Genomic DNA, 72,089 nt, shown 5'->3' with positions numbered 1-72,089 from the left:
GGTAGCGATATGGTTGTCAATTTAGTATAATCACGTAAATTAAAATCCTTTTCTCTTAGAGAAAGTGTCAGAGAAGAGCTCAATAAATAATGCTCAATATACCATGATTACGTTGCTACACTTCTGATCCACGTGTTTTTCTAACTATCCAGCTTCTAATGAATGTATAATATTTAGAGTTTTATTATAAATTAATAATTATTTTTTTATAATAAAAATGTGTCCGAATAAAAATGAGGTAGCGATATTGTTGTCAGTTTAGTATAATCACGCAAATTAAAATCATTTTCTCTCAGGGAAAGTATCAGAGAAAAGCTCAATATACAAAACCATGATTAAGTTACTACACTTCTGATCAGCGTGTTTTTTCTAAATATCCAGCTTCTAATGAATGTATAATATTTAGAGTTTTATTATAAATTAATAATTATTTTTTTATAATAAAAATGTGTCCGAATAAAAATGAGGTAGCGATATTGTTGTCAGTTTAGTATAATCACGCAAATTAAAATCATTTTCTCTCAGGGAAAGTATCAGAGAAAAGCTCAATATACAAAACCATGATTAAGTTACTACACTTCTGATCAGCGTGTTTTTTCTAAATATCCAGCTTCTAATGAATGTATAATATTTAGAGTTTTATTATAAATTAATAATTATTTTTTTATAATAAAAATGTGTCCGAATAAAAATGAGGTAGCGATATTGTTGCCAGTTTAGTATAATCTCGCAAATTAAAATCATTTTCTCTCAGGGAAAGTATCAGAGAAAAGCTCAATATACAAAACCATGATTAAGTTACTACACTTCTGATCAACGTGTTTTTTCTAACTATCCAGCTTCTAATGAATGTATAATATTTAGAGTTTTATTATAAATTTATAATAATTTTTAATAAGAATTTCAGATAAAAAACGAGGTAGAAATACTTTTGTCAATCATATAAATTAAAATAATTTTCTCCTCACAAAAGTGACAGAAGAGAGGTTATTAAAAATGTTTGCTATACACAAAATACGAATTTAAAAAAATGATTAAATTACTACATTTTTGATTCTCATATATCTTTCTAATTATTAAGTGACTCATTAAGGAATAATATTGAGATTTTAAGTAAAGATTAATAAATATTTTTTAGTAAAGAAATAAGGTAGAAATTAGTTTTGTCAATTTAATGTTATGTAAACTGAAATCAATTTCTCTTTGAGAAAGTGTCAGAAAAGAGTTTATTAGTCATTGGGTGTTATGCAGAAACACGATTAAGTTAGTTTACATTTAATCCACATATTTCTTTCTTTCTTTCTAATTATTGAGCTTTTCTTGAATGTATAATATTCAGAGTTTTATGAGGAAAAAAAAGACAATATATATATTTTTAGAAAGAAAAAAGAGGTAGAAAAAGTTCTGTCAATTCAAGGTTATGAAAACTAAAATCAATTTATCTCTAATAAGTGTCAAAAAAGAGTTCGTTAGAAAATGGTTGGTACACAAAAAACACGATTAAGTTATTACACTTTTGATTGTCATATTTCTTTCTATTAATTCAGTTTCTTTTGAACGTATAATATTGAGAATTTTATTAAAAAATTAATAACTATTTTTAAAAAGAAAGGTGAGGTGGCAATTTTCTGTAAATTAAAATCAGATTCTCGCTAAGAAAATACCAGAAATATGCTCATAAGATCAAGATAAAAATGCGATATTGAATGAATTGATATGAATAAAATAATTGTATGAATATTGATGTGAATAAAATAAAAATAAATTCTCTTAATTTTAGATACAAGTATAGATATGTAGTGCTACTAGTAGCTGAACTGAATATTTATTACTGTTAAAAACATTACACAACTATTTTATTATTATAAATTAAATAAAGTTATATTTTACTATAACTCTGATAAAGTTATGTTTGACTATAATAAAGCTATGAATTAAATAAAGTTATATTAAAGTTATATTTGAGGTCAACAAAGGGCACCAAATATATGGTGGCTGACTTCTTTTAATAGCAAAATATCCGATGTGTAGGTATTATAGAGTATGAAAAATAATTAAATAAAACATTTTTAAGTAAAATATTTTTACAAATTCATAACGTTTTGTTGATAAGCACACTTTTTTATAGATCACTTATGTTTTCCAATACGTTCTGAAAAACATTAAGTGAGGTATCGTCAATTTTTTTTCCTTTGAAAACCGTGTTTCATTTTAAAAATTATAAAAATTTATGTTCTGAAAAACTTAATGCCAAAATTTATTTTAATTAACATTTAATTAAAATTATTTTCGATAGCCAGTACTGCCCGTCATTTTACTAGCATAAAAAATAAGATTCATACTTGATTATGCTTTTAAAAGTAATTCTTCTTTCTCCATGGTCAAAAATTAATTTTTTTATTTATTTATTTGATTATAGATTACAGCACAATCTATTTAAAATAAGCTATTAACGATACAGATTTTGTTCTGCATAGTTATTTTACTACATACTTATTAAATTAAGCCTAGTGTTTCATTAATGATATCTTGTCTTGCAATGTTGAGGTCGCAGACAAATTTGAATTTGTAAAGTTTCTATTCGAGATTGACTCAGCAAATTCTGCTACTCGAGATACGATGTTCAGATTTTCACAAAAAAAGTTCTTTAAACATGTATATGTTACATGTATCCTAAATAATTTTTTCCAATTAAAAAAAGAGTTATTACAAAGTCTCCATATAGTCACGAAAATAGTTATTCAAATACAATTTCTATTTCAGAACATCTAAAAGTCGCAACGGAAATAAACATTCTTAAATATGCAAGTGCATCCATTGTTGGAATATCTATGCTTTTCGCAACTTTCGTCAATTTTTTCTTTGCAAATTCCCAAATGAAAACGAAATGGAAACTTATTTATTTAATCCCTATTGGAAAAAAAAAAGATGTAATTTCACGCAAGATGAATCTTAATCTACACCAGAACATAGTTTCTTCTTAAGCAATCCGAGACTGATGAAAGTCGTGGGCAGAGAAACACTAACACTATGTCGAAGAAACAGATATTGGTCTTACAGATTTCGAATTTTTTGCATCAAACCATACATTCCCTTAAACCCTCACAATGGAACTTCCACCCCCTTCTTCCATTCGGGAATAATCCTCAGTGCCAATAGCGCGCTGGCATCTAGATTGAGAACTCCTCATAGACAGGTAGGACACTTTTTTGTTCTTTGGAACATTTTTTCTGACTTCTTTTTTGTTCTTTTTCTTGGTGTTCACCCTCGGAGAACAGAGTCTCCCTATCGTCTCATGGGAGTAACCACCGAATGAAGCATCAAGGCTCTCCAACAAAGTTCTCGAATGTTAGGTACTTCTTCAGAATGGCGGGAAAAAGAATGGTAGAAAATGGTTGACGACAAAAGAAGCAGTAATGCTCTCTACTTTACGTTCTTTTTTATTCGAATTTTTTTTTTCTTTGGAAAGAAGAACTTCAACGCTTGCTACCACAGCTCTTTCTCCTGTAGGTGGCAACTCGTAGAAGGGGAAATGAAGACATTTTGTTTTTTTCTCTTTTTTATTTTCTTTCCTTCCTCTTTGGTGGTTTTCTGCACAAAAGAAAACAAAGGTCATGGAGTTGAGGAAAAAAAAAGATACAAGATTAAGCAGAAATTTTCGAAAAATCGAGGGTATTCTCTGACTTGAAGATTACCTTTAAGAGACCCCCGCTTTCTCACTTTGTTTCATCAGTGTTATAATAAAAGGCGGTACTAAATATTGGAGGTACTAAACATGAAATTATTCGAAAGAAAAAGATTCTTTCTGTACTAATTTTTTTTCTGAATATTGTGACACGAGGTAAAAGGTTCCACAAATTGGATGAGAAAATGGGTGATTTTTTAGGTACTCGTTGAATTATTTTATAGTTTAATTATATTTTTTTATTATATTTGATATTGTCTAGACAAGAAAAAACACGCAGTTTATAAATTTTGCAACTAAAAGAAAGCCGTTAGTACAAATAAATGATTTTTTCTAAACTGTAATTTAAAAAACAAGTCAGATTTTTTACTCAATGATGTAACTTTTTTAAGTACACAACTGTTTAAATATTTCTTGAATACAAATATATATGAATATTTCTTAATTGCATTAGTAATTTAAACCACTATTTTCAGAGGATTTTTAAAATATAGTTTATTCTGTAAAAAACTAAACCTTTATCAATTCCAGCTTCTGAAATAAAATGATGCAAATATGGGTAGTTTACATCCCAAAGCTTAAAAGAAGTCACTTTGTGAAATATAGTTTTTAAGACAGCAGTAGAAAATATCCCCTTCCCCGAGAGAAAGTTAAAATCAGGAAATTTCGCATTCTTTAAACATCGGAATACAAATTTAAATTTTTAAACCGCTCCTGCTGCTAGTAATTGAATTGAGCATTTATCATTATTAAAAACACGATACAACTAGTATTTTACTATGAATTAAATAAAGTTATTGTGTTTGACTGTTGGATACCTGCAAATAATGGTAGACGGAAAAAAAGGTACGGAAAAAAAGGTCCCGGTAAAAAAGGTCCCTGCAAAAAAAGGTACGGAAAAAAGGGTCCCTGGAAAAAAAGGTCCCGGAAAAAAAAGGCCCCGGTAAAAAAGGTACCTCCATAGGGAAAATCTGTAGGGATATTTCCCCTCTCGCTTTCTGGGCAGCATGAATGCTTCTCGCTGTTTCAATGAATATTCTTCTTATCTGTAATAATTCAGATTAGATCATTGAGGTAAGGAGAAGGGTAAGGGACTTATGGGCTGGTTGTATTATGCTTTTTTTTTAAAATTTCATTTATTTATTCTTCTTTGATTATTTTTTAAAGCGGGAAGATACTATCTAAATTTTTCAATAATGTTTTACTTTTTTTCTGTAATTTTTTTAAGTGAAAAATGTGTTATTTTCTCTTTTAAATTATATTTTGTGAAGAAGTTGCTAATGTGAGGCTTAAAGTAGCTAATCGGGGAAGTTGGGAGGATTTATGTGTTGGATGTTTATTGACTTTGAAAACTCGCGACACACGGGGGAAAAAAACATGCACGGAACAGCAAAAAGCGCTTCAATCTAATCTTCTCATTTCAAATATTTTCCCCTACAGAATTTTCCCTACACAGGTACCTTTTTTACCGGGACCTTTTTTTCCGGGGACCTTTTTTTCCGTACCTTTTTTTCCGGGACCTTTTTTTCCGTACCTTTTTTTCCGGGACCTTTTTTTCCAGGTACCTTTTTCTCCGGGGACCTTTTTTTTTCGTACCTTTTTTTCCGGGACCTTTTTTTCCAGGTACCTTTTCCTCCGGGACCTATTTTTCCGTACCTTTTTTTCCGATACCCTTTTTTCCTAGAATCGCAAATAATATCATCATAGATAAATCGTGGCATTTGTCGATTCTAAATTCAATCAGTCTCATAGGTATCCAGCAAAATCTGATTTAAATCACATGGTTAGGCATAATCACTTCACTTCGTATGGAAATTCAAGTACCTAACAGATTGTTAATTATTTCGTTTTCAAAATTTGCACACTAAAAACCTAAAACCCAAGTCAGTGGCTGAACTAGATCAGTGTCTTGCAATCCTTCAATCAATTTCCGTTTGCACAATTCTTATTGGATGATTAGTATTCCTATCAGAATAGAAACGTATTTCTTCTTATTGCATCTGTAACTGACTAATCATTGACGTATTTTCAGTGGACAATTAAGTGAAGAGACGTCAAATTAGACATGTCAATTATTCTGGGCTGCAAATTCAACGCGTAACATTTACGATAAAAAGTGTGTAAGTACTAGTGCGTAAACATAAGTAGAAAAAAGCTTCCTTGTCAAGTTGTTAACTTTTATCTACATATGTAAAAAAAAAATTTAAAAATCATAACGGTATTTGTCAAACAGATTCTTCTGAAATTTAATTTCTATTACCTACCAATTCTACGCGTAACATTTACGATAAAAAGTGTGTAAGTACTAGTGCGTAAACATAAGTAGAAAAAAGCTTCCTTGTCAAGTTGTTAACTTTTATCTACATATGTAAAAAATAATTTAAAAAATCATAACGGTATTTGTCAAACAGATTCTTCTGAAATTTACTTTCTATTACCTACCAATTCTACGCGTAACATTTACGATAAAAAGTGTGTAAGTACTAGTGCGTAAACATAAGTAGAAAAAAGCTTCCTTGTCAAGTTGTTAACTTTTATCTACATATGTAAAAAAAAAATTTAAAAAATCATAACGGTATTTGTCAAACAGATTCTTCTGAAATTTAATTTCTATTACCTACCAATTCTACGCGTAACATTTACGATAAAAAGTGTGTAAGTACTAGTGCGTAAACATAAGTAGAAAAAAGCTTCCTTGTCAAGTTGTTAACTTTTATCTACATATGTAAAAAAAAATTTTAAAAATCATAACGGTATTTGTCAAACAGATCCTTCTGAAATTTAATTTCTATTACCTACCAATTCTAAATCACAAAATTTTCGGAAAAGTCAAAGTAGCTTCCTTGTCAAGTTGTTCACTTTTATCTGCATATTTGAAAAAAAAATTAATAAAATCATAAAGGTATTTGTCAAACAGATTCTTTTGAAATTTAATTTCTATTACCTACCAATTCTAAATCACAAAATTTTTGGAAAAGTCAAAGTAGCTTCCTTGTCAAGTTGTTAACTTTCATCTACATATTTAAAAAAAAAATTTAAAAAATCATAAAGGTATTTGTCAAACAGATTCTTTTGAAAATTAATCTCCGTTACCTACCAATTCTAAATCACAAAATTTTCGGAAAAGTCAAAGTAGCTTCCTTATCAAGTTGTTAACTTTTATCTACATATTTAAAAAAATAATTTTAAAAAAAATCATAAAGGTATTTGTCAAACAGATTCCATTGAAATTAAAATTCTATTACTTACCAATTCTAAATCACAAAATTTTCGGAAAAGTCAATCTTCAACAAACGGATCAAAAATGAGATAGGAACCAAATCTGTGTAAGGGAAGACTGAGTGTATTAAAACATAATATATGGAGGCCAGGGCAAATAAAGGAAGGTTTTTTATCCCTTCTTTGTTTTAGATTTGGATGGTTTTGCCAATCACTTATGTTTCGTTAAATTTAATACAAATACTAGATATTTTAAGTTGTAAATTAGACAAAAAAGTTGACTTTGTGTAAATTGTATTAAGGTATCTAGAGCAAGCAAATGATTTTGAACAAAATTTTCAAAATTCAATTTTTGAATTATTATAAATTTAGAATCTCTGAACTTTTAGCTTTCCAAAAATACTTTACTTTTGCTCGCCCTCTAATTATTTACAAATTTATTGCAGTTTTTGTGCAAGGTAAAAACGGTGGATAGAAGAGTGATTTTAGTCTTTAAATGCGTTTATCTCAACATCAGTTTTTTTCACATTTTACACCACCTTAAACACGATATCTCTTGTTGTTTTCAAAATAATTGTCTACAATTTTTCGCGAGTGTTTATGATTATAACACGCATGTTTTGAAATGCAGACTAAGAGAAAAACATAGAATTTCCTCTTTTATGCATGTTTTTTAGCAAAAACAAATACGGAAATTTTTCGCAAAATTGATTTTTTTTAATTCATTGATCCCTAATTTATTAGTATATGCACTTACTTTAACAATAGTTCAAAACATAGTTGATAGCCTTCTAAGTAAAATATAAAATTCCTGAAGGATTTTTTTTGTTTTGGGTGATAGAATTTTTTTACTGTGTTAGTGAATAGGCAAAAAAATGCCTTTTTTTTACCTAAAAATGGTCATTTAAAAAAAGAATTAATTAATAAGAATTTTTTGCTAGTTTTATAAGTTTTCACTCATAATAAAACATGGTAACTAGTTTTCTAAAATTTTATATTAATATTTTTGAAAAAAGTTGTCTGATACCTTAAAATAAAATCATAGTTTGAGTGAGCTATATTTGACATATTATTTTTATTTTGTAGGACTAGGACTTGTGTGAAGGACTAGGACAGAAAAGTGACCAACGAAAACTAATTTTGTAGAAGATCACGGTACACTTCAGAACTAACTTAAAAATTTCAAAACTATTACTATTATGTGACTCAGAACTTATTTCATATTCGTAACCTTAAAAAACTCTCAGATTTTTGTGGTGAATGAATTTTATGTTTGATATAACATAACATGATGAATGTGTTACTAAATTATTAATTGATGATAAATCAATATCATTCAGAAACGTTATTAGGAAATTAAATAATATCCAACAATAACTGTTGTAAACTTTGATTGAAACGACCGAAACCCGGGAGCAAAAGCAAAAAATGATAAACGAATTACATAATAATGACAGTCTTTTTTTTCTTCTAAGAAATATGACCTCCTTACCTAACCTAAGAAATATGACCTTCTTACCTAATCTAAGAAATATGACCATATACTTTTTCAAAGTAAAAATAAACAAATAAATAAACTTACTTAGAAACTTTATGTGAAAATAGTCGCAGCTGAAGACACAATTACCCTGAATAAGTAATAACTATAAATTCTTGACCAGAACTGACATTTGATGAAAATAGAGATGGTTTGTTTTTCCACTTACAGTCTGCGGGATTTAACCAAAATTGAAACAGACAGTGATTTTCCAACTTATGTAAAACGTGGATGTAATCAAATTTTGCTATGGTTTCTTACATTCAGTTGGGAAAAAATTTAAAACTTAAACTAAAGAGGCATTTTTCTAAAATGCCTCTGCACAGGCAATGCATTGTGTTTTTTAGATTTTCTTGCCAAGCAAAATACCTAATATTAACTAAATTATGAAGCGTTTGAAAACAAATTGAAAATATATTAGCTTGAAACGTTTCTAGCGGTTTTAAAACGAAATTAAACTGTACTTAGCTGAAATTATTCTATTTATATGAGTTTTTCCCTGGTTTTGGGTGGAAATTAAGATTTTCAAGATCATCTGTTAAACTTTGAGGACCACCTTTGGACTGAGTGTGTCTTGAATTTTCTTGCACTTCAATACTATCCGTCTATTAGCAAGTCTCGCCATCAGCTCACACGATTATATCAGGTTTCAAGTTTATTTGATAAATTTAGTCGAAACATAGCAATAATTAGTTATTTATGAAATCATTTAATGACTTATAGTTTTTCCATCTTATATTTAAGACAACATCTTAAAAATATATGCATTCATTCTTCGAATATTAAAGCAAATAAGCTATATTCATCTATATTTTCTTTTTAAAATAAATTTCTAAATTTGAAAACCAATAAAGAAATATAAGTTATAAATGTTTCAGTAAAATATAGTCTTTTTACTAAAAATATGTTCCTTTAAAAAAAATCTTTAAAAAGCTATTTTAAAAAAAAAAAAGAATGGCCATTTTTTTTAAAAAAGGCATTTAAAAAGCTCACACGATATCAGGTTTGCGCGTTTATTTGATAAATTTAGTCGAAACATAGCAATTAGTTATTTATGAAATCATTTAATGACTTATAGTTTTTCCATCTTATATTTAAGACAACATCTTAAAAATATATGCATTCATTCCTCGAATATTAAAGCAAATAAGCTATATTCATCTATATTTCCTTTTTAAAACAAATTTCTAAATTTGAAAACCAATAAAGAAATATAAGTTATAAATGTTTCAGTAAAATATAGTCTTTTTCACTAAAAATATGTTCCTTTAAAAAAATCTTTAAAAAGCTATTCAAAAAAAAAAAAAAGAATGGCCATTTTTTAAAAAAAATGCATTTAAAAAGTTATTTGAAATTTACGCGCCTTCGTTACATCATATATTCTTAACCAGCAAAGAAATAAGGGGTCGTATGTGCTTATCATAAGTCGATTTGTTTGTTATAAATGATTAAATATAAAACAAAATCCAATATTTAATATTTTATGAATCCAGTTGAAACATAGCAATAATCAACTATCAGTTTAATTCTAATAAATTCACCATCGAGTTATAATTGAATTATATGCATATTAAATTGCTACGTATGCTCTTTAAAACGTTATTTGCAAGTTGAGAAACAAATGAAAATTATTTCACCCAAAAATGTTTCACTTGTAAACGTTCCAGTATCAAAAGGCATGAACAATAAAGTGTTAGCTTAATTATATTAAATTTACTTTTCAGTTATATTAGTGTACAAGGTTTAATTAAATGCGAACTTAATTCGGACATTTATACTAATAATGGCATTAAGTTAATCAACTAAAGCTTATTCCATAATCAGGCTGTGACAAATGCAGAGCGACAATCACAAGTCTGAACTAACTCGTTGCTTTCCTTTCCATGTCGTAAAATATTAATTTTTCAAAATTGTTTTGCATTATGTATTTTGGTTTTTCATGAATTTTTCTCTTTATTTAACATAGATTTTACAAAGGGGATTTAATGTTAACTACCTATTTATTGATAACAGGACCTCAACCGTGAATTTTATTATAACTCGACCTTTTTCTTTCATAAAAGGAAATCTCATTCTATGACTAAATTAAATGATTACATAGGGGAGAGTGGGGTCAATTGTAACATTTTTTACTTAACTATTTTTAACAAACAAAAAATCCAATATGTTATTAGTATTAATTGACAGACGAGTAAAGTAGACTATCCTCTACTAGAAAAAAAAAACATTATTTTAAATGTTATTATATGAGTTATTAACAATTTTTGACAGTCGTGCACTTGCTACAATTGTTCCCACAATTGTAACAGTTCATAAATTCAACTAAAACATAGTTAATTATACATATTATCATAGTTGTGATATATTTTTTTATTGATTAAAATAGTAATGATATTTTAGGAGTCAAAATAATGATGAGCAGAGACCTAAAGGGTTAAACTTCAAGGGGTTAGAAATTTTAATTTATGATGTGAAAGGTGACAAATGAAATAATGCACATGCAACATAATATAAATGATATAGGAAACTATTGGTGGTTCTTAAAGAGTTAAGTAATGGTTTGTAAACATAAGATTATTTATTTTCAGCTGTTACAACAGTCCATTTACTTATTGTTACAATCGTCCCCAAGACACCATTTCAGCTTCATTTGTTAAAAACAATGCTAGTTAATTAGCAAAACTAATTTTTTTATTGAAATGTTAATTAAGATGTCCACTTGCATATTCGGTTAATAATTTTTATTTGTTTAAACAAAATTACTTTGTTACAATATAATATTCTAATACCAAAAAAAGTACTTACGTAGCGTGAAAATATATTTTGTGATGTAACTCTTTCAAAAGTACATAAAAATGGTTACCAGCAGGGGTGCACTTGTAGATTTATTAAATACACCTGGTGCTCCAACTAGGAACCAAATCTAGAACCCGACACTCGAAATTTTTGCTCTGCTACAATCGTACCCTGTTACAATTGACCCCACTCTCCCCTATTAAAAAATTAAAAATATATATTTCGCTGACCTTTTTTAGCTATTGCAAAAACATATTTAAAATTAAAATTGTCTCCTATCAATCTTTTTGCTCAATTTACAATTACAATGTACAATTACTTTTTCTTACAGAATAAGAAATCTAATATTATTTCCTAAATGAAATAATTACTTTCGAAAAAATAATATAAATTTGGTTTTACTGAAACTTTTTTTGTTAACATAAAACCATATTAAAAATAGAGATTTCTTCTATCACTATGTTTGCTCAATTAGTAATTACAGAGTACAATTATTTTTCTTACAGACTAAAAAAATATCATTTTATTTTGATTTTACAAAAAGACTTTTTCCTTTACACTATTTTCTTTCTTACTGATGCCCAATTACAACTATAGATCCAAATAAGCTTCTGAATATCATGAGTAATATTTTAATAGGTTGCTTAAGTCCTATGTGATGGTAAATAATGGCAAATTATTTCTGATCACAGGATTCAATGATATCAGTAAAAGTTGTAAAGTAAATATATATCTGTGCATACCTAAACATGGCTGAACATTGTTTCTAGGAAATAGTACAGAGTTTGAAAACTGTATTTTTTTTTAAAGACTACTTGAAATTAAATATGAGAAAAGTCAACTTTTATATCTGAACAACATCAATTTTATAGAGTGGAAAGAAAAAAGACGGATTAATTTGATAAATCTTGACCTAATTATATTAACATACTTTCGTTCAACATATCTTTTAATCAATATCTTATACATTATCTTATCATATCTTTGCTTGAATTTTTGAATTTTGGATTTTAATTTTAAAGATATGAGGCTAGTCACAATTTGAAAAATATGGTAATTAGAAGGGCACGTAAAATTTGGGTTATACTTATTTTTATTTTATGAGGTTTTTTTTTCCTATATTTTCTGTACTGTTCAAGCAAGTGAAAAAATTGCATCAATTTGTAAAACTAGGATATTCATTGTATTGTAACTAATTTATTCGGAGTGCTATAACTAATTTATGCACGTAAGAAATAGTAATTTTATTTTCATTTATTAATTATTATTATTATTTCATCTTAAGGAAATCAAAATTTTTTTAATTCTAAGGCCTGAAAAATTTTACATCATTATTTACAAAATAGTTTTAAATGACAAAATCCTAAGTTTGAGATTTGAAAATTTAAAACTACAACTTTTTTGGCTTATTGCGCAATAACTATTCAACCGATTTCATTACGAAGTTTTACATTTTTATTTTCGTAGTTCTCTTAAATGTAACTTTGTTTTCAACGCGATCGAGATTTTAATCATAATGTAGCTATATCAAAATTTATAATGTATTTTAATTATATCAATAATGACTTATATCAATATACACTCTATAACAAAAAAAATCGACGCACCAAGAAGGAGTGTTCCGATTAAAACGAAAATTGGTGGATAGGAAGACAATGTACAGAATAGTAAATGATTAAAATTTTAGAACAATTGCATAATTTATTGATGAGTTACAGTAACAAGTTCAATAAGGTGTTGATCCGCCTCTAGCCTGGATACAAGCTGCCACACGGCGTGGCATAGACTGATAAAGCTCCCGCATGGTCTCTTGCGGTATTTCCTGCCAAATTTGATCAATTGTCGAACGAGGTCATCAACATTCCGTGCCAGATGCCATCGCCTTCCCATCATATCCCAGACATGCTCGATGGGAGAGAGATCTGGTGATCTGGCAGGCCAAGGAAGAGTTTGACAAGCTTTCAGACAGTTCATAGCAATACGTGCCGTATGTGGTCTGGCATTGTCCTGCTGAAAAACCAGCCCAGGGTGCTGCAAAAGGAACGGTAGCAAAACAGGTCTTAAGATGTCGTCGACGTACCGCTGTGCAGTAAGTGTACCTCTAATGACGACCAAAGGGGTCCGGCTGTCAAAGGAAATGGCACCCCAGACAATAATGCCTTGTTGAGGGCCGGTGTGGCGTGCAATAGTGAAGGCAGGATCCCCCCTCTGCCCTGTGCGTCTCCAAACACGTCTTCAATGATTGTCAGGACACAGTTGGAAGCGGGATTCGTCGCTAAAGACTATACGTCCCCAGTCGGCATCATTCCAGCCTGATCGAGCCAAAACATTAATGCGTAAAAAATTTCAAAGCAATCGGATGATTGCTTCTTGGTGCGTCGATTTTTTTTTTTGTTATAGAGTGTATATCAATAATGAGTAATTATAATGTATTTCTTCTTTAAACAAAATTTCTGAGTCATCATAAAACTTGATCAACCGAATGAAAATTTAAATAAACTTCAAACTAAAAATTTAAGTGAACTTTACAATAATAAACAAAATCAAAAATGTAATCAAATGCATAATTATCTCAACTAAAATTGTTTACAAAGTTCCTAATACAACGGCCAACATTCCACATACGTGCAATATGAATAAAACCAACTTAGCATAGCAAAAGTATTAAATTTGTCTATTGTCAAAATTTATTACCCTAATAAAAGTCAATTTAACACGTGTTCTAGCCCTAACTGTATCATTTGCATCGTGAGATTTCCCCAAATTAAAACAGTTTTCTCAAAATTGAATTTGTTCCCTAGACATTTGCACCATTTGCATCTGTTCTGCATTTCTATTCAGACTTAAGTCGACATTCTAAATACCGTTTTCCCTTCCTTTCTCTTTTCTATCTTAGAAAGTTCGAGAAAGTGGATATAGAATAGATATGAAGTCGTGATACGCTCTGGTAGGTCTCAATTGGAGCATTGAGTCAGCGGCACGCTGTAACCGTTCGAAGATTTTTATTTATCTGTTATGGAAGTTATCGTTTGCAAAAAAAAATGTATTCTTATTGTTTCTTTTTTATAAAAAATAACATGAGTTAGTAATTATAGTATTTTGTCAAAAAAGATAAGTGATTTTAAATGTGCGGCATAATTCAACAGCAGTCAGGTATTAATTAAAATAGGTAAAAGAAAGTTTTTGTTTAATATAATTTAAGGAAAGAAAAATGTTAGAGCGTTAATTGTTTCGCTCATATTTCTTTTTTATTAGTCATGAGTTAGTTATTATAATACTACGTCAAGAAGATAATTTCTTTAAAAAATGTGGCTCAATGTAAAAGCAATGAATTAGTAATTAAAATAGCTAATGTGAGGTTGCCTTCTTGCAAACGATAATTTAAATATAATTTAAGTTACAGTTTGCAGAAAAATCGATGTTAGAATATTGATCATTTTACTCATTATTTCTCTTTTATTAAGCATAAAATGAGTTGGTAATTATATTGTTATGTCAAGAAGTGATAACAGTGTTTAAATATAGAGCTTAATGTAAGAGTAATCAATTAAAAACTGTGATTTCAAAAGCTTTTATTTAAGTATTATTTATCGTTTGAAAAAAAAAAGATTTTGAAATGTTAATTCTATTACTTAGTCTTTTCTTTTCATTAAATAACATAGGTAAGCAATTATAGCATTTTGACAAGAAGATAACTGCTTTAAAATGTGAGGCAAAATATATGAGTAATAGAGTTAGTTTATTCTTTCTGTTTATATTATGTAGGCCATCGTTAACAAACGCTTATTCTTTCTGTGTATATAATATAGGCTATCGTTTGCAAAGGTTTATTCTTTCTGGTTATTTAACCCCATGCATATTCCATGTGGAAATTCGAATCAGGTAATGAACTTACTTTATAAAACTTATTCACACATTAAACATCAAATAGCTTATGATTAATTTTTAATTTATTTTATGTTACGCTTACGATGAGTTTTGGTTTATCAAATGTCCGTGTTAATTCCGTGTTATTTTTGAAGTGGAAAGCTTTTTAAAACTTCCTCCTTAGTATCTTATCAAAAGTTGCACGTTTTGCCAAGAACATAAGCTTTCTATCATAAATCAAAGCTAAAATCTAGCCTTTACTCAAAATTTAATAAAAGTTTATCGTATCAGAAATGATTTATACTTGACTATTGTGTTTACTCAATTGGAGTATCTATATTCGTTTTGAAAATTAAAATTTATAATTTGAATCCTAATTAACATCAAAAAGAGCTCATGATTCATTAAGAATACCTCGAATAAGGAAATATAATAATAATATTCTCGATACGTTCTTTAAAGTATTGCTTGATTTTTTTTAATATTTCTTATTATTATCAACCTATTTATATATTGCATAGTATGTATTGTATTTTTTATAACTTGAATATCACAAAGTTTCTATCAGAAGTTTCTATCAAAGTTTCAGCCAAAGTTTTTTTGAAAAATTGCAAAGTTTCTATCTAGACTTTTCTGCATTCTTTGATAAACTTAATTTCTCATTCAGTTTTGGCCAAGTTGTACTTTAATACTTTTTACAAGCTACTGGCACTGTAAGAGATACTATTAGTATCTGTATGCATGATATTTAATTGAAAAGGAAATAATAATGAAAAATGAAGATGTAATATGACTTAAGCGATTTGTCAATGCTTCCTAAAATTAAAATAAGTGACAAACTTATTTATATTAAATAAATTCTCGCGAATTCTATTAAAAACTAATTAAACTTTTATGCATTCTCGTTTATAATAAATTATTTAAATATATACAAGATAAATATATATATATATGCATCCCAGATTAATCTTAGGGAATTGTGAGAATCTTAACTATAATGATACGGACGGATGTTGCTAATACCGATTTTTTTTAACTATTTAGATATGTTTCTTTTAAGGACATTCGGTACAATTAAAGTTTGGGATAATTGTATAAACAAATAATTATTTTTTGCTCTTCAATTATAAAAATAATATGTGCTCATTTAATAACTGATGTATCAGAGAGGAATTTATTAAGATACTACTGCATGGTACAGTACACAAAACAAAACTCTCACTTTTGACAATTCAGCAATCCTTGAGTTGTATTTTGTTAACTTGGAGAATAATTTTATCATTAAATCACGTGATTTGTGCCGAAACGTAAGCTCTCAAATATAAGATGAAAGTGTTTCCTCAACTCAAAACCACTCAGCGGTACATTGTGGGGGATTGTGAAATGGATGACGAAATTAAAATGAAGACTAGAAGATCAAAAATAAAGTGGTCAAGGAGTTGGCCACATACCAAAAAGATTACGGGTTCAAATCATGCTTCGATTATAGGAGTTATTTATCACTCTGATCTGTCTGTTGTTGTATTGTTGGGCAACATTGATTCACCTATAAGATGGATTGGACATTGGTGGACATTGATTCTCCTATAAGGTGGATCCTATAAGGTGGATTCTCCTATAAGGTGGATCAATGTTGCACATCAACACTAGATAATGTGATTATTAAAAATGCCAGATACATTAGGCACTACGATTTTTCTTATTTTTTTAGAAAAAAAATTAGAATAATGAAATACTTCTTCAATTTTGAGGAAATTTGTCTCCTTGGAGAAATGACGAGAATTATTTTGTAACTTTGACGAAAGTATTTGTTCGGAGCATGTACCCTAAAACTGTTTCGTCAAAAACGAAGAAAATGTTGTGATATTTGGGTATCCATTTTTTACAGAGTGTAGTATCTTAATAAAATAAAAATAATCCTTCTTAAATAATCCTACCTACTAGATTCAAGAATCAAGTTATTTTCTTTTACCGTAATAATTCAGCATGTCTACAGTAAATTCTAAAAAAAAATATTAAAAAAAAAAAACGCAAAATACAATACTTCTTGAATAAAATATGAGCTCAAAAGACTTTTAAAACTGTCCTCAATTTAAACGACTCTTTACTAAACTTAGTTGTCCATTACCTAATGGTGCATTTCTAAACTATTAGAAAAAAAGACAACGTACTATAAAAAAAATATATTGGATGTTAAAACAACTTCCATCAGAATTCGTTTAGTACTTTATATCGATTGCTTTTCGCTTTTTCTTCTCACGTTCATTTACTTTCTCTTCTAGAGGATCAACGCTATCAACTCTGTCAACTTTACTTAACCATCTCTTATCCAAGGTCAGCTGTTCTTAAGCCTTGTTTCTGCGAAGAACTCTCTTTGTTTGAAGACTTGTCTCCACAGTAACCGAGAAACAAAAGGGAAAGGAAATTGCCATTATGCGTCTGTTTGTGTCTGAGTTAGCTTGGACCCTGGTGAACAAAACGAGATGCGGCGACTTTATTATCCCGTGTTATTCATAAGACAGTTTTAGTACCACCCTTTCGTAAGAATATTACAGTCATTCATTTGGCTACAGACTATTCTTTCAGTCAATGCGCTTCCCTTAGACAATTCTTTTTGCATATGAGGCTTCTGTTATGAAAGCATTGACACCGAGCCAAAGAGGACGGTTAATTAAGTTCTCAGGAGGACGATTTTCAAAGCGGCATTTGCAATTAAGGCATTTAAATGCGGTTGCGTTTAGGGTACAAAAGATTCTTTTCGGAAGTTAAACAAATCAAATTTAATTAGTCAAAAACTAATAACGGGTTCTCTTTAGATTCTGACTAATTAGTTTTGTCTTTTCAGAAAAGGAATTTTTTATGCTTTTAAAAATACACGATTTAGATTTCAAAAGTTGAAAGTTATTTTCATGTTTACTAGAAAGCAGTAGAAAACAAACCGCAATGAAAAATAAGGTAGGAGAAACTGGTGACTACTCGTGTAAACTGCTAACCTCACAAACATAGAAATGGTATAAAATACAATATCAATCATTTTTTTTAAATTCATAAGCAAAATAAGTACTATAAATTATATAGTTCGGCTTATGTATACATTAACACGCGGTCAAGCTCCATTGTTGCTCTGCGATTATATTTCTGACATTTTTTAAGACTTTAATCAGCATGCTTTCGTACACAAGTTAACACTAGAAAATGGAGTTCATTTAGCATTTCCTACTTTTAGGTTGAGTTCAGGAAGAATCAGATTGTTAAATTAAAAGCTATTAGAAAATTATTATTTTCATCAAATGAACATATAAGACCTTATGCCCTTTGTGAAAAGAATAAACATCTCGAGGTTACACAATTTTCCAATTCTCCACACTTTTACTTCTCCGTTACTAATTTTACTAATTTCCGTAAATATTTTTCCGCCACCGTAGTAAAAATAAAATTTGCGGAAACCACGGTAACGGAGAGGAGGAAAATATGATGTGTGGAGAAATCGCGTGACCTTGGGACAAATATTCTATTTGAAAAGTCTATAATTTATTTATTTCAAATGGCAGAGGTGAATTGACATGTTAAAAAGCAAAAGCACAGGAACAAAACAAGAAAGCAAAAAGTCATTTCCTCAGGAGCGCTCTTGCTTCCCAATATCACTCGGTAGACGACGACCAGCGGAGGGCCCTGCAGCACAGGATGTGGCTGCCATCCAAAACAGCTTGGCTCTTGCACAGAGAACAATAGGGGCAGGTGCCAGCCCTAAACGAAACAGCGCGAAGATATGCCGGAAACTACAGATCTCTTAGCCGTCAAAAGACGTTACCAGGGTACACCACGAGGAGGTAGATCTGTAAGCGTACCCCTAGTCTGTAATTTATTACTGGTATTAAGCAGACCGATACATATATAACAGATGTGCATTCTTGGATTAAGCATCGACAAAAACTTACTTTCGTAAATGACTGTCTAGCTGAGATTAACTTGCATTTTCAATATATGGGGAAGTGTTGCCCAATGGCAAGTCAACTCTAAATCTATAATCTGATCTGAACTGAAGATATTTTGCGTCGGGGCAAGTCAGAAGCATCTTTAATTTATTACTGTTTCCAAAGAAATCACACATTTATTGGTAATTTGGAATTTCCCTTTCAAATATCGGTTTAGAAAATTCTGTTGATATCAAATTTAAAAAAAAAATAATTTAAACTATCCTCTTATGATTTGCCAATAAAAAATTCCTTATGCATTAACTAAACCATTTCATAATCGTCCTTTTTGTTTTTAAAACAAACAAACCAAAATTTGCTGATATTTAACTGAAATATTTCGTGACATCTCTCAATATTTTAAAAGTATTTCTCTTTTTTCAGCAGCTATTATTGGAATCCAAACAATGAAATAATATTGGAAATAATTGAGAAACGATTCAAGAATCGAACAGTAAGAATGATTTGACAATTCTGAGGTAGAAAATGCAAAAGATTACTTTATTGGAAGAAAAAGGGTAAAAGGAAAAAGCAAATTATCGCAATAAATTACAAACTCTTACACTTTGCATATAGATATAACATTAATCACCAAATGCGTTTCTGAAAATCGCAAATAAACTTCTGCACTTAACTAAAAATACACAAATAACGTCCACTGATGGTGGCTGACTGATTGGGATTCTTCGAAATTATTATTATTTCCATAAAAATAGAAATAATTTTATTACAAACTGTAGAGTTTATGTTGTATTGGCCAATAGCTCTAAGAATATCTAACTAAATTGTATATTTGACCTAAAAACAAATAAGTCGTAACCATTCAGACTATCAGGTAAGTTGAAAATATTAAGTATTTTACTATTGCATAACGTGCTACTAAGTTATTGTGCTACAATGATTAGATCGAAAGTATGTATTAATAAATAAAATATATTACACATATAAAAAGTTTATTCAGATAATCTGTATCTTTAACAAAAGTTCTCTGAATAAATTAGTTAATAACATTTAACAGTATTTGTACTTTCATAAATACATTCTTGCCTGAAACAATTTATCGAAAATTATATATATATATATAAGAAAAATTATTTTAATCACATTAATTTCAGCTCTCTCAATTATAAACCTTCCAACAACTCTCATTTAGTAATTATATATTTTCCATAAAAAGAATATTAACTTATCTTTATTAATCTAATTTCACTGCATTAATTATTCTTTTTTCTTCATTTAAGGTAAATATATCAAAACATCTAACGTAGTCAGTTTGAAATTAATTTTCTACTCTATTCTTATTCTCTTCTTAATGTAATTACAAAGCTTAGCGAACGACGATCATGCAAAATGTTCTCTTTTTTTTCGTTAACGTTTTTTAAGCTTTCTTCGAAAGTAATTAAAGATACAGAATTATTTAATTTTCCAGTTTATTTTCAATGGAGCTCTTCTCGCTAGCTGACTGAAGTCTTAATACCCCTGGAAAACCTGTCAGCTTTTGTTGTTTCGAACAACAAGGTTGAGTCATGGTGACAGGTTTTAATTTATGGCCAAATAAATTCTATTAGCCAAGTTCTGCTTTTAAACACTTTTAATCTACGCTGCGTAATTAAGAAAAAGGCAGCCAATGAGAACAATCTGCGCATCTACTAATCTAGCATTATTAAAGAAGCGAGCTACGAGATGACACTTGTTTTAAATTGTTGAGATCCCTACAAAAAAAAGCTTTATCACTTTACAATGTCGTAAGTATGGTTGCAGAAACATTATATGATTATATATCAGTTAACACTGATGTAACGTCCCATAAGCTCAGAAATAATAATGATTGCCTATCAAGCAATAATTATTTATATGATGAGAATACATTTTCTTTTATTATGTTTTAAAATAATCCTCTTAAGCAGCTCGTTGCTTTCTGCTAAATTACTATAATTTTCAGCTTATAATTTGTGATTTTGTTTAGTAAAACTTAAGCATATAGATTTGAAGAGTTGTTTGAGATGGACATTATGAGAGTTTTGGCACTTCGTTGCTACTAAGGAAGTTAGTTCTAAGAAAAATTCTACCAAGAAAATTTTAGAATATTAAAAATAATTATATTAGATGTTTAAAATATAATTTTAATACTTTGATTCTTGCGTGGATAATGATTCTCAGATAATCTTGCAGAAAAATGAATACGATTCAGTAGGTCTTGAAATAATGTTATGCAATGAACATTTACATTGTTCCCTAGCTATTTAAAGTAAAAGTTTAACACTTTGTTGCTGGGTTCGTGATTTTTTTGTATTTTTTTAAAAAAATCAAAAAAATCAGATTTTTTTTATTTAAATCGGATTTTTTTTACTTAAATCAGATTTTTTTGATTTTTATTCAAACACATTGCGAGAACTTTAATTTATGATTAGAAATACATTATAAATGTTTAATCAAAATTAAATTAATATTAAAACAATTTTGTAAGAATAGTTTAGAAGCTTTAACTTACTAATATAATTTTTCACTACAATACAAAGCTTTGAATGCATAGCAACCATTTTGAAACAAATGCATAATTGAAATTTGAAGACTAGATGAAATAGAAAATTTAATGAAAGTGGTCTGTCTAGGTTTTTCTGAGTGGTATTTACTTTGTGAAAATTTAGACATAATTTGTGAAAATTAAAAATAATATTAAAAAATCAACACAAAAATATGGATTTATTCGTTTCTTACGAAACCCAAAAATAAAAATTTAAAAAAAAGTATTTTGTGAAACTATTATTTTTCCTTTGTTGATTTCCAAAGTTGAATTTGTGAAGGTTCCCTAAGCAGTAACAAATTTGGCTTGGATAGTTTCAATTAGCAAACCATAATTTTAATTTAAAATTGCGTTTTTTTTCTCTTGATTTTTAATGTGACAAAATAAATGTAACAGATTGTGTTTATAAATGTAGTCATTCATCAAAAAATAAATAAATATTTAATCTATATATATTTATATTAAAATATTCATTTTTAATTCTATATCAAAATAGATCAGCTAAAAAAATTTTTAAAAAAAGTCTATGCACTCATTGATACTATTTTTCACAAAATTTCTTAATAGAAAATCTGATGATGTCAAAGATACTGTAAACACATTATGAGAAAAAAATACCAGTTACCAGTTAATAACTCTACTGCCTCAAATGGAGTTTGAAAGGGAAGAATGACACTATATCAGGAAAAAATATCTGAATTCCTTAGCCTTTTTTTTTCTATTTTTGGCATATTAGGGTAATTTCTTTTTAATATAACCTCAAGCTTTAGAAGTATGCATTTTCCACCAATGAAATATAATGCAGATTTTAATTCCATGCTGTTTCAATCAAAAGGTAGAATTGTAATTAAGATTATTTGCATTTTTTTTTTCGAAATTCATGTCTATTAATTACTTTCTACAGCTATGCAAGTCTATAAGAAGACAGCATTAAATGTGTGCTTTAATCTCTACTTTCAATCTCAAGAATCAAAAGATTTTTAAAAATGTAATTCAAATGTAAAAATGTAATTTCAAATGTGTTGAAATTTAACACACACCAAGAACGAAAGTAATTTCGTTAACTAAAATTAATTAACACAGCAATTTATTTAAAATAAATTTTAAAACTAAGAAAAGAAAATAATAAAAGTATCAATAATTTAAAACATTGCTTTTTAACTTTTAAAATCAATATATATATATTCATTTTAAAATTGATATAAATCAGTTGATTTAAATCAATGATTTTTTTAAAAAAATCATTTGATTTAAATTTAAATCAACGAAACCTGCTTTATTGCTTGTGTGGGAAATGGTTCCAAGATAATCTTGCAAGAAATAACTTTGAGAAAAATGAGTATGATTCATTAGATTTTAAAATAAAGTCATGAAAATGCATGTATACGTCACTAGGTATTTAGAGAAAATTTTAATCTTTAAGATTAATTTAAGTTGGCAAGATAATATTGCAAGAAATATCTTCAGAAACTTATCTAACTAACATTAGGCTTTGAAATAAAGTTATGATGTAATGAAAATGAATATTATTCCCTAGAAATTTAAATTAAAGTTTTAACACTTTGTTACTTGTGTGAGAAATGGCTCTGAGAGAATCTTGCATGAAATATCTTCAAAAAAGTGCGTATGATTCATTAAGTTTTAAAATAAAGTCATGAAAATGCATGTACGTCACTAGGTATTTAGAGAAAATTTTAACCTTTAAGATTAATTTAAGTTAACAAGATAATATTGCAAAAAATATCATCAGCAAAATAGATATAATTCATTAGGGTTTAAATTAAAGTTATGATGTATTGAAGATACATATTATTCCCTAGGTATTGAAACTAACGTTTTAACGTTTTGTTCGATGGTTAGGAGGGTCTAGAAAAAAATGCAGAGAAGCAGTGAAAAGCAGGTACTTAATGCATTAAAATAAATTTGTGGTTAGGCTATGAAAAATAGGGTAAAAAATAACTTCAAATAGCTGCATAAAATTTCGGAAGTTAAAAATTAAGTTATACTTTTCTAGGTCTAAGTGCTTAATTTTGTAGAGTTGTAAAGGGAGGTTATTTCGACATGTATGTAAATAATTTAAAATTAAGTTTTAATATTTTATTGCGCCGAAATGCATGTAAGTTTAACTTTATTGGGTAGTTGTAAGGCATTTTTAACACTTCTATTACTGTTACAAGCATATAGTTTAACAGGGTTATTAAAATTACAGCATTTAAAATGTGAAACAGCAGTTTTTCAGCGATTTATGGGGTTTTTGTTCCGTGCATTATGAAAAAAACGTCCCAATTACCGTAAATATAACTAATTATCTTAACAAGCTTTATGATAATTAGCGACAAAAATGTTTAATATCCTAGTAATTTGTAAATTAAAAAAAAGTACACAACTAATTTTAAGATGTAACGTATGCAATGTTTGGCATACAATTTTTCTCATCTTTTGCACGAAAAAAAAGTAATCACTTTTCTTTTTTCAATTACAGCTACGACTCAACTGAAGATGATTATTTCATAAGAAGCTAAGCATTATGTTGATTTCAATAACAACTTCATCACGTTTGTCGATATTACAATAATTATTAATTACTTGGGTGTTTTTTCGGCCACAAACATGAAAAAACGAGAGAAAATTAGTTTTAACTGTGTGGGTTCTGATTACAAGCAATTAAGCTTAATCTTTTTCCCAGACTTCTTTCTATGTTGGATGGAAATTAACGAAACGCTATCGGCAACTGTCTGGCAATTAAGGATAATTGTATTGGCGATAAACTTCCATTTTTTCTTACTGACGTTAATTTTAGAAGAAATTGATTACATAATACGAGGTCAGGGAATTTTCGGATGCCTCATTTATCAGTTCATAATTTCTAATGGCGAAAGTTTTCGTGTGAGAGGTGATTACAATTATGCAACCCTTGAGTTTCAATCAATTGGACGCATATAATTCGAAAATTAATGCGTCGTATTTGTATTTACATGCTTAAGATATTAACTACATGAACTACTTCAGTTAAATTTATTAATTACACTCTATTCCTTGTTGTTTCGTCAGATTTTGACAACGTGTTTCATCTTTCTAAATAATTAAATATTAATGCGTGATGATTTTAATATCTTTACTCCATTTCTTCACAAGTATGCTGAAATTATATATATTAAGCGAAAAGCTTACGAAACACCACCTGGGATGATGCATTTTTCTTCAAAGAATTTTTTTTTGTTAGTTTATATTATTAATTCGGTAGTTTCAACAGGGGAACATGTTTTTTGCTGCATTTACACAAGTACTTGGTCTAACCTAATTTGGGTGCGGGAATTTTAAATCTGAAATTAGTTTTCTTCAGAAAGCTACAGATTCTTTTCTAAATGCTTTTAGTCAGTTTACAGTTAGTTACAGATTTTAGTTTAGTTTATTTTTTATCTGAATGTATAAGTAAGTTTTTTAAGAACATATAGGTTCGAAGACATATAATCTATACTTAATTGCTGCTTTGAAAGTAACAGTTAAGATGAAATATCTGACCATAACTTATTGCATCCTAAACTGAAGTTAATCGTCGCCTTCTTCCTACTACGCCTTACGTAACAAGAAAGTGGGGACCCTTAGTCGTCACTTGAGGGAAATTAAAAAAATCCTGGTTCTGACTCTATTATTGAATTACATAAGAACTGTAGCTTATACAGAGAAATCGATTGCGAAAATATCTAAGATCAGTAGAAAAATTGCCTTCAACAGAAAAAAATATTGTTCATCAGTGTTAATAATATCTAAGATCAGTTAAAAAATCGCCTGCAACAGAAAAAAATATTGTTCATCAGTGTTAATAATATCTAAGATCAGTTAAAATATCGCCTGCAACCGAAAAAAAAAAATTGTTCATCAGTGTTAATAATATCTAAGATCAGTTAAAAAATCGCCTGCAACAGAAAAAAAATATTGTTCATCAGTGTTAATAATATCTAAGATCAGTTAAAAAATCGCCTGCAACAGAAAAAAAAATATTGTTCATCGGTGTTAATAATGTATAAGAAAAGAGAAATAAATGGAAATTATTAAATTGAATGAAGTTATTACTAAATAAAAATGGTTTAAAGTCTACAATTTAATGTTGAACCAAGAAACTTTTTGCTGTAGCAGGAATTTATTCAATGAAGAAAAAATAAGAATAAACAGTAAAAAGGACTACTTCCGGCGACAAGACTCAATACTTTACAACCTGACTCAGCTTTTTACACATTTATCCTAACTCTTTTCTCTTAACTGGATCAAACGGAAAGAAAAATAAAACCGGATAGATTGAAAAGAGAAACGTATTTTTTTTCACAGCTTTAGGCGCATTAAATCACACAAAAACAAAAGAATCGCCAAAAATCGTCAAGCAGTCGATTTTAGCCACCTTGCAATGCCAAAGAAAAGTACGAGGGAGGAAGAAAAAAAATGATTCGACAACAATGACGTACGAAAAAAAAGAAAGAACAAAGAAGAAGACCAGTAGAAACCACTCCCAAGTGTCAGCTTTCTAGCGTGTCACTTTCAACCAAGCTGGTGTCACTTCCTAGCCCTAGGGTGTCTTCCTGGCACGTCTTGCGTCTACTCTTGGAAACTTGTTCAGCTCTTGTCCGCCATTCTCCTGATCTTAGTTGACAGGATGATTCTTAAGACAATGAAGGGGAAGATATCCCGATTGCTCGATTTTTGTTTAACGACTTCCTCCTTTTCTCTCTCTCTCCCCCTCTCCTCTTTTTTTTTTTTTTTTTTTTTTTTTTTTTTTTTTTTTTTTTGCTACTAGGATCTTTGAAACTTTGGCTTTTGACCCTTGAGGGCGAAAGTTTCTTGTCACAAAATGTGGTATATGTATTTCAAAGGAGATGACAGATTTAAGAAGGAAATCGAAATACTAAAGTTTTTCAAGAATTCGTAGATAGAATTTAAATTGAAAGCAGAGCTAGGAATAACACTAAAGGAATGCATTTTTGCTTAAGGCTGAGTTTTTATAATGTTTGGGAAGCACTTCTGACATGACAGCAGTTTAGAGTACATTTCTATAAATGTAAATATAATTAAAAGTATATATTAACAAATATAATTAAAATTATAAATATAATATTTAACTATAATAATGCCAAACTACAACAATTTATAACTAAAACTACAACAATAACTGCAACTCTATATATCTACGGGTGATTATCAAAGTAATGGAAACACTTGTGAATAAAAGGGACATTTAAGAATTCGCTTCATAAGCATTAAAATATAATCTTAGCTACCGGTTTTTTTAATATAAAAAGTATATATATTAGGTGGTATGAGAGAGCTTTAGCAGAGATGTCTACTTTTTTATTTTTTGTCAGAAGCGTAAAATGTCAGACCTCACAGATTTTCAGAGAGGCCAAATTGTAGGAGCACGACTAGTTGGAGCAACAGTGACCGAAACATCCCAGCTTTCACGCGTTTCTAGAAGTACGGTGTCTAAAGTCATGACAGCATACACACAGCGCGGAAAGACAAGCTAAGCAAAGCAAAATAGTGGACAGAAGGAGAAGCTGAGTGAAAAAGACCGACGTGTATTGAAGCAGATTGTAATGTCTAAAAAGAAAACAACTGCTGCCAAAGTGACCGCAAAGCTCAATCAGCATCTGGATTCTCCAGTGTCAACAATTACAGTTAGGAGATACCTTCATAAAGAGAACATTTACGGCAGAACAGAAATTCCCAAGCCTTCAAAATCTAGTGTGTTTCCATTATTTTGATAACCACCTGTATAATATTTATTTTAACTATAATATTCAACTATAATATAATTAAAACTATAATAACGCCAAACTATAACTAAAACTACAACAATATATAACTAAAACTACAACAATATGTAACTATAATATTCAACTGTAGTTGGTAAGTATTTCATTTACGTCGCACTAGAGCTGCACAAAAGGCTATTGTTCTGGGAAAAATCCCCGAGGAAGATCCGAAGACAAGCCATCAAAATTTTGATCTTCTCTGCAGAGGTGATGCTCCTTCGTTTTGGTTACCCGACGACCTGCGCGGGAAGTCGAGTACTTTTAGTTAGAACAGTATAACGAGGACTGATACCGCTCACCCTCCGACTGATACCGGTGATCCTCGGTCCCTATGCAGGCTGATCAAAGTTGCCACCCACCCGATTACTGACCCCAGCCAGTGATGCTTGACTTCGGTGATCTGCTGGGAACCGTGTCTTTACGATCAGTCTACTTAGTTGAGAATACCTATTAAGAGAAAACTTTAATTTCGTTATTTTTACTAAATTAAAGTAACGTTTCTTGAGAATAAAGTTAATGAATTATAAAAAAGAAGTATTTTTAGAAATTTATTGAAGAGTGTTCCAATCAAAAAAGTGAAGTCTCTTATTTTATTTCAAACATAATACTGCTAATTCCATAATATTGACATCAATTGAATGTTTACACAATTGTCTAATTTGCTACAAAATCGGCAAATCAAAGAGGTTTTTTACGTTTTCCATAATATTGACATCAATTGAATGTTTAAACAATTGTCTAATTTGCAACAAAATCGGCAGATCAAAGAGTTTTTGTACGCCTATGCACTACCGTACTCATAGAAGAAGAGAGTGTGACGACTCATTTTTCACATTTCCATAGAATTAGAATCATTTGAAGTCAGAGATCCTGGCACACCAGTTCTGTGCATGCTATTTCCTTTTGCATTCCTCTCGCTTCCGGCTGGCTCCCTCGCTCAAAGTCGACTTTATACCTGCTGGAATCACAATAAACACTGGCTTATAATGCAGACACTGATATAACGATAGAACTTTAATAAAATAAAAAATCTGGAAAAATTTTTTGACCATGAGCGTAAGCATTCTTCACCTGTTGCACATCAAACGCTATACACTGATTCAGTGACACTCTAACTTGAAAAAAAAACGCTTGGCCAGAGAGTTTATCAGCTTTCTGACAATATTAAAGATGAGGTTGAAGCATGGTGGGAAGGTCTTCAATGACACGGACTTATCAAAACCATCACTGCGTCTTCAAAATCTGCATCGACCGATTTTGTGAGTATGTAGAAAAATAAATAAACGTTCAACCTTCAAAAAGATGTAAATGTTATATTAAATAAAATAAAATTTAATTTCTAAAAAAAATAAAAGATCTTACTCTTGGGATTACCTTGTAACATAAAGCTGGCATTAAATACCATTTGACTTCTTATTTATAACAATATAATGAATAATTTGTCCAATATAGTTGAGATACCATTCTCTATATGTCTTATACAGTACGAACCAATTTTTGCTATACCGATACCGCACGCCCTCAGTCCCTATGCAAACTAATCCAAGTGGTAACCGACTCGCACACTAACAGCAACCAGTGATGCTTGACTTCGGTGATCTGCTGGGAACCGTGTCTTAACGATTAGTCCACTGCGGGACAGCCTGGCATCTAATGATTATTCTCTAAATTAAAAAATACTTGTCGATTCAACTACGACAATTAGATCAGAAGTAGTGTTCAATCCAAGAAAATGGAGGCGAACTGATATGACATGGGCACACGATATCTGTTACAGCGTCTACATGAATACATCGACCAAAAATTAAATTCAATAAACTCGCCAAAACCAAAAAAATAAACGTGCGTAAATTTTAATATGATATATAATAAATAAAAAAAATTAGAAAATTTTATATCTAAAAAAATATTTGACCTCAATAAAAAATATTTGACCTCAAATTGAACTCAAAATTAAATGATAACAACTCGAAATTAAACTCAAAAGTGACGTTACCTCTTAATGCAATATTTCCTATTATAAAAACCCTTTAATTAAAGAAATGTTTAATCTTCGCATAATTATTAATTTTATGACAGCGCTTATGCTTCTAGTTTCAATTTTTTATTAGTTATTTTCTTTATATTTTTTTAATATTGCAACGAAAAAAATATTTTTTAATAAGGGATTAGAATGATAGTTAAGATTAAACACATATTATATAAAAAATAAAATGCTTTGATATACGGGTTTTAATTAATTTTTTTTGAATAAACAAAGTTTTCTTTACATTTTCACTATATAAATACTTTATAATAAAATTATAATTAGGATAGCTTAACATCTTTTAATTTTTTTTTTAAGAATTAAAATTAGTTTTATTGTTGAGTAACGTAAAAATGGAATTATTTTCAAGTGATTCGAACTTCACCTAAGCAGCTTTCTAAAAATTGTTAAGTAAACAATTTAATTAAAGTTTCTCACTCATCTATTATTTTAAGTAAGTTATCCTTCATATTAAAAATAACACAGTGTGTAAATTTAATTTTGAATGTTTAATGATTAATGACTGTTATTATCAATTAAGTTCACTTATTTCTCATCAAAGCCTAAAAACAAAAGAAGAAAAAAATTACCGAACAATATTTTAAGGACCCTTAAAAGAATACTCTTTTCTAATTTAAATATAATTAAAAGCATTTCGCGAAGTTTGCTTAATTTTTTATTCATGCAAAGTGAATTAATAAGAGTTTTCTGATTTAATGAATATTAAAGTAAATGAAGTTTTGTTATCTGAGATTTTTTATTATCATCCGAAGCAGATTAAAAAAAAAAAAAACATTATTAGTTAAAAATGGAATTTATTGAATATATTAAGATTGGGTTTAATAAAAAAAATCTATTCACTTAAAATATTAGTTATTTATTCATGTTGCTATTGTTTTAGAAACTATAGCTAAACAATATTGTATTTCTTTGTTTCTTATAGTAGATGAAAAAATGTTGTTATCTCGTATACAAATATATTAGACTGAAATAATTATACTCTTTTAAAGTAAGTAAATGATAAATATTTCATTTTATTGCATAGGAAAGTAAGGCATGTGAAAGTAAGGCACCCTTCAGAAAAATTAAATTTTTGCTGAATAAATTTATTGATCTGATATTAATGTAGGGTGTTCTGTAATAACCACTTGCAATATAATTTTTTTCTCCAAAACATAAACGCATTTCAGGTAACCCATACAGAGGTATAAACTCATTTTAATTTTTCCTTAGGTATTTCTAATAATAATTTTCAATCTTACCTCAAATTACTTAAACAATCTTTCAGGTTCTGATTTTTTTAATGTCTTCATCTTCAATTATTCGTCAAGTTCCAATAACATTTTTACTTATTCCCAATTAAATGTTCAGAGCCGGTATAGCCTGGTCGGTAGGGCGCTGGCCCATGTCCGACAGTTCGTGGGTTCGAACCCCGCCGGCCGAAGACTCCCCGTGTTGTAAAGTGACTGATGCACGTTAAATATGCGAGTCGCAAAAGTCCTCCATGTTCCCCTAACAAATCAACACCTCTGGGGGTACTGGATTAGAGATCGATCGTTCTCTGATTCAGGTCAAAATTACGATCTGTGGATGAATGAATGGAAGTATGAAAGGGTCCGCCCTCTAAACGGGTGTGACGTATTGTGTGGCAGAGATTCGAATTCTTGTCCATAGATGGCGCCACTGAAAAACAAGAACAATCGCACCCCTCTGCCTAAACAGCCATATATCAACAACAATGTTCATGCGTGACCTCAAATTTGCATACATTTTTTGCAGTTTTATTTCAGCAACGTATACACAATGCATATATATTTTTTTGATAGTTCTTAAGGATACTGGATACGTATTTTATGAACTATAAAAGTTATAAAATTTGTCTACGTAATATCTTGCCGTAATAATGAATGTTCAGAACTTCAATTACAAAAGCAAAAAAATAAGTTAATTTAAATTTTCATAGTACATTTTTTCAATGTTTTAAATTTTATTCCCATCGAATTTAACGAAACAGATTTTTCATTTTCATAAATAATAATTAGATTTACGATTTGTTATAATTTTTATTTACCGGGAAATAACATTCAGGCAGTCACAAAAGGTGGGAGCATAACACGGATATTAGTTTTATCTCTGAAAAAAATTTAGCTTAAGTTTAATGAGCATTATAAAGTTTTGCGTAAATCAATAATTCTATGCAGTGACAAAAGTTAACATTAATTGCAAAAGTTTCTATATATATCTAAAAATAAATTTACATCCAAACGCCCTAATTTTGAGCATTTATGACGTAAACTAATAAAACACAACGATAACCAATAAAACACAATTAAAAAAAACATATAGATGTTAAAATAAATTTCGCATGCCAATAAGTAAGCCAAGCTTTTCACTTCCACTGGCATATCTTTTTAAAGTTTTCCTTCGGTAACATAAATGTAAGATTTTCGTATTTCTTTTTCGTAAATATTATTTTCATCATTAGATCCTGTATTTGTTTTTATTTCTAAACAACATTATGAGCAATATTTGCGCTAACTGCTTTATAGTCGCGGCTTACTGCGACAAACGATGCTAAACGATTAATTTTATCCCAAGTTCACAAGCATTTTACTAATTTATTAGCAGGAGGTAATTTTTTTACGCGTATTTTAAAATTTAAAACTCATTTTAGTAATAATGTAAAATTATAATTAATTTTGTAGCATTAAATTATTTAAGTTACAACTATTTGTTATTGCCTTACTATAAAAATAAATCACCATAACTATATTTACGGGAATTGAAAGTAAATGAAATTATGTTTAGGATACTTATAGATAAATTAATCAAGAGTTTTCACTCTAATGCTTGAACAAGTGAAAAAGCAACGGGTTTTCAATTTTTTTAATTCATGTGAAATGGCAACACTTCCTACCAAATATGTTGTCATACGCAGTATTTTCAATACTGCAGTAGCATATTGTTTCACCAACAAATAGGGATCTAGTATTTTTTGTAGTATTTTTTAAAAAAGTGGTATATTTCTGTGTTTGTTTTTTCTCTTTTTTCATTCTTTATATCAAAGAGAAGATGTGCCCCTCTAGTTTTGAAATAAAAAGCAATTTTTGAAATAAGCCAACCGGATAGATGACAAAGTAGTAGATTTAAATCTTTGTTACTACGCGTTTATCTAAAGTATAAGTGCACAAAAAGGAAAAAATAATTGTTTCTCTATTTTAATATTACTTTATCATTTGTAATATATCCCTTTATTTTATCCCTTTAATAGTATTTTATCCATTTAATATTATTTAAACTTCCAAATAACTATTGTAGATGGGGCTTAAAAATATGTAGTATTTTTTCAAATGAAGTTGAAGTGTTTTTTAATTTCACAGTCTGGCAACCCTGATGAGTAGATGGGTAATGGGCTTAGCAAATAGCTGATCGAAGCGTTAATCGTTTGCTTTTATTATTTTTAATTGAATTTGTGAAATTTTCTTTTATCGTTTGCTTTTTTTTAATTCCATCCTATTTGAACATTTTTTTTTATTTATAGAATATCGAGAGCTGAAGAAGTAAGTATATTTTTTTCTTTGCGTCAAAGTATTGAAATTACAATTTGTTTTGAATGTATTAAGGTCTCTATATTTTTCTTGTTCTTAAATTTATTTCTATGTATAAAATACATTTTTATGTGGCTTGTAAGCACTATTTTGTTAGGACTTATAGAAGAATAAATAAGGATAAGTACTACATCTTTTAGCTTCTTTCCATACATTATCAACACAGATTTTTCTACTGTTAACCATTGATACTAATCGTTTTCTGTAAATAATATTACATTGTGACAAACAGAAACTTTAAAAAATGCATTTTGATGACATTTGAATGAATCATATCAAAGTATAGACTAGATAGCACTTGAGTATAAACTACTTTAAAAATCCACTTGTTGATAGTGAATTCAAAATAAGTAAAAATTAAAGTTCACTTTGAAATTTAAATTTAAGTGAACATAGTTTGTATTGCTGCTTTTATAATATAATTTTTAATAAATTTATTTTTGTTTATTAACATGATTTTTTTAAAAATGAAAAAAATATTTTCTTAAAAGAAGAAAAAACACTTTTTTTTAATAAAATAAATTAAACAAAGAATTTTAAGCTTTGAATGTACGTAGATAATATGTTCTTTATTAAATCATATGGTCTATATAAAATCACCAAGATGGTTAAAGAATATTTAAGAAATAAGAATTTCAAAAAAATTTGTCTGTTGCATACTAAAGATAATTAAATTCACTCTTTTGAGGAAATTCTTTGCCTAAAGTTATCATCGACCAACTACAAAACTATTTTATCAAGAACTTGCAGAATCCAAAATGGCTATCATTTATTAAAGGGTCTTAAGCTTACTGTTGAAGTTAAAAACATTCTTTTTTTTAAGTAATGACTATTTGAGTCTTAAGAGTCTTTTTTTTCTCTCTTCACTTCTTTAAAGAAAGCAATTGATAGATCTATCATTTCACTATTTGTTTCCCTTATTGATTGTTTTGGTAAATATAAAGAGTTTATGAATCATAATATAAAAACGTAATTTGAGAAAGTATTCTTTTTAAGTTTCATTTATTGGTGAAAGAGGTAAAATAATGAAGTTAAAAGTTTTCTTTATATCTTTGCCTTAAGTTATTGTCGACCCCCTACAAAACTATTTTATCAAGAACTTGAAGAATCCAAAATGGCTATAATTTATTACACAGCTTTAAGCCTACTGTGGAAGTTAAACACATTCTTTTTTTAAGGTAATGGATGTCAGTGTCTTAAAAGACTCTAACCGATGACCTTTGGTGTCTACTTTTTTCCCCTCTTCACTTCTTTAAAGAAAGCATTTCAAAGATTTCTCTATTTGTTCCTCTTATTGGTTGTTTTGGTAAATATAAAGTGTTAATCAATCATAATATGAAAACGTAATTTAAGGAAGCATTCTTTTAAGTTTTATTTATAGATTTTGGTGAAAATGTTAAAGGATGAAGATGATGTTAAAAGTTTTCTTTATATGTTAGATAAAAAAAAAATCAATTAAATCAATTTAAAATATAATTTAAAGTATTGCATGCATATAGATAATCTCTTCTTTATTAAATCTGTTGATCTTTATAAAAGCGGCGTGCCAGCTAAAGACTCTATAAAGTAGGAATTTCAAAAAAAGTTTCTCCTTGCAAACAATAGATAATTGAATTCACTCTTTTGTGGAAGTTCTTTGCCTAAAGAAATTATCGTCGGCCACCTACAAAGCTATTTTATCAAGAACTCGCAGAATCCAAAATGGCTATCATTTACTACAGGGCCTTAAGCCTATTGTGGAAGTTAAACACGTTCTTTTCCTAAGGTAATGACTGTTAGAGTCTTTATCAGATTCTCAACCGATGTCCTTTGGTTCCTTTCTTTTTTTTCTTTCGCTTCTTTAAAGAAAAGCATTTGATAGATATATTATTTCTTCTGTTGGTTCCTGTTATTAGTTGTTTTGGTAAATATAAAGAATTTATTAAGCATTATTTATGAGTGTTAATACAGACAGTATTCTGTTTAGTTATGTTCATGGAAGTTTGGTGAAAATGTAAAATGAAGATGGTGCTTTATTTGTTGTGTGTGTTAGAGCATTACAACAATAGCATACGTAATCAATATTATGAAACTGTTTAAATTTTAAGAATTGGAGACTTGGTTTCAGAATTCTAGTTTACAAGCTTTCTGATAACGGATGGGGATAAAGATATGGTAAATATACATACCCTCAAACTACTATGGAACTTCTGTTGTTTCTGAAGAAAAAAAATTCTAGAGATAGAAAAAAGTAATGTATCAATGTTTAAATAAATTGAAAAAACTTAACAGAATATTTTAAACACAAATTAATTAATTAAGCTAGACACAGGAAAGATCAGCTGGCCCAAAAGTCATGGCTTCCGAAGTTCTGATTGAAGTTACATCATAACTTTGCTCACGTTAAATGTTTTTGTTTTACTTTACTAGCACTGAAAAGAAAGAAAAAAACATTTTGTACAAACTTCAAATGTCGGAGCATGTGTTTACACATGTCAACAAATAATTAAAAAAATGTTAATAAAAAAATATCCATATAAGCTTATGTGCTGAATACAAAGAACGGCTATTCTGGTCAGGTTGAAGTACAGATTCGAAACTGCTACTTCCACGCATTGGTGGAAAGACAGTACACCTCGATCACGGAGGCTCCTATTAATAGGAAAATTCATTTAACAAATGCATTAAAAATGGAAATATCATTGGTTCAATTTAGTCAGATGGATCGAAGTAAATTTCAAAGAAATTATTCCTAAGTTTTGTAAAAAGGAAAATGGAATATTACTAAAATTTTAATCTGTACAGTTGACTTAAGTTTAATTTTACTAGTACCATAGATATACTCCGTAACCTTATAATATTGAACACAGTAGGTAACGGAATTCATGGATCAGGCAGTGAACAAGCTAGTATTCATGGAGAACTTTTAATGGAACTAACCCACGAAAATCTCACATTGTTAGTCCGAAGGCAAGGGGATTCTAAACCATGATCCGTCAACTACTGAGGAAATTTTCAGAACTGTAACTGTGTCGGGGCAAACCGGAAGTAGATTTCGTAACGACTAAACATCGTTGGGATTCGAACATGGTTCTCCGCATTGGAAGGCCAGAGCAATCTATCCCCTGAGCCACCAGGTCTCGTTATGATTTTTTATTTATTGTTGATATATTTCTTCATGGAGAATTAGTCTTCATGGAGAACTTTTAATGGAACTAACCCACGAAAATCTCCCACTATTAGTCCGCGGGTAAGGGGATTCTAAACCATGATCCGTCAACTACTGAGGAAATTTTCAGCACTGTAACTGCGTCGTTGCAAACTGGAAGTAGATTTCGTAACGACGAAACATTGTTGGGATTCGAACTTGGTTCTCCACTTTGAAGGCCCAGCTCTCTATCCCCTGAGCCACCACGTCTCGTTATTATTTTCTTATTTATTATTATTATTCATTTTATCATGTTTTAGCCCATGTGTATTTATCGATATATTTCACTATTTTCCGATGTTTATTGTTTTATTTTCGAACATTTATGTGCATAAAATAACAATATGATCTTTAAACATTTTAAATTTCCGACAGATTATTTTAATAAGAGAATATAGTTCTTATTCTTAACGAAAAATTATGTAATTCATTGACAATCAAAACGCAAATTAAATATACAGGAGGTAAATTAATTAATTATGAATTTTCTAAAGAAAAACATTCCTTACGTATCGTTTGCAAGCTAGCAACAATATCTTGAAAGCAAAATAATAACTTTTCATTAAAAATATGCCAAATATGAATTTATTTTTCTCCTCTGAGCATTTTTCACTTAAAATTGTTGGTGGGTAATATTTCAAATCCAATGCGTCTGTAACAGCATATAAGATAAGGAATCCAACAGTTCCTGAACCCCTTAACTCAGATTAAAGAGAAATAAAATCAAAACAAACAAGCGACCAAACTCCCCGGAGAATTAGGAAACGTTTTAAATTGTTTGTGCAAGCGCTTTTATTTTGCGCTTGGTCCATCAAGACCTGCCTCTTAATTACTTTTCTCTTAGCTTGAGAAACTGAAATGGAATTTATGCGTCGGATATTTTTAGCTGTCGCATTAAACTTTTAAGACGCTGCAGCTCGTAGAAGGTGAACGAAGGCAATCTTTTGTTTTCCTTAGTGATAAATTTATGCAATCGACTTTTTTCTTAAAGAAGCTTTTTGCTTATTTTCATGGACCGAACGTTTCAGGATTTCTTTTTGAGACTTAGCAGTCGAATATTTTCTTTGATTTTAAGCACTTATCTTAAATTTAATGTTTTTTTAGATTTACTTTCAAAAAGAATTATATTCCTTCTTATTCACTACTAGACCTCTTTAATTTACTGTTGATGTTTAGTATTAACGTTAAATTCATGAAAAATAAAATGGACTTTAGAGTTCGCGATCATTTGAAAATATTAAGATTATCAATAAATTAAGTTTCTTTCAATGTTTTCGGAACAATTAAATATGCCATATATAGGTGATTCTCACGAAACATGACAATTCGGACCAAAAAATTTCATCAAATTTAAAGTCTTCAAAATGATCTAAATTTTTTTTGTATACTTATTTAGCTGCGCTTATTAATATCTTATAGACAGCAGTGTAGTTTGTTGACATTTGCTCGAGAAAAAAAATAAAATAGAAATTCAACAAATCTTGAATGCGAGGAAAATGACATATTAGCTTAGAAGTTTAAAAAACAGTCATTTTAAGTTAATAGTAAGTAACGCAACTTAGGCCTTTATGTTAGATGGACCATAAATTGCTTAAATTAATTCTTTTTATACACTGTAGAAAGAAACAAAAAAAATTTTGTTGCTGATATGTACAGAATAAAATTGTGTATAATAATCAATCATTAAATAAATAAATAACTTTGATTACATCCAAGCCTATTACAATCATACATAAACTTGATATTAGGTTAATATTTGCTTTCCCTCTTTACAGTATTAGCAGTCAAAAAGAATTTCTAGTAACACTTCAATGTCCTGGCATTCATAAGCCAGGAAAATGTCAGCCAGGATAATGACAAATTCGCCATTTTATAGCATATAACTTTACTTTAATTTAATATTTTGGCCGAAGACGTTTATATTCTATAGAAAACAACAGTATTTCTTAAAATAACTCAGATAAATCTATGTAGTTTTTGTTATTAATGATTTCAAGAAGCCAGGAAAATGACAGCATAAAAATCTACCCACCTTGAAAAATTTTTTGAAATAGATTTTGAGCCAGAAAATTGGTTCTTTATTCATGCAACAAGACATGTTCAGATAGGAGGGTATCTAATCAATCTATTAATATAAGACATTGATTCCTGGCACTATCTATTTTGGTTATAAATCACTAAATAAAAGTAGCCAGGAAAATGACAGATTTTCATGGGACAAACAAATTATTGACAGAAAAAATTATTTTAAACGAAGTTTTAGTAAACAGTACCCTCTGCGTATATTCTAGAAATGCTTACATAGGATAAGATTGAAAAAAAAAAAGATTTTGAAAGATGTATGGGCAGTTTTTAAGCTTGTTATTATTGAAAATATTGTTTGGGACATGCCAGTAAAAATGACATTTTGATATTCAAGTAAATTTTTTTAGTAAACAAGACAGTCAATGCTAGTGCAAAGTCATTTTAAAATGCTAACAGCAGCTATTTATTAATTTTTTCTTAAAAAGCTCTTTAACATTATAGTATTAGATCTTGGAGCAAGGGACAGTGAATTGTCATGTTTCGAGAGAATCACCCATATGTATTTCCCACAGTGGACTGATGACACGGTTCCTAGTAAATCACCGAAATCAAGCATCACTGGCTGCGGTTAGTGTGCTCTGACTGACAACTTGGATCAGTCTGCATAGGGCCCGAGGGGGTGCGGTATCAGTCCTCGTTAAACTGTTCAACCGTAAAGTGCACAACCTCGCGTGCGGGTCGTCGGGCTACCGAAACGGGTGTGTCATCCCCTCTCCAGAGGATCAATTTAAAATTGTTTTATATTTTAAATTATATTTTATTCTTTTAATATCTATATACTACATTCTTTATATTTTTATTAATGCCTGGTAGTGTAAAGGTTCCTTGTGGATCACCGAAATCAAGTATCATTGGTTGGCGTCAGTGAGCAGGTGGGTGACCACTTTGATCTGCCTGCATAGTAGGGAACGAGTGACTTAATCTTCAAAATGACTTAAACCTTCTTGAAAAAGTGCTGCAATAAGTGGATTCGTCAGCATCGTGTTATGCTGGGTACGAACGAAACCAATTTTATATCTCCCCATTTAAAATTCAATTACTTATTTTTAAACTAATGCGCCTTTGCGTTCAATCATATTAGATTTTGATATGACTGTTTGCTCTGATAAAATGTTACACCATCTTTCAGGCAATTGCAAAAAAATTTGCAAAACATGTTTATTGGTTGAATTCTGATCTTGACTATGATTGGATGGCTTTTCCTATCATATGACAGCTTTTGAAGTGAATGATAGGTTTAAAATCATATACATATACGGGATCAGAACACTACGCCGACCGGCCTTTGTAGGGGGCAGGGAGCTGTCCTTGCATCAGAAAGATCCTGGGTTCGAATCCCGGGCAAGGCATGGATGTTTCTTTCTTTCTCTGTGTATTCTATGTCCTTTCTCCTTTGTGTGTGAATGTGACCCACCCTATAAACGGGTTGTGATTGTGTGAATGGCGAGGCAGAAGTCGAATTCCTGGCCATAGACGGCGCCAATGAAAAAGAGGAACATTCGCAACCCCACTGCCTAAACAGGCATACGACAAGAAAAAAAAAAGAACAGAACACTACAGTTAAAACTAATTCAAGAGCTTATAGAAGGAGGTAGTACCAAGTAAAATTTTGGGAAAAAATGCGAAAATTTAACTTTATAAAAACGCATTGAATCAGCTGAAAGAACGAAATTAAAAAATATTTCTGCCAAGAATTTTATTAAGAAAATTTTAAATAAAAAACATGTTTCATATATAGCCACTTGCTGTAGGTATGTTTTCTAAAGTTGGTGTGCTTAATTCCACAAAAATATCACTTATAACCGTCATATAGCTACACCAATGAATTCTTAAAATTTTAGGTTTCAATTGATTTCATTTCGTTCAGTAATAGGAAATCCGTATCACTACACGTGATATTAAAGTTCTGCATTGCGTTTTCCACAGGCGAGCTCTTCTTTTGTTCTACTCTCTGAAATATTTCCTAAAATATTTTCCCTTAATCTATTCACAACCGTATTAGAATTCCAATCCTTCTCCTTTGCGATAAATTTCCCTTTTCTCATAAATACCTTAAAGACAAGAAAAGAATTCGACAAAACGAGGTAACGTGTCAGACGACGACGAAACAACAACTCGAAGAAGTTGCGCCTACCCCTAGTCTTTGGAATCACGTCTGAAGCATCAAGCCTGATCTCACAGGGTAATTACAATCGTCAGGTTGCGCACCGGCCTGACCCTAAATGAAGTTTCCTGGAATTTCCACCGGCATTCCTATTTACTTGGGGGCCCTAACTGCCGGGACGAGCAACCAACCGTACTGTCTGTTCCCGGATGTCATTATAAAGCTTAATCAAGGTTTTCCAGATTTAGATTTCCAGATTTCGGGATAGAGGGGTGGGAAAATAGTGAAAGGGGGGCCTAGTAATTAAGGTTTGGGGCTAGACGCTCCTCAGGTTGAGGTCACAGTGAGTATTGTCACTGATGTGTAATAACAGAAGACTGAATCCTTAAACAGGGTTTTCAACCTTTTCCGGGAGGACAGCTAACTGACTGTGGGGTGTGAAAAATTGTCTTCTAATAGGTTATCAATGGGAAAAGAATGCGAAATGTTTCTTAGAAAACACTTGATAATACTAAATGTTCAAGTCTTTACCACTTTAAATAAGGTATTTTTCCCGTTTGAAATTAGAACATTACCGGATAAGTTGTTTCAATTTGTTGATAACTCAAAATCTTAAAACGCAATGTAATACGCTCATTGGAATTTTAAAAAAAAATTGTGTGTAATTTAATCCTGGTAGTCCTCCATAAAGTTTATGGTAACTAAAATCCATTTTTCTTAAAAAAGAAATTAAGGACCTGTCTTACCTATCATTGAAAACTAAAAAAGGGCCTGATCCGTGACATTTCTAATAGATTTTACTAAATACATAGAAATTAGATATTTAAATAGTTACTTTATTATCACAGTAGTTGAATCCTAGTATATGCTTTGATTTCTCCATAAAGTTTATGGTAATTAAAATCCATTTTCTTTAAAAATATATTAAAGACCTGTCTAACCTATCATTGAAAACTCAAAATGGGCCTGTTCCGTAAAATGGGGCTTTCGATGGCCGTTGCAAATATCTTCAACTTATGAGAAATTTATTTTCTAACGGTTGTTAATCGTATAACTTTTTGTTTTCGAGAATTTTCACATGACATCATTATTCTTTAGTTAATGATAATTCATATTTTAAATATTTCTTTCAAAAAATTAAACTACGATTACTAAATAATTAAATAACTGAATACATCTCATGATTTTAAGAAACTAATAGAACATTCCTACTGAATATAGTTCACTTTGAATGCACCAATCAAATTCTCAATTTCTAAATGCATATTTAATATTAATTTTTATTTTGATGAAGAAGTCACTAAAAAATATTGTTAGTGAAGCATTGGAAAATATTTTGTATTAAAATGATAAGTTTTTTCTTAACAAAAAATCATTCATTTATAACAAAAAAAAGAAGTAAAGAATATCTCCACTAATCTCTGAAGATGAAAACCGATTAGACTTTTCACTTTGTTTATGAACAGCATTATTAGAACAGTTTGGAGCGAGCTCCAAAAATTCCGTGTCGATTAAAGTGAATCAATGTTGAAAATTACCGTATTGTGAAAAAAGCGCCAACGCAGCCAAATTGATAACGTCTTAGCCTGGCATGCAGATGATCCAATTTAGATCTGCATCTGAAAGACAAAAACTTTGTAAATCAGTGATATTTTTTTTAACTTTCTCATGTGACATAATTAGACACGTGAATTAATATTTGCTGTCTTCAAGCACTTTGTTTAAGAAAAAAAAAAAAGTTTAGAACCTGACGATTTCGATGTGATTATGTTTACTTGCTATGCTGATGTTTTGTAGCATCTGCATAAAAAGGGAAACTGTTAGTTTCTGCACTTATGTTTAGAATTCGGTGTTGCACAAATTCGAAAATAGATCTATTTTATCATTTTGTTTACAAATCGCACAAGCTCAACCATTAAAACTCGGGACACTGAGAACATTGTTATGAGTACTAGGAAGGAAAAACTTTAAAATATTTTTCATATTTTCATTAGTCAGTATAAAACTTAAAAATAAAAAGCATCTCCATAGAAGTAATCTAATTACACAGGAATGATTGTACAGGTAAGCTTTTGTTTTAAAAGAATAGAATGCAAGTTCTTGATTTGCTAATTAATTAATGTTAATTAATGTTATTAATATAAAATGTTAATTTTATAAAAATGCATTTCACTGTATTAAAATAAAATATAAATTCTTTCAATATTTAGTACTGTAAAATATAAAAAGAGCAGAACTTGATTAGATAAATATGTAGTAACATTTTTGAAAACTAATTTTTAAACGTATTACGTTTTCTCCCCCACGTTACATATTTTATTATCTTACGGCATAACATATTATCTTACAGTATGTTATCGTAAGATAGACATATTATCTTACGGTAATCATGTTGGAAATAAAAAAAATCTATTACTATAATTCTTTGAAGTATAATTTTCGTTAAATCAATTCAACCAATGTGTTTCAAATCCACTGTTTATTTTAATGAAAGACGCGTACCAATATTACAATCAAATAGGTGCAATATGTCTAATTTACGTATTCTTTCTTAAATGATCGTAGCGTCTTTTCTTTCGTATCGTTTTTTTTTATTCCGATATCGTAGAGCCCCACTAATCCGAAATGATATTACTGTTCAAAAACTCTAAAATAAAAAGAATCGTAATAAAAATATTCATTATATTGCTGCAAAAAATACGTTTGACTTTTAATAGCAATATGACACACTCTCCTATTTAGGAGGACAGGTGGGCCAATAACACAATAGAAAGAAAAAATATGAATTTTATTTCGGTACTTGCTCTTCAAGAAGATCACGGATACCCACACATGCTACCTATGGCTTCAGTGCCAACTGATCGTTTATAAGCAAAATTAGTTAAAATTCACATAAGTTAGAATGTTAATTAACTTGAAGTTAATAAAATACAACGCCGTATCACGCATCAAATTTATTTTAATATAATTCTCTTTCTTCTACGTCTTCTACTTAACTTAGATTTATTATTTGTTTATGATTTTTATTGTAACCGTGATATATTTGTGTTTTGTGTACCTGGCAACTTCGATGCATAATTAGTTTATGTTCTACATGGCTTCAAGTCCGTCTTTGTGCTAAGTGAGAAATATATAGTGAAGGAATTGAAATCTGTGTGAAAGAATCTTTGTGTAAGAATATAGAATGTGTCACTTAAGAGAATTGATACTTGTCTTACTCGAATTAGAATGGAAAGAACGGTTGCTAACATAAAGAAATGCCACGTTTCAGATACCAATCTGGATCATGGCTGCGTCACTTGCAGGCATGAAATTAAAGTGATGAAAATGTAAATCACGCGTTAAATGAATTACTATAATCTTATCGAGTTCGAATGATTAATTCAAAAATTAAAAAAATAAATGGTGCTTGGGTAAAGGCATAAGTATCACATAATTTGAATTCCATCTAATGGCGTGAACGGGTTAAAGTTAGCCTCTTAAGAGGTTGTTCTTAATTAGATAAATACAGGTTCCACTGTTTCAAATTTTCTTTCCACATTTAACCTCTTGCTTTTTCATTCTATTGTTCTGATATAATTTATAGTACAGTCTGATTTTTTTTTGAGTACATAACATTATAGTATTATAAAAAGAAGAAACTCAAGACAGGTTATCACACTTTTATGTCACTAAACTTTAATTTTGATACAATAGAATTAATTAATTTAGAGATAAAATGAAATTAAAAAATATATATATATATATAACAAAATTTCTTAAAGTTAACTGAAATACACTCTCCAAATAAAATATTCGAAAAACCAGTCTAAAAACATTAAACAATATATGAAAAAGAGCAACGTATTTTTAAATAAAATTAAACAGTAAGCAAGTATATTTTGAGAGAATACTTTAAACGACGAAACAGAGAATTTCAAAAGAGTTTTAATAATGAATTTGAAAGCTTTTCATTAATTCTTTTATATGCTTTCAAACAAATGCGCGTTTATAGAACAATCATTCAAATTAACGTAAAACACAATTTTCTGCAATGATAATTTATATAAGAATGCTTTCGAATAAAAACAGCATTTTAAATTATATTTCCTTAATAATTAAATGGCGTGACATAATTACTAGTCTCTCGTGGATCTAGAGAGCGAAATGCAAACCCGCCCGCATTGTTGGGAAAGAATTAAACAATAAATACGCCAAAATGTGCAGCCAAATGGAGAGAGTACCTCTACCTGGCGAGAGACAAAAGTTTCTGAAATTTTAATTGGCACCGACAGATCAGCTCCACTTCTCTCGTCGCCAACAACAATGCGATTTCTACACTAAAGGATGTGCAAGTGCATCGGCACTTCCTGTCACGATCTTACCTTCATTGGCGATAGGATTAAAATTCAACTTACACTCTGAAAAATTTTCTCCAGCTGTCTCATTAATATTTATGAGGGGGGACACTCTTTCATTTTTAGTGGGGGTGGGGTTAATGTGTCTGAAAATGAGGTTTTCGCTAATTAACGGCCCGGAGGTCAGATGTGAAAAGACTTCGGTTTCTAAGCAACGGTAGACCTGTCAAAAAGTTAAAAGTTAGGCGTAAATTGGTGCTAACTTTTGCAAAATACTTGAGGCTGAATTTGAAGGTGTTATATAATAACTCCTCTGAGGGATTATTCAATTTTAAAGTAAAAGTTCTTCGACCTGAAAGCGCTCTTTCTTGAGGATTACCTTAAAAGGAAAATAAAAACAATCAGGTGAAAGTTACATTTTAGAAATTCATCGCACTTTTTCCTTTTGTTTCTTTACTTTGTTTTATACTATCCTAATTAAGATATTTATGAGTTTATCATTTTTCTTTTGTGAAAATTTTTCTATACAGCGATAAAAGTATTTAAAAAAAAAATTGAATCTAATTTAATATTAAAGATGCATATGAAGTTGAGATTTAAAAAATAATCTTACAAAATCAAAATAATAAAGGGACATAAAATACCATGCATACTGCACATATAGAGTAGCTTTTACTTCTGTATCTTCACTCATCTAGTGTTCCTAGTGTTAGTGTTGTACCAGGACTAGTGTTACCTTCTAAGTTCTTTGCTTTGATGGATTTTTCTAAGTATCCTTTTAGATTTGAAGATAATATTTTTAGTAACCATGACAGCCTATTTTCTGTTAACTATCTTTTTTTTGTCGTGATTTTTGTACTCATTTGTTACTAGATAAATCTTATTGAAGCAACTGTTATTTAGAACCGATACAACTTTTGTTAACTCTTTCTTAGCGCCTTCTTAACTCTCTCCTCATTAATTGAATTTCTGTATAAAGGATTTCTTTATAAAGGATTTCTTTATAATTGAGTCAACAGAAAAAAAATTGGTGGATTTTCTAAGTATCCCATTAGATTTGAATAGAATTCTTTTTAATTACCATGACAACACCGATTTTCTGTTAACTACCTTTCTATGTTACCAATTTTTTTCTTTTCATTTGATACTAAATATTGTAGTAACTGGTTTTTGAAGTGACAAATTTTTTTGTTAACTATAGTGATGGGAGAAGGGGTAAAACTTTTATTATTTATTATTATTTTTAAATTTGTTGACTTAATCTAATTTTTTGACTTGCGTCATGAGTAAATAAAGAAAAACGAATAAATAATAAAAATACTATAAATAAATAAATAAATAAAAATGCAAAGCAATTAAAAAAACATAACTTCACGAACCAACAGTTTGTATCGCTCTCATCATTTGGACTTCACAAACTTCTTCACAATATATTGAATATTGCTCTTATTCAAAAATGGACAGAAAATTTAAAAAATAAAAACCAGTTGTTGTACATTTTTGCCCTCCTGGTTTCTAATATTATATTTTGATGAAAGGAAAAACAATGAAAAAAATTTAAATACATTAAATCAATTCTATAAGCCCTCCAACAAGCCTAAATAAATTTAATTTTCCAACTAATATAGAAGTAAACGGACTTTTCATTAAAAATTAGTCAAAGTAGTCCCACTTGATAACAATATTATGATTTAAAAACGTCCCCTTTGTGAAAAATGTGGCTTATCATCAGATTTCTCTAAGTCGCGAGTCATAATTAATGTAGAAATTATTATTATTACTTTATATTAATATGCAAGCTTATGTGAACAAAAAGTATTTTTATTCAGTAATAATGGTTTCAAAAATCCATTAATTTATTTCATCGATTTCAAAATATATTACTTTAAATATATCTTCTCAAATAATGTTGTTTTTTAAACGAAAAGTAGTCTCGTGTAGTTTTTCAAAGTTATACACACTTGAATAATAAAAATTTAATTTGCACTTTAAATGAACCTAAGAGCTTCAGGACTTCTTACATTTTTGAAATTTTTTCGCCGCTCTCCTCATTAATTGAATTTCTTCCTAAAAGATTTCTTTCTAAACAACCACCAGAAAGTAAAAAGAAAAAAATCTGAACAGCATCATGAAAAACCTCGAAGTCAATAGTTAATTCGATTTTGAATCATCGCTTACGATGCTTTCTAAAGCATACCCAGCCTTAAAACCACTTCTTTTTCAATGTATAATAAAGGCGCAAAAGCAGAATAAGAGATCCTCTTCAAAGGTATATATGCGTTCATAAATCGAATATTTTCGATGGAAAAAACTTCGCATTTTAAAAGTCAAGTAGCTTCCGGACGAAGACTTTTTGGTGGCATTTACTCTGAAGCCGGTGGTAGAGGTCGCTAAATTTTCTTATTGCTTGCTGCAGCCATTTTGCCTGAAAGTGCTGGAATACAGGCTCATCATGAGTGGTTAGATCTTGAGTAGTGAGTCTTCGATTCTTAAGACTGGGATCTTCGCCGGGAAATGCTTTATCTTTCAAGTGGGCACTCGAATCTTACGTCGTAAGATTTCCGCGAATGCAATTTATATTTTTGGTATTTTGAAAAGCTTCGGTGGCTAGTGTTTTTTTCTTTTTCACCCAACAGCTGCTGATTTATGGATTTTTTTTTTAAGGACATCCTTTTCTGTAATTGTGGTTTTGTTTATAGTGTTTAGATACTCACGGGAGATTTCTATTTCAATTTCGAAGTTTTCATATTTATTACATGTTGTGGAGTATGGCAGGTATAAATTTTTATTAAAAAAGCTGATTTTTGTAAAGTAAAAAAAAAAAAAAAAATGAAAATATAAATAAATATTCTCCATTTATTAATTTTGAAATTGTGATATTTAAACGAATAAAGAAAGAGTGCCAAATTAAAAGTTTTACAAAAATTGAATATTCCGTTAGACACGCTCTTTATATTTTAAAAATTCTATTCAGAGGAGAATTCAAAATAAAGTAAATCTAAATCTATGTAAATACAGAGCGTTCCATAACGAATGTCCTCATTTTATATTTTTTAAAATTCTATTCAGAAGAGAATTCAAAATGAAGTGAGGTTAAAAATTTTGTAAATACAGAATGCGCCATAACAAACGCCCTTAATCTATATTTTTATAATTCTATTCAGAAGAGAAGTCAAAATGAAGTGCGATTAAAAAGTATGCAAATACAGAATGTTCCACAATGAATGTTCTTAATCTATATTTTTAAAATTTCGATTTAGAAGAAAAGTTAAAATGAAGTTAAAAGTTAGATAAATACAAGATATTCTATAACGAATTCTCTTTCTCTATATTTTTCAAAAGGGAAATCAAAATGTAGTAAAGTCGGAATCCTTCATACATATGAAAATATAGTTAGAATGAAGAAGAAAATGGTATAAATTAACATTTAGGGGAGAAAAAAAATCAAAAACGTTGTCGAAATCTAACGATTTACTTTACCACTTTAGAAAGGAGGAACTGTAAACATTAAAACCTGTATAGAGACGAGTTGAAAGGCGATTGTTTGAAATACTTCTGGGTTTCACCAGTCAATCAAACTGATTTTGATGCTTTTCATGCCTCCTTACTCATTAATGGTTCGTCAGATTTCGCTAGGACTTGTTTATATTTAACATAAATTTTAATTTTTAACAAAATTTCTTTAAATAAAATTTCTAAACACCAGTAATTACACCCAATGCTTTTAATCGCCTCTTAACTAAATTATCAGCTCTAAAAGGGTTAAAATACCTGTCTATTATAAATCATTCCCACTCTATTTTAACTAACTGTTCCTGATAATTGATTTTTCCTTTTCGCGCATTTTCTATTTAACAAATTTAATTATCGTGACGTTATATTATCATAAACGTTTTAAAGCCTTTTAAATTGAACATATTTTTCAAATTTTCCATTTTTTTTAATTGTTATTATGCTTAGATATATAAAAGTTAATTTAAAACTATTTAGAAACTATAAGACGCATAATAGTTAGCGCAGTTTGGCTCAATTCCAAAAAGATTAAATCCTTTCTCATTTATGGAAAATAAAATAAGTATAATATGATTTTCACAAGTAATTTATATTTCTTTCATATTTATTTTTTCTCGAATAAAATTATATTTTTCAACTTTGAATTTCGTGTTATTTAAGAAAGAAGTAAAGCAATTATAAATAAGTTTTAACTTCAAAAAGACACAGTGTATATTTTTGTGAGAGTTGGATGTATTTTTTGTTAACATATTTAAAATAATACCTTTAATAATTAAGCAGTAAAATAATTTTTAAAATTAAAACAATATGCAAATGAAGTTAAAAAAAATCTGTTATTTTGTACCAACCTTTATCAGTTATACTAAAATTCAGCATTTAACTTTAAACTTCTATTACCAGTAATAAATGTCATATAGCTGACTGATGTTAAGCAATAATGCAATAAATTGTTTACAAAATTAATAGTCATGGAAGTTATTTTTATTTTTAAATTGTATGAATAAAAAAGCTATTTTTTTCCTAAAGAAATTTTGTTCTTCTTTGGAATTAGTTTCTTTTAGTGAAAAAATAATTTGGTAAAGATGCTTGGAACGAAATAATCTAAAATTAAAAAAAAATGATAGCTTAAATTGAGCTAGGATTAGCTTAGTTAATTGTTAAATCAGTTTCTAGGAAATGTGTTAAAATCCAATTTAGTGTTTTACATAAACTATTGAACTATTAAAACTATTGCACATTTCATTAATAAGAAAAGGTTTTTAATGATTACTTTACTTAAAAAAATAATGGCTTAAACTGGAAAAATAAACATAAATATTTGATCAAACGATTTTAAACATTGTATTACAATGCACAAAAATAGGGACTCTCTTACTAACTTTTGATGTAATATTCGACTTACGAGTATGCATGTTAGTTTACGTATGTAATTTTTCTCATGAAACCGGACATAGAAATGAACTTCATTTAATAAAAACATGTTTTTTTTCCGGAGGATTAATAATTTCGTCCCTTAAGTATGAGTAACCTCAATTTAGAATTTTGTTAGAAGAACGATCGGTCCCGCAGTGGACTTATCGTTAAGACACGGTTCCCAGTAGATCACTGAAATCAAGCATCAGTGGCTGCTGCCAGTAAGCGGGTGGATGACCACTTTAATCAGTCTGCGTAGGGACCGAGAGTGCACGGTATTGGTTCTCGCAAACTGTTCTACAGTGAAGTGCTCCATTTCGCGCACAGGCTGTCGGGCAACCTAATCAGGGGAGCCATCCTCTCTGCGAAGGATCAAAATTGTGATAGCATGTCTTCTGATTCTCCTCAGGGATGTTTCCCAGACCACCGCCAAAAGCCCATTATGCAGCTTTAGTGCGACGTAAATACAGTACCTGTACCATTACCACTAGAAGAGCGACCGATAGTTTGAGCACCTCAATATTAAACGGCATAATTTTGAAATAGTGAACTAATAAAAAAATATAAATATATTAATAAATATATATAATATTAAAAAAATAATATTGTAAAAATATTATACGTAACATTTTAAAATTTTCTCATTATAATAATTAAGAAAATCCGGAATTCATAAGAACGTACATTTTTCTGTTCTGAGAATTATTATTTTTGAGATTTCACTTCAAATTTGGATTTTATCATTTAAACTAAATTAAACTCAGTGCCGCAACAGCTCATAGAGGGCCAAGGCCTACTGTGCCCATCTCAGCTTTCTTGACCTTGGGCCCTGGGGTGCAGGAGCAGATGTTCCGGTCAGGTGGTCAGCCGAACGCAGAACCCTCAGTGTTTAGTTCCCAAGCATGCTTGGTACTCATTTATCGACCCACTGAAGGGATGAAAGGCCCGAGTCAACCTTGCCCGGCCCGAGGATCGAACCATGGACCTGTGGCACGACAGCGCGAAGCGCTACCGCTCAGCCACCAGCATTTTATCATTTGCGCTTACATAATTTGAGACATTGTAAAAGATACTAAATATTGAAGCGTATTTTTCTCATTATGTATTTAAATAAGAGTTATAATTCTTCTCACTATTTGTTATTATTTTTTAAATGTTTGTTCTGAGAAAGTTTATTTTCCGTAAATCAAAAGTCTTGTATGCCAATTAACGATTGAATTGCAGATATTTTCCACTAAGTAGTAATTTAATTCGTTCAAATACGATAACAAAAAAATAAAATAAAAATATTCAGGTGATTCATTTTAAATTTTACTTGCTGTAAGGTATGCAAAAATAATATAAAACCATGAAATAAAACAAATATGTAAAGATATAAATATGTAAATTTCTTAACCATTTTTTCTGACTTACAAACTGTGTTTTATAATCCATTGAACTTTTATTGAATAAAATTTTTGAGGTAAAAATAATAACCACAGTAACTCTTATGTAAGTGGAAATATTAAATAACAAGTGAATATAGTTATAAAATATTACTTCTGCTAACGCTTACTTTTGAAAATAAACTAACGAGCCAGGAAATCAAGGACTAAGCCTTTCTAAGATGGTAATTGATTTTAGAAAAGGAAATGCAATACATGACTTTAAAGTCTAGACTGTACAAGGAAATTTTCAATTTTTGAAACTTAAACTAAAGTGTAACTACCTAGCTATAAGGGAAGTAATAAATGCGATGCTTAAATGGTTAAAACAGATGGTTAAAAGATTTAATTGCTTCAATGCTTGAGATGTTTTAAGAATAAATGATTAATTCATTTAATTCATTTTAATTTTTTTAATTCAAAAAGATTAAAAGGAATGGGGTCTGATAGTCTATCCAGGTAAATACCTGTCATAAATTTTATTGAAAAAAATTACATGAAGTACAAAAAATAAATAAAAACTGTCATTAAAAAATAATTAATAACAATAATAATAAATACTATTCAACCCCCTATATTTTGGAGGCAGAAATCCAAATCCGTCACAAAAAAAAAAGACAGTCATTCAGAGGAAGTACGTTTCTTTGTCTGATTTTGTAACTTAAAATATCGTCTGCACTAATTAATATTTGAAGTCAACCCCTCAAACCATTGAGATTGAATCCTAGAACGTGAAAATCCGATCATTAGGATCAAAGGTTATTTATTTAGGGTGATCCTTTTCTGGAGGGGGGGGTGTGAAACATTCTACGATATATATGAAAAAGTTCTTCTAGGAAAAATCTGTTGTCTTGCAACCATTCGAAAAAATATGGTTAGACTGAGGATAATCGTTATTAAACTATTTGTCTTAGTTATGTAATTGAATTGGTAGTGAAAGGGGAATGCTCCCTGAGATGTGGATTTTTTGACAAAATTTCTAAATACCGCGGAGTCCTTTTTTATTTTGTTTTTACTCAGTAATAGGTAATACACATCATTTGTGGGATGAAGCTGATTAATCAGCACAATAGCAATCATGATTAATTTGAATTTTTTAAAAAAATTGGACAAACTCAAAATAACATTCATGCGAAAGATTGTTCCTTTGAATTGTGGCACAGTTAAAATATTAGAAAGACGCAATGATTCAAGTGGCTACTTAACCCTTTTTTCCCTAAATTTAAAAAATATATATATATTGAAGGTACAAACAATTCAAAATTAAACATAAATAAAATATTTTTAAAGGGATGTTAACCTGAACGATAACAAAAGTTATTCAACTTTTTCTTTAAAATGAAAAAAATAAAATTATATCATTATTTTTCTCTTTCATTTTTATTTTTTTATTCCTCTTTTGTATTTTTTATTTACATCATTAAATTTCAGAGCAAAATATAAAAATAAATCTATAAATTCTTCTTGTAAACCTTTTAATGTTGCCCTAAAGATCAAAGAAGAAAAAAAAAAGTAGAACGAATTCAGTCGGTTCTTTGTTTGGTGAGGCCCTCCTTTATTAATGGTGTGGGACTAAGTCAGATGGATTGGCGTAGGTGGTCTTTCATTCTAATCTGCAATTACTCTTCAAATTGTAGTCATGATTGTGGTCACAATCGTCTTGAATATTGTTCTTTACGTTCACGCTCCCCCACTGTGTGAAAAAAAGAAAGTTTAGATTAATGAATTCAAAGAGACCTAGAAGGTTAAATTCAAGCTATGTATTTTTTTTTTCATCTGTTGAACTTTTGTATTCATGCATTCTTATCTCCGCTCTTAAAATTTTTTCAGCAAAATCAATTCGTTCAACTCAATTTATTTAGTTTTACTAGAAGGCTAATGACTCCGAAACATTGAGAGAAGAACTAATATAGCTACTTTTAATAAATTCGTTTTAAAATTGAAAAAATATTATTATTTCAATAATTAATATTATCATCAATCTGACTTTGGTTTCTCACCAGATTAACAATGCGTTAGGGAGTTTCAGAATTCTAAATTTAAATGCAACTATGAACAGAAAAAAATATTTATTTATATAAAGTGTTTTACGTTTCTTTTGTGGTATTTTGTATTTTTTAAAAATATTTTATTATTTATTACCTTCAGATTTCAAGGCAATCCGAAAAAGATCAGTAACAAACAAATAAGTGTTCAAGTTAACATGAAAATGGAAAAAAAGACAACTTTTAGATGGGAACTTTCTAGGTGGATTCTTTGACAATCTCAACGAGAAATTAAAATTATGTATTGGTAAGGTAGGTGTTCGTTACCCCTTAGCTCCGTGATTGGTTCACTTGGAGTAAAATAATTTTTGTTCTTCAGCAGTTTAAATTATTTATTTAAACTGCTGGTTCATAAGAAAATTCTGTTTGCTTACACTCTTGTTTCCTATTTTCCACTCCCTATAATTTCTGTCTGGAATATATTGAGAATATACACTAGCGTGCAAAAGTTTTTGGTCAACGCGTGAAAGGCATTTTAACCTTTTTTATGCGGGTTTTTTTAAAATTTATTTCTTATTTTTTTAAAGAGACGATTTCCGTTTGATTTAGTCAAGCCAACATATATTTGGAATTTTTACTTTTTACTTGGAATTTGGAATTTTTACTTTTCTTGCAATTTAATGGAAAATGTAATCTTCTTTGAATTGAATTTAAATCTTTGCACTCAGTTCAGTTTAATAATTCTTTTTTTATATATATCGAGTCTTGTAAGAACTAATTCTTCAAAAATAAATGTCAATGTTAAATTAAACTTAAAATCACGATTTCCGTAAATAAATATGCAAAACTTATGCTTATTTGTTAAAATTGATCTTTCATTTGTATTTTCATCCGATTCTTAGATGTAAGAAAATCGCTTCACGAAAAACAAATACCCGACTGATATGAAAATTGCATTTGATTTAAAGTGACTTTCAAGGTTCTAACTTTGCTTTCTGTTTGATAAGCATATTAAGGATGTTTAGGAATAAAATTGTACATTATTTATTACATTTCCTATCTACCATCTTAATATTGAGTTTGACCAAAGACTTTGGCACGCTAGTGTAAGGCATCTTGCTTAGAAAATCTATTAAGAATATAAATCATCTTACTTAGAGAATCACTGGAGCATATGAATCATCTTGCTTAGAGAATCTGTTTGTAATGTAATATATTTTGTTTGATTTTATTCAGAATCTAAGTCATCTTGCTTAGAGAATCTGTTGAGAATGTAAATCATTTTGTTTGATTTTTTTGAGAATCTAAATCATCTTGCACTTGACTCTTTAAATAATTAAATCTTTATTTTAAAATAAAAGTTTATTGTCTGAATAGAGTTCATAATTCACAACCACATTTTTGAAATCTCACTTACCAAATGAGATTAAAAAACATAATTTATATACATCACTTTGTGCATGAAACTAATTATTAATTTCCAAATAATTTAATGTCCCTGATTAATTCATAATTGTATAGAAATGTAATTAAATTTAAAACAGCATTATAATTATAAAACATGTAGTAAATTTAGATTCGGATTTAAATATGTTTAGCATTGAAATGATGCGCAATAAAAGGCTTTTATAGGATTACGTAACAATAATGAAACATCACTTTTAATTTTAAGCTTTTAGTTTGAAATTAAACTCAAAACTAAATAATAGCAGTAATAAATTCTACAGAAAAATGCTTTTAAGTTAGAGATACAGAAATATTTTATTGGTAAATAATACCCTTATAATTTTTATAATTTATAAGCTGATGAAATCCAAAAATATATTTTCATTATTTTATGTGGGGAAACTGAATAATTCTATGTGATTTGCTTTCACGAATGAATTGACAACAAGTTATGTTTAGTCATTAGGCTTTTATGTTACATAGAAAAATGAAACCTCACATTCGAATTAAATATTTTTATAAATACAATTGTTATATGCATTTATAAGCTTTATATTTTCTTTTCTAGTAAGATGTGGGTGTTATATTTGTGTTGTGAAAATTAAGTTGTTAAAAATGACATAACTGCTCAAAATAATTTAATAAACAAATACAAATTTAGGAATGTTATTAAAAATTACGCAGCATCCAGTAATGTTTATTTTTAGTACTTGCCATACGCTCCTATAAATTAACGAAAGAAATATCCATAGCTTCAAAAGAAACAATGATACCGTTGTTCTAAATTTTTTACGGCTACCAACATTAAAATTTCACGTTTTTCTTCAATAAACTTAGATACTTTTCCTAAACCATAACATTTTCTTCTATTTTACATATTTACAATGATCCCTAACAAATTTTATGCCCGCAAAAATACGATAGCACTTCTGCAATGGTAAAAGCCCTTGAAAAGATTATGTTTTCCCAGAATTTTTACTACCTCTAAGTTATGCCTTTCCTCTGTTTATGACTTTCAAAGCCCATCAACGATGACTCGAATTTTAAACACGCTGCAGAATCGTATTCAGTTTATTTCCTGACAGAATGATGATTCGTCTAAAATTAACTACCAATAAACCAACTCTTTTAAAAATAATGCGTATGTCACTGGCTGATAGGCTTAGATGAGTATTGAGAAATGCTTAGTTTTATTTTGACTTTTGCCTTTTGAATATATATCACCTTATTTGTTGACTGGCATCAAGTTTTCTCCCTATAATCTTTGACAATTTATGTGCACATATTGTTTGTGCATGATAGTGTGCTTGTTAATTCACTAGTATATCTTTGACTAGCCCATTAAAAAACATTTTAAATATTGTTTCATAAAAATATAGAATCGCGTACTTGAGAAGAAAGTGTTCATGCCTAACTACGTGATTTAAATCAGATGCAATTGCATATCTGTAAACGATGTCATGTAATAGTGACGAACCTAATTGGCTTCTGAATCGACAAATACCACGATGACGTCGCTTGCTGGTACCCAAATATTCTAAATTAAAGTGCTTTAATTTAAAATTTGTTTTCAAAAAACGACATAAAAAATACACAATAAACAAAATTCAAAAATACAACTAAAGATTTTAAAAAATAATTTGATTGAATTCAAGATTCTTGGTTTATTTCTGTGGATTTTATCAGATACGTTGAGAATAAAGTAAAGCGTGATGTATGCAAACATATTGAATTGACCCAATGATATCGTTTCGAAGTTATGATTCAAGTTATGATTTGCATAAAGTTTGTGAAGTTATTATAGGCTTGAAAGTAGTTATTTAGAGCGAAATTATGATTAAAGTTCTGATGTTTTTTAAGCGTCACACTTTTAGATTATAAAGCAAAAGATACATTTCGTAAAAAGAAATACCACCTTAAAATAAGTAGGACTTTTTACTTTGTATAATAAACCGTATATTAGAAACCTTTGACGAGTTGAACTTTTATTCAAGCATAACTTTAATTTTATATTATTTATTCCTTTATGGTTTTTACCACACTGTATATAACTACATAGTCATAATTTAACGTCCATCTGTCATAAAAAAAATACTTCTTTTACTTCATTTATATTCTCGCCACCTCATGGAACCATCACATCAATCAAAATCAGGATGAATGGGTAAAGAGTCGCAAGTGACGTCACCCCCCCCCCTTAAATATTCTTATTCAGTTCGGATCAGTTCAGAAACCACTGCAGTATTCCGTCATTATCACTCACTTATAATAATAGACAAAATTGGAGAAAAAACATGAAATGAAAATTTCCTTTCGTGGCCTTTTTACCAACTATGCAGAACTGATAACCCATAGCAACTACAATGGCGACAAATAGTTGAATGAAGTATAGCAGAATACATGCAATCATATTTTTATCGCAATTGTTTATCATTAGTACTAAATGCAAAGACGTCCTAATGTCTGAACGTAATTGCTCTTAATTATGTTATCCAATAAACATTAAAGGATAAATCATGATGAATTTTTCAACTATATATATTATTTTGATAACTTAAATATTGAACGTGATAATAATTTAATTTTAAATAACATTGTCAATGCCTGAAAAATCTAATAATAATCTATTTCAATTCCAGTCAGAAACTTCGTAAAAACTTGCACTAGTAATTATGGTTACCTGTCTAATCGTTAATTATTACTGTTTTTAGTTGCAAATGTACTAGTGAATTATGATTAAATTTATGATAAAAATCATAATTGATAATAATTAAGATTACAATTGTACAATTATAATTACGATGATGTTATGACGATTGCGAAGTAATTGAATACTTGTTAATCAACTATATTTTGGGCGGGGGCGGGATAGTTTGGTTGGCAGGGAGCTGGACTCACGATTGTGAGAACGGGAAATCGATCCATTCGGCCACAGACTAACCGTGTAGTAAATGGTGACCGGTGCGTGTTAAAGCGACTGGTACGTGTTAAATCCTCCAAAGACCTGCATGTTTCCATAACAAATTATACCTCTAGGGGTACTGAATTAGAGGTTGATCGTTCTCTGGTACAGGTCAAAATTACGATCTGCGGATGAATGAATGGATGTATGAATGGGGTCCACCCTATAAAACGGGTGGGACGTATGGGTGTGGCAGAAGTCAAATTCTAGGCCATAGATGGCGGCACTAGGAAGCAAGAACAATTGCACCCCCTTAGTCTAGATGACCGACGACAGCAACAACTATATTTTTACCACAAAAGCCAAATCAATGATAATTTTATGAAAGTAATCTGAAACGCGATTTTTGGCTTTGCATATTACCTTCAGATTAATGTTATATTACATATAGTTTTATAATGTTACCAAATATTTAAACACGCAAACTAAAACACTCGTAATTCACCTTTATCTCAAACACCACTCTACAACTTATACGAAACAATGACATCAGATTACCAATAGAAATTTCGTCACGTGAATATTCAAAAGAGTGTGCAAACTACAGTTATATTTTTTAGACTTTCAGAGAAATATATATATAATGATAATATAATAAGTATGTTAAACCAAACCAGTTAAAAATTAAAGGAAATTTGAGCATAAGTAACTTTTGTACTTAAGATGAAACTAAGTCTTTTAAGGAATAATGTAATAACTTTTGGTTAAGGCAAGCAAATCGATGTTTTTTATGTACCATTCGCAAATAATTTTACCCGATAAATGTAACTCTCACAATTGGGTATAATATGAAAAAAGCACAACTACTTCCACTTACTAGGAATAACATTTACTTTTTAGTTTAATTAATAAACTGAGTTTTAAATATGTTTACTAAATTCATAAACTTCGGTAAAACAACAATATAAATTATTTCCATAGGAACTAGACTAATACAATTCCAACCTGGCGAGTAGCGACTTATAACAAGAGACTTCGTTTGATGCTTTTACTTATTGCTAGAAATCAGATTCGCAGAAAATGCTGTTTACTAGTTAAATTTAGTAGGAATAACACGATCTGTGACGTATGCTATAGTATACCCAATTCCTCTTCCTCTCTACTACAACGCAACAACTTACATGAAACAATGACAGCAAACTTCCACTAGAAATTCTACCTTATTGTTAACTATTCAGAAGAGTGGCAAATTATAGTTACAATTTTTAGACTTTTAGAGAAATATCTCTGGAAAAAGTTAAATTTTGTATCTGAAATATATAATGATAGTATTGTAAGTATATTAAATCAGTTAAAAATTAAAGCATAAGTAGATAATAAAATTTGTATATATGATAAAACTAATTCTTTTAAGGGAAAATGTAATAACTTTAGGTTAATGCAAGCAAATCAATGCTTTTTATGTTCCATTCTCAAATAATTATACCCGCTAACTGAAACGTTCGCAAATCCCCATCCTCTCTAATACCACTCAACAACTTATAGGAAACAATGACAGCAGATTTCCAATAGAAATTCCGCCTAGTCAAATATTCAGAAGAGCGGCAAACTGCAGTTATAATTTTTAGACTTTTAGAGGAATGTCTCTGGATAAAATTAAAGTATCAAGTTCTTAAGTGACGCTTTGTCGATAATTGCAAAGTTGCCCAGCCACCAAGAAAAGAGGAATATTGATTTCTAGATTGTATTTCCATGCACTGGGAGATAATGTGTGTACCATCTTCTACACACAGGAGGATTCTGCGCTGGGGAGAGAAACTTTCCCCATTCGGGTTCCTCGCGAGACATTAATGTATGAATATTGATCAAAAGGTGCTACTTTTATAGAGAAAATGTTCGCCAAATTGCGCCTACTTTTCTTGAAAGGAGATGGTGAGTTATGATTAGTTTATTGAAGTTTAAGTTTAGTTTAACTGTATTTTTTAAAAAATGTTTTTTTTTCAAGCTTTGCAAATCTACGAAGACTTGCTTTAACATTGTAGTTATAATTAATTATTCAAAATTCTTCGATATGTCTTTGTTTTAGCATGTTACTTCATTTCTTCATTGTATAAATATTTCATTCGAATTCGTTATTTTGAAACTAAATTTAATTAAATGCATAGCTTTAAAGGAGCCTTTATTTTAATATATTATTTTAAATTAAATTCATTCTTTTAAAACTAATTTTAAATTATTTTGATTTTAATTCAAGATTTTAAAAGTGATTTTAAGTTAATTCTAATTTAATTCTTAAGTTTAAGAATAACTTTAAACTATTTTTAATTTAATTTATCATTTTAATAGTTACTTCAATTTTAGTTATTATTCACTTTTAAAGTCATTTAATTTAGTTTGGCCGCCCCAATGGCTGGTCCGCCTTTTTAAATAAATCAAATTTTAAATATTTCTTCGAATGAGGTGAGCAGGGTTCGAAGCCCAGCGATGGCTGGTAGATACGAATTCCGCATCCGGCTTGCTCCGATCACAGTGCAGACGTAAAATATTCTCAGTGGTAGACGGATCATGGGTTAGAGCCCCCTTGCTGTCAGGATAATCGTGCAAGGTTTCTGTAGTATTCCTCCCCATATAGCGCAAATGCGAGTTAGTTAAATCAAGAAGTCCTCCACGAAGGCCCTCTCCCAATACTTCTCCCAATACTTGATGGAGGAGGTTCCTTGTCTTCTTGTTTGGGTTCAAAATGAGGCTACGGATTTGAACATTAGTAATCATAAACCTAAAAAATTCGTCGGCTGTTATAAAAATATAAAAATTATGTTTGAGAGTTTAAAATTCGTGATCAAAAAAATGTAAGAACAATTAATTATTATCATTATTCATAGTTGGAGCTAAAATGCTTCAGTATTAGAATTTAATAGATTTAAAAGTTTGAAATTGAAATGCCATTCGGACGAAAAAGAATTAGCATATTCATCCTTAACATTATCACTGATGGTGAAATATAATTTATCTTCAATTTTCGATTACTTATGTTTGTCTGCTTATTTGTTTCTAGCATGCTTTACTGCACTTAAAACTACGAGTTTAGAGAGATTTAAGGGTATTTAAGTTTTCCTATTGGCTTTGTCAGCTTTTATTTGTAAATCCCTTGTAAAAATACTGCTTCCTCGGCAACGATCGTTTTAATCGCTAACTATGGTTTTCATGAATGCATTTTCATATTATTAATACTACGCTCGAACCACATAAAGCTGAAAAGAGATGATTGTTTAAAAATCATCCCTAAAAAAAATGCGGAGTGCTTAAAAAAAAAACACAATCCAAGTCATCACATCCGTTTTCGAATTATTAGTGAGATACATCCGACAATTTCTCGCTTTCATTTATATATATTAGGATGCAAGGATAATTTTTATTGGAATGCATTAAAATTCTCTATTCATTGTTTTTTTTTATTTGAGTTTAAAGAATTTTGAATCTTATTTTTTATTAGCTAAATATTTCAAACTATGCACATAAGTTTAAAGTGTATTACATTGGACTTGCGCATTTGTTTCTCCCGCATTATTTAAGCTTACAGTGGGAATTTATAAAATTTATTTTTCTAATTAGAACTTTTTAATTCTAAATATATTGCTATTGTTTGAAAGGTTCCAATGTTAACAAATTTCGTAAGGCAATAGGTTACACATTTTTTTTCCTTAAGGATTATTGAAACCTTAAATGTGATAAAATATCATAATTGAGAAAAATTAAAATAATAAACATTTTTTGCTTTTCATTAAAGTTTTTTCAAATGAAAATATTTTAAAAAAAATAAGCATTCAAAAACTAAAGTGTCGTAAACTTAAAATTTCATAATTCAAAATTTTATATTTTAAAAGCGAGACATTGTAACAACTATCCAAAATCTATGTTTAAAACACAAATATATTTTATTAACGTATTCACAAAATCAGAAAAAAAAAATTTAATCATAATTTAAAATTACACAATTTACGTTAACAAAAGAAAAATTTATCAATAACCCACTTCGCTTATCTTTTTTGATAAAATTTTTCAATAAGTATCTTCTTCCTATAAAGAGCTGTCTAAAAACTATTTTCCTTGATCTGTCAACAACTAAGTCCGGCTTATTCTCCAGAAATGTGTCCAAGACAATGATAACTTCCAACTCTTATCCTGGAGTAGAAGGTTGACTAAGTCCTATTCAGTTGTATGACTTCTGACGCAGGACAATAACTCTTTTTGGTAAGCGTTCATTCAATGTTTTCCTTATAGACCAATAATATAGGTCTAATCCCCAAGGTGCTATAGTCCCACGATTCTTAGAGAAATATAATTGTGATAGAAAATTAACTGCAATACTCGCAAAATTTTTTTTAAAGATACGTTAACGTTTGGTAAATGATCCAGGCTTATTTTCTTTTTACTATTTAGTTGTATTACTTTTGCCATAGAAATTAATTTTGATATTTATTTATCTAATGAGACCAATGAATGTCTAATCCACGAAATGCAATATCCACACGGGTCTTAGAAAAATATAATTGTGATATCAAATTTACGTAAATTCATTAAGGAAATGGAATAGGAACACGAAAACCACAAAAAATTTTACCGAAGTATTTCGGTAATGATTTTGGTAAAGTTAACACTAAAATATAGTTTTATAATATGCGATAACATTTGATAATTTTATCATGATACCTTAGAACATGGCATAAAAACCATTTATTTCATAAAATTTATTTTTTAGCTTTCCCTTTTTTACTAAATATACGAGTATGTTAATGGAAACTCAAATTTAAAAAACCAGAATTTCCAGTAAACCCTTACCATATTAAGAGAAAAATTACCAAATAAATGATTTAAATGTCGTATATATTGGCTTTATTAATTAAAAATAATTTTTTATTATTATTACTTTTCTTTAACCAGAAATGTCATTATTATGCAGAATGGTAGTTTTACCAGAATTTTTTTCTCCGTGCACTAAGGAACTATAAAAACTTTGACTTAGCACTTAAAATAAAAATTTTAAGAAATTCGCTAAATAATAAAAAAGTATAAGATTGTTGAATTACATCCAAATTATTCATTAATTATTAATTAATATTTGCTCCGTATTCAACTTTCAGGATACAAGCTACAAGCGTACAAATAGCTCGTTACAGTGGTTCCCAATTTTTTTTTTTCTGCTGCGGAACCCTAATTAATCAACAATCAACCTTCTTTCGACGGAACCCGACTTTATTAACAAAGTTTATTTAGAAAATAGTGAACGTTATTTATATATTATAACGTTATCGCAAACTTGAAAACTGAGACTTTTTGAAGTTACTCAGAGTAGCGCAATTTTTATTTTGAGTACTGAACCTCGAATATAGATTCATAGATAAATATTTCAATTATTAATATATTCAGACCGAACTGTCCTGTTTCAACATTTTAAATTCTTAAAACAAAGCACTACGCTTTTTTTTTTACTTTTTTGAAAATAAGAACTATCTTTTTTCCCAAATTTGTATATCTAAATTTCAACAATGCTTACGCTATATTATACTATTATTTTAATTCTAACTAAAGTTTCATAGATAACACTAGGGAAAAAAATTTGCGTTTGTAGAAATACTTGATATTGCCTAATTTTGGTGTAGGCACTTTGAATTTTGAAATTGTTTACATACTTTATGCCCATAATTTCTCTGAGTTAAAAGAAGGAATATTTATGCTTTTGTAAAAATATTATAAATTCAAATATTGAGAACAAGAAAAAAAGCTATTCTAGTATTTTCACTTTCTTACTTGGAGGACTTGGATTACAACCGGATATAAAGAGCGAATGTTAAAAAAAATTGCTTTGTTTCATCGCACTAGATTTTTTAATGATTTTTTTTTAAGTTGAGTCAGAAAGGAACAGGATCTCCTCCCGATAAGATGACTGTAGTTAGAATCCCAGTGATGGTCAGTCGGTTCTAATACTACTCAAGGTTGAAATTACTTTACCATCAGGTTGACTAAGTGAGAATTTTGCAGTTTTTCTCACCAAATAAGACAAATCTTAATTTGTTCTAGCAAAAAGTATTCGATGAAGGCGAGTTTGTCCCTACTCGATCCAGGAGTTCCATTGCTTTTTCAATTGGTTTCAATGTAACAGTTCTCGCTCTGGACTGATCGTAAAGACACGGTTTCTAGAAGAACACAGAAGTCCAGCATCACTGACTGCCATCAGTAATCAGGTTTTTGACCACTTAGATCAGACTGCATAGGGATCGAGGGTGTGCAGTATTAATCCTCTTTAAACTACTCCATCGTAGAGTGCTCTACTTTCGTGCGCAGATCGTCGGGCTACCAAAGCGGGGAGGATATTCCCTCTGCAGAGGTTCAAAATTGGGATGGCATGTCTTCAGATCATCCTCAGGGATGTTTCCATGGTCGTCGCCATTAGTCCATTGAATGAGGCGAACCGGGTTCGAATCCCAGTCGATTCGAATTCCTCATCCAGCTTGCACCGACGGCAGTGCTGACGTGAAATATCCTCAGTGGTAGACGGATCATGGGTTGGAGTCTCTTTGCTGTCAGGCTAACCGGGGAGGCTTTCATGGTCTTCCTCTCCATGTAACGCAAATGCGGGTTAGCTCCATCAAAAAGTTCTCCGCGAAGGCAAAGTTCTTCAAATACTCGATCCAGGAGTTCCCTTGTCTTCTGGATTGGGTTCAAAATTACAAGACTACGAAGTTGAACATTAGTAATAGTAAACCCATAAAATTGGGTCGGCTGTTTAAAGACGGTTATAAAATAAAATAAAATAGCCCATTGTGCAGCTAGTGTGACGTAAATAAAGCACCCACCTACCTAAATGTAGCAAGGCTACTATGGAGAACATTGTTAGTTATACATTTAAAAAGGATCAGCTGTTCAATGTTAATAATAAAAAAAAGCAAAAAATGTATGAGTAATAGATTGCCATTTTAATTGAGAATGAATCTAATAAATCATAAACACAATAAAGAAAATGTTAAATTTTAATTAGATAAATATCATTTAATGGAGTTTAGGCTTCATTGCTTACATACATTAAACACAGTAGATAGCACAATTATTTTTTAATAAAAACCATAAAACATTTTAGAATACTGTTCAAAACTTAGTTTCCAAAAGATAATTTTCAAAAGACTGATTTTGTTTAAAACTTTAAGAAAATTTCAAAACGGAAATTACCTATAGTATTGAACTGAAATATTTAAGATAGATTCGTTTATTAGAGATGTGAATATTTTTTAAATATTTAAAATAAAGGAGTAACTGTTCTCTCATTTTCTCTACACCACTACTACCCTAAACAACTAATGTCCCTTCTTCCCTGTTCCTAGTTAATCTCGCCACTAGTATCACCACATCAAGAGATAAGTTGTTGATAAAGGGAGTGACGGGTTTCTGGGATCATGTTGTGCATTTAAAGACAGGAGAAGTTGACAATCCCAGGAACCAATAAGAATCCAGGATCGATAGAGGAGCGAGATGCGGAAAATGAAAGGGAGTTGGTGAAAGATTTCCACCAAGTTGATTATCAACCGAAAGATGAGTAAATTTCCAACTAATAACCGCATCTTCTAATGAGCACACAGTGGAACAAAAGAGAGAAGGAAAAAAAAGAGAGGGTATAAAATGATAGACGTTAAAAGATCTTGAAGTTGTGTAAACGTTGAAACGCAACATTTGATGAGATTGCAGAAAAGCATCTTTTTACGAATGGGTGATTGAAGCAACTGAAGCGCGTTTTGATCTATCAAAAATAAGGATCTCTTTAGGAAAAGATAGTTCTTAAAGTAATATCGCTTTGGATTGAAAAGATAAAGTGAAATGGGGTAGTTATTTCTATTTAATTATCTTCGGCAAAACGAATTAAACTTTGAAGTAAAGCATCCAAACAGTTGTTAATAAAATCAGTTAATCGTAAAAATTACGTTTGGTTCAGGTGTTTATCAAAATTCACTGAAATAGTTTGTTTGTTATGAGAGGAAAATAAATACTTTTAGTTAAACTTTATTTTATTTTTCCTGCTTTATTCTTAACAGTTAAATACTAGTGTTAATGCAGTGTGCTTACTTCTCGCTTTAAATAGAAAGCCTTAATGTTTTGTATAAATAATAAAGGATAAAATAATATTATAAGATGAAATATATAATAGATAAAGTAAGTACAAAGTCGCCCGGAAGTGATTTTCAAGCCCAGTTTCCTTTAACGATCCTGTTTATTATTTTCTAAAATAAAAAAATTTAAAACATTTATTCTTCCCTTCTTTAGTTCAGATAAAAAAATTTTAATGAAATTTGCATAATAATCGGGACCAATTGGTGCCAAAAGGAAAATCTCCAAAGAAGAAAACGAGTTGTTAAAAGCTGCTGGTTTGTAAATTAGCTGCTGGACTAAGTGGTTAAGCCTCTATGCTATGATAGCGGAGGTGGCGGCTTAAAGCTTAGCAAGTTTCGAATCGATGGACAGAATCTGGTTTGAGAAGTACAGGCGGCCGGTTCACAACCTATGGTCTAGAAAAGGGCAAGTCTTAAGCTTCGTGATGCCCTTCAATGAAACTAGCTGTTGCGCGAGTGCATTACTATTTTCATTATGTTTTAAGTTAATAAATAAATTTTTTCTGGTGGATACAAAAAATAATTCAAATACATCACTAAAATTAAAAAAAAAGGTTTGCTTAAAAGATGTCATTAAATACAGAATTTTTGAAGTAAATTTGTCTTTCGATTATAATTAATGTTAAATCAAAATATTTTATCAGATGTTTATAAAACGTTTTTCTCACTTTAACGTTTAAAATTGTTTTTCAAAAATAATGAAAAACATTTATTTGAGACTGCTTTCTCGAAAACTTTCTCCCACAACCAATTATTCACCAAGTGCGGAGAACAAAACAAAAAATTGCAATTTAAAGTGTGCCAGAATAAAAAGTGCACCATGAAAAACAATTCACCCATTTTTTTTTTCTTAATTTTTAAGAATGGTTTTTTAATGTATAATTTGCATGTTTTGATGACTCAATTAATATTCTACAGTAAATTAGTACTCGTATAATATAAAGTTTTGGAAAGAAAGCACAAAAATCTACTTAAGTAGACAGAATTTAACAGATGTAGACAGAACTTAAGATGGTGTTGTACCTTGGATTATTTATATTTTATTTTAATTTATAATTGGCATTAAACAGCAGACCCAATTTGTTGTTTTCGACTACCAATGTTCCATTCCGTAACCTTGTAATTTTGTACCCAACCCAGAAGACAGGGGACTCCTGAGTTACGTATTATGAGAAAATAGCCTTCGTGAGAAACTTTGTGGCAGAACTAACCCTCATTTGTGTTGAATGGAAAAGAAAGCCACGAAAAACCCTCCGCGCGCAGCTCGACAATAAAGGGACTCTAATGATTTGTCTGCCACTGGAGATATTTTACGTCAGCACTGTGGTCGGTGTGAACCGGTAGCAGAATTCGTACCACCCAGCCGCGGATGAGATTCGAACTTAAATCACCTTTTTTGGGAGATGAGCTCTGTTTCAAATAAGTCACATGGGCTGACTTATATTAGCAATTTATAGCATAATTACTGCCGTATTTTGTTAGATTTTTTTTACATTTAAAAAAAATAAATCAGCAAAATAGAATTCACTTAATTAACTCTAGGTTTATCTGAACTTATTTTTTGTATGCTTCAAATTTTCATTAGGGATAAAACAGAAGAAAATACGTCATGAAACATATATCACGGTACAGCGTCTTCATAAGGCGTTTTATTAACGTTTATAAGTGACGAAAATAGTGTCCTAATAACAGCTTGTAATAAACAGTACAAGTGAAACTGTGTTAAAATCATATGTAAACATCATATGAATTATTGCTCAACGTTCCTTGTAGATAAATTTATTTGGACTATATTTACTGAATCTTTCAGATATTTCCTTAAAACTCCTTTTCCCCATCTACATATATTAATCCAGAAAATGCATATAGGAGGAATCGAACAGTTTAGTGATCCGATTAAGACAATCTTTTAAATTTTCGAGCACTTAATTACCTAAGTTTCTGCAGAAAAGCTTGAAATTGGAGATCAAGGTAAATTGATGAACTATCCATACTTAATTAGAACTGAAAAGTTGGCTCAAATGAAGCGCTTTTGTGTGGAAAATTTCCTTATTAATTAATTAAAATGGTTGAGAAATTGACGAGAGGGAAGGTTTTCAATTTTTACCTCTTCATAAATATGGATTGGAAATTTATGGTAAACTACTCTGGGTTTCTGAAAGTTTTGTACGCAAATGAATTTTCACACTTTTTATATTTTTGAAATTAACTGTTTGCCATAACTAAGAACCTCTGATGAATTTTTAATGTTAAGGGGACAGTGGTCGTTCAAAATGTGAAAAATCCCTCAAAAAACCATTATTTGGTTTTTGAAACATTAAAAAAAATTTCACTTTGCTTAGTAATGAGCAACAAACCATGCATGCATAAATCAGAGTTTTTCTTACCGAGTTGCAAGATTACCAATTTATAAAGGTTCATATATCAATATGTAGTTATGGTTGATAAAGTTGATTTTTATCGTAAGGGAATTTTTCAATGTTCTCGCAATTTCAAGAAGTTCTTTGCGCACCAGTTTTTGTTTTATTGTTGTTAAAAACTTTTTAGATACTCTTTGATGTATCTTGTTTAATTCCAAATGTATTTGATTAACTCAATATCTTAATTTAGGGTTTTTAATTAATGAACAAACATAATTCAAATGTGCTTTATGAAGACATTTTTGGTGACAAAGTATAGATTTAATGCCTAGTTACATTATATTTTTATTCGGTTACCATAACCACTTACATTTATTTAACTGCCTATAAACTACATATTTGGGGAAAAAAATTACTAAAAAAATTAAAGTTCGTTCGAAAAAAACTTTTTAATAACCAACAATTAAAAACCCTACTTTTAGCTATACTTTAAAACTAATTATTTTTTTTAAACTTCGTACACAGATTTATACTAATGCTACCAATATTTTGTTAAAATTTGAATATGATCGAATAAAAATTTCACTTTTTTGTTTTGAATGTCCTGTGTTCCCTTAAGAATATATTTTGAATATAATAAACTAATATACAAAACGGTAATAAGATGAAACTATCCAAAATTGACCAATAACTTAAAATTTTTCCGACGTAGGTTTTTTTTTTCATTTTGTAATAAGATTATAACGTATTAAATTAACGTCTCTCACAAGAAGTAAATCTGATAGATAGCACATGATTCTCTCTATATTATGTAAGAAACTTAAAATGGAGTACAAACAATATTTTTAATTCAACAGTGACGACGCCAGATATAGATGAAAAGAGCAAGATGCAGCATTTTAAACATTGTTCTATTTTTCTTTTTCGTTGTCCTCAGATCAGTTCTTCATATATATATATATATATATATATATATATATATATATATATATATATATATATATATGAAATGACGTCTCTATGAGAAAAAGGTGGACAACAAAAAGCTGAGTATTTTTTTCCGAAGTGCTTTGGTAATGATTTTTATAAAATGTGATAAAATTTGGTAATTTTATCATGATGCCTTAGAGCCATTAAATTTTTTTTCCAGTTTTGCATTTTTTACTAAATGTATGGTAATAAAAACTGACATTTTTGAATCCAGAAATTTCCTTAAACAGTTACCATATGAACGGAAAAAACTTTTGTGAATACTGTATATTTCGGTTCCCCTTACCAGGATTATAAGATTTTTTTTTAACAGAAATGTTACGACCATACAATTCCGTAATTTTATCTTTTTTTTTTCTTCGTGTTGGAAAGTCATTGTATCATCATCCTAGATTTCATTTTCTTATTTCAAAATAATTTGTTTCTTATAGAATTTCATTTTCTATTTCAACAGTATTTCATATTCGTAATTTTTCACAAAAAAAAGTTCTAAACCATAAAGAAAAATCTTTCATTTTTCTTATGCCAGTAACCACTTCTTAAAGGACAATTTCTAAAAAAAATAATGCTTATTACTTTGAAAACGGACTGGTTTTTTTTGCAAAAATCAGCCGATCACAATTATTTTTGAATATCAAGTCTTTTCTATAACATATTTGCTTCAATATATCGCCAGCATTTAGTATCATTCAAACGTCAGATACACCTTTTATTCTTCACAAGTCTATTTGCTCATTCATCCATTCTCACTACTTGACACCTGTGTCTCGAAACAATCAAAGAACTCTGGTTCATTGGCTTTTGAATATTTATTTAATTATTTTTTAGTATTTAATGCTTTCTTTAATCTGTCCTAATTTATGAACGCTTTCACTACTTTTGAAAAGGTGTCTTAATGGTTTAATTATTATTCTTATCAACAATAATATTTCTGGAAATCTTTTTTTTCTTGTTTATCAAGAACAGACTAAAAAAAATTAGTTAAAAATCAATAAATTGTTCTTTGATCAAAACAAATCAAAGACGCAAACTGACTCAATGAGTAAAGCAATTTTTTATTTACTGTTATTTACTGCCTTTCACGTTTTCTTTATGGTATTAGATTAAACAAAAGACGTTTTTAGCTGTTCATCCCTACAAAATAAAGATTAAATCTATCGTATAGCAGGGTGCTGCTTCATAGAGGCCAGCTCATGTTATTAACAATTTTCAACAATCAATCACTTTTCTTATAAATTTGCATATACATTTTGTTATCAATCAATCGTATATCAAATTATAAATCAATCATACTTATAAAATTCGTGAGGAGGCGTAAAATCTACTATCGCAATGCCTATAGCTGGTACATCTCGGTATCTATATTGGTACATTAAAAACAGAATTGTTTATATTTTTAATTTAATTGATAAACCAATGAGAAAATTTCATTCTATAAATGTCTCTCCCGAAGGTACTAAATGAAGTTCTGAAGCGATTTTTACGATCCTTAATTGCTCCTTACATCTGATGTCTAAGTTCAAGCACAACTGATTTTGAAGTTAAAAGAGAGACACACAACCAGACCAAACAGCCTTTTTTATTATTGTGGACCAGCTATATAGTCGTTCTTCGTACGGGTTAGAAAAAAATATAAGCAATCAATACTGAACAACACTACCGAAATTCTGCTCAAAATTGAAAGACCTATACCAACCTAATGAAAAAAAGATAAAATATTTCCAATTTTGCTTTAATTTAGAATTATTTTTTGTTTTTTTGCCGGTGGATTTACGTTATTAGATTAAACAAAATACTTTTTAAGTAATTTGTCACGTTGCGTAAGTGTTGCGACAATTAAATAATAATATAGTAGAATAATGAATACTATATATATTTAATTTAACCAAACCTACTCCAAATGACATAATTATCATATATCATTAAGTGACAGTGAAATTTGCTTTTATTTTAATGCGTATGTCAAAATTAATAAGCCTCTCAAAATAATAAGCATCTCAAAACAAGTTCATCCTATCAAATAAAGATTAATATATGTTATTTGACATATGCTGTAGTTCGAAACAAATTCACAATAGTAAAAATTTACTACAATCAAGTGATTTTCTCTGTTTCTTATTTACTTTTAAAAGTGAACCGAAATTCCTTTTGGTTCAGTTTTAATAGGTATCAAATATATTAATTCTACTTATATCAATCTATTTGGTACCTATTGAAACTACACCAACTGTCATATTACGAAAAATGCCTATTACCAAATTTCATGAAGCAACATTGGCGTCAATTATAGCATGCTGATTTTTTTTAGGTTTATCATAAACAAATTCGTACCATTTCTCCGTTAATTTTGCTTTTTATTACATAGCTTATTTCTTATTTCATTGAGCACCTGTTACTTAGCTTCATTAGTACCGTACTTAGCTTCATTATCCGTATCCGTACTTAGCTTCATTAGCGTTAAAAATAGTATGGTGATTTCTAATGCTTACTCTAAGTGAATAAGTACCTTTTCATCATGTTAATGGTATACCATATTGTGTACCTTTTTAATTAGACGTAGAAAATCATTATGTAGAGAACTGTCATCAAATTAGAAAATTATTTACCAGCAAATTTTTTATTATAAAAATCATCACACTTACCTGCTTTATAAATCTGGAGAATTACAAAATAAAATGTCTTTCATTTGAAATTTTTATTCTCAAATACATAGATTATCCCTTCATTACTTTAGGATGACATACCACGTAATAAAACTTTATAATTGTAAGATTTCGATATTAATTTCAATATGCAACTTAAAAACAGAATAACTGAATTCTAATTGAAATTAATCATTCAAATTTTAAAAAAATACTCAACAAGGAAACGATAAAAAATTATTAATACTCAACAGAAATTATACTATTTCAAGAAATTTGGATGATTCTTAATTGTTATTTTCCAATTTATATAGATATGGAAATATATACTGTTCTATAATGAAGAAGAATATTCTATAACTTTTACAGTTCTGCACTCTCTGAAATCACATTTATTCATTGGAATGAAGTAAGCAATGTTGACTTAAATAACTTCCCTTTAATTTATAATGAATTGAAGGCAACAAAAAAACTGTATTTTACCGTAATACACACATCTGTAAGT

Source organism: Parasteatoda tepidariorum, chromosome 2 (genome assembly GCF_982258835.1).
Source record: "Parasteatoda tepidariorum strain Cologne lab strain chromosome 2, Ptep-v5.0, whole genome shotgun sequence".
NCBI classification, from domain to species: Eukaryota; Metazoa; Arthropoda; class Arachnida; order Araneae; family Theridiidae; genus Parasteatoda; species Parasteatoda tepidariorum.
Note: the sequence above shows the minus strand (reverse complement) of the source record.